We start from the raw sequence: 70,956 nt of genomic DNA, 5'->3' as shown, positions 1-70,956 counted from the left end.
GGAAGTGAATATGAGGAGGCCCTTTATATAGTGATACAGGAAGTTGGCCAACTGCTCCATGACCCACTAAAAGGAGAAAAACCAAGAATACCCAATAAATAAGTACAGCCTCAAGATGCACAATATTCTAACATCCCCTCTGCAGCTCAGTGTGTGCAAGAGTCTGAAGAAGATAAGCTAATGAAGATGCAACCATGGACCATGGACCCTCATGTATTGCAGATACCGAAATCACCTCGGAGAGAGCACCCGCGAACTTGTTTCCTCGAAACATAATGCCACCACGAACAGCAAAGAAATTTTCCTAGCTCCAAATTCCCACACTAGTGTGGAGTGAACTCCAAGAATAGAATGATGAGCTATTGGTAACACCGTGCCCATTATCCCCCAGTAGTGGACTGTGAACACGTCACGTCCCAAAACCTCGAACAATGAGCTTGGAACAGATCATGTCCATAGTCTCTGCTACACCAAAGCTCACCTTGTCTTGCCAAATTTTTAATGCTTGGAACTCCAACACAGGGTGTCCATGCACTAGAAAATGGAGCTACTACCAGTCCCCTCTTCTGCCCACAAGCCTCCTCTGGTTGGAAGCACACGGGGAAAACTTCATGTATACTCGAGAAGAACACCATCTTGGTCCTCCCAAGCTGGAAGCGCCGTGGGAGCGCTAGATGAGTTATTGGAAGTATTTGTATCACTGTCTTGTGTTGTGTCTTTGCCCTTCTTTTGTGATGGACTTGCCCTTGGTCTTGTTGTCCTTCTTCTTGGACAAACAATCCTTAGACAAATTTTCTTTCTTCCCACATGAGAAGCAATAGCTCTGACCTTGAGAAGCAATAGCTCTGACCTTTCTTCTGTATTGAAGTAAGTGCCAGATTTGAACTATTTAAGGGACACAATGCCTAATCTAAACTATTAAGGGACACCTTGATTTTATCCAAAGAAATGAGGACAAACACTTGTTCCAAGAGAAGGGAGCTAAGGTCATTAAAATCCAATTGAGTGGTGGTGACCTGGCACCTCAAAGCTTAAGAAACCACATCATACTCTGGGGGAATCTTGGTGAGAATTGTTAATGGCTCACCCTAACCCCCCTTGAAAGAGATAACTTGGTGAACCGCACAACTGTCTCGTTAGGATCTTTCCAATGGCCGAGATCATAACCCTTGAGGTCTCCAAGCTCTACAACTCCTTGAGAAGCAATTCCATCGTGTCTTCCGCGAGCGTTGTCACACCGCCGCGCGTTGCACTACGGGTACTCGTCTCTCCTCTCACCTCACTTCACGCGCACACACACTCACTATCATGGGGGAGAGATTAGCAAGAGCAAGACTCTAGTAGACAATGGGAGACTATATTGTATTATGAGAGATATACATGGCTATAACTGTTCACACTCACTTAAACTGTGGCCGGCCAGGCACTTTAAGCTCATAAGAGGCCTAATGCTATTACAATGACTACTCTCATAATATATCCATGAAGTACATCACTTAGGATTCATCGTAACTGCCACACACTCTTGAAGCGGGAATTGCCATAAATATTCCATCAAACCATTACGAGAGCCCGTCCAAGTTGTAGGTTTGGACGTCATTGCTTCATATCTTGAATGTATGACCTTTTGGTTTATCTACCTTGACTCCTTGATATAAGATAATGGTAGTAGCTCTTGTTAACCCTAGAAATGGGTTAACATTCCTCCCTTTTCCTGATGGCGATCGCGTCCTTGTGATCATGTTGTTGAAGACCTTTGTGTGGGGAGAATTGATATGCTTGTAGATAACTCTGATGTTGATTGATGTTCAATGGTCTTTTGTTCCTCTGGAAGAAATAAGAAGGGCTAGTTAGTAAATGAAAAAGGTTAGTGGCTTATTGGGAATTCCTAATGGGTTCAGGGGGTAGGGTTTTACGAATGATTGCATTTTTATTTTTTTGTGATGGTTTTTTTTGGCTCACTTTAGCTAGGTTACATGTGATTTGTGTTAGTGGGAAAGCTAAGAGATATTAATGATGGGGGAGAAGAGAAGAAAGGATCCAGAGGAACGTAGACAAAATCATCAAAATGAGATTGTGTTTCTCAGTTCGTCATTTGATTTATTGAAGCAACATTCATCATTTGAAGAAATTGGCCTTCGATGATGTCCCTTTGTGTGGCAGGATTATTGTCAAATGTTGTTGAGTAGGGCCTGTTCTTGCATGCTTCTTTCCATGTGCTTTTTATGTTTTTATGTATATTTATGTGCTCTTATGAAGTAAATATACATGAAGTACAAGAATTGAGTCATATAGACTCTTCTTGAACTGTTCTGTGTTGAAGCAGCCACTTGTTGGTGAGGATTGAAAGAATTATGTCGACTTGCGAGGCTGATATAGATATCTTTACTAAGGATTGGAGATCATTGATTTGTGAAGATGGTAGTGTCATTTGGAGATGTTTGTAATTTGAAGGAAAATTCTAGGCAATGGGTTGTACCATTGACCAAGCTTTCACCCACCTTGCCCCCCCATCCAAAGATGTACCTGAAAATTTATCGATGGTGGTGAGGGTTTGGTACAAATGTTCTCCCAGTGCATGAGTGTGGATACGTACAAATGTTCTCCAGTGCATGAGTGTGGATATTTACTCATGGAGCAGGCGACATTAATTTAGCTAAAAGAATAGTAAGCTATAAGCTTAACAAAAATATAATGGCTATTGAAGATCGGTGGGAGTTACTTAAGCCATGAAGTGTTAAGTCGTGAAAAAGTTAGCACGTGAAAGGGCTTAAGCCGTGAAAGGCTTAACACATGAAGGAGCTTAATTCGTGAAAGGCTTAATTTGTGAGATGGCTTAACCCGTGAGAAGCTTAATTCATGAGAGATCTTAACTTGTGAGACTGTTAATTCGTGAGAGGTTTAACTCGTGAGATGCTTAAGCCGTGAGATGGCTTAACTCATGAGATGCTTAACCCGTGAGAAGTCTTAACTCGTGAGATTGCAAAGTTTTAGCCATGAGATTGCAGGGTTTTACCCTGATGGTTTTTTATTTTAAATGATTCTATGGCTCAGCTAGGGTATGACTTGCGAGCAAGAGGTTCTTATGCACTGCTTCACATCTAGAGGGGTGAAAAGAGCATTGTGAGTTTATCTTTGATGTGCTCATAAGTCTCCATTTTGTAGATGTAGGTATTGTTTCTTGAATTTGTGGCTCAATTGTTGTTGAGGCAGTAGGTAAGGCTTCTGGGTGGTTGCCAATGGGGTTGACTGAACACACAAGCTCTTGTGTAGGTGCTGTATACACGAGAGGGGTTGAGTGACTTTCTTGGTGTTGCTTGGGTTTCCATTCTTGTCAACTTTAGGTGAAGCTATTGGGGTTAAAGTTGGGGGTGAGGCTGTCTTCACTTTGTTCGATTTTGGCAACCATATGATGGGATTACCATCATAGTATCCTTGCTGTTGAAGCATATGCACAGGCATCCATCTTTGATGAACATTATAAATTGGTGGGTTGATGCTTTTGGTGTTGAGGCTTCTTTCTTTGTGCAAGCCTAGGGTACCTTTTGGTTTACTTGGGAACCCAAGCTTTGTTGTTTCCTTTGTAATATCCTTGTGCTTACAGTAATCTTTTCGATACGCACACTTGTTGATATGTTGGAATTCTTTGAGGAACTCGTATAGTTTTTTTATGGACGGTATAGTGGAGTACTTTTCTTTTTCCTTGGCCTTTGACTATTGCGTTGAGGAAGAGGCTTTGACTGTTGAGGAACCCAAGTTTGATTGGCACCTTCATAGTAGCCTTAAGGTACAAGTAGCTGCTTCTCCACCCACATCTTGATACCATTAAGATACCTTGATCTTGACTGTCTTGGTGGAGTTTTCTTTTTGGTTGCAGTGGAAGGTTGTGGGCCCTCCATCACATTGGTTGGTGTGCTGAGATTGCGGGCTTGAGACTCATGGGCATTGTTGATAATGAGGCTAGAGTCTCTTGTGGAGTGGTTGTCAATGATGAGGTTTTTGAGTATGCGGCCGTCTCTGTTGGTGAGGTTTGTCGATGAAGAGGCACTGGCTCTGGGGTTTTTCCTTTGAGTTCCGTGTTGTTAGAGATAGATGGTTGCACCTAGGGAACTTTTTTAAGAATAGCTGTTTATTGCGAGGTTTTGGCATTGAACTTTGTTGGTGAAGATGGAGTGGAAGGGGTAGATGCTTTATCGGAGTCAGTCGATTATATAGATGGTAGGTCTTCGTGTGTAGAGGGGCTTCCGACGAGGAAGAGGCTTGTAACTTTTTACGCTCAGCATCATAGAAATCCATTAGGGTTGGATCCTCTTCTTGGCAGTATGGTATTGTCAACTCTATGTTGTTGACCATCATGATGACCCTATCGCTAGCAAAGCACAGTGGTGCTTGAGCAGCAATAGTCCATTTATGCCCCAAGATTAAATCTACTTCCAACAATTACTTAACCACAAAAAAAACTTGCAAGTAAGGGGCTTAGTTTCAATATACATTGTATGTTCAAAGTACCCCACACATGGCATGTTCAAGTCTTGTGTGAATGGAATTCTTTCAGGATGAGCATTGAGTGTTGGTTGACCTAATAAATCCCATAACTCAAGGGTCATGAGATTGTGTTCTCGTGTTGGATAAAGTTGTGCTTGGATTGTGGTGATTTTATTGAAAATTTCCAATCCAACCATAATTCTTGGAATATTCTCAGTAAGGTATGTTGGAAGTTCCAGCTCCTCCAAGGTCTCTTCCTCCCGTAAAATAGCAATTGGACAATACGTGCAAGAGTGTTTAAGGTGATTGTTTGCATGGATTCATCAATTGAATACAATGAATCACATATCCAAGTTTCACCAACTCATACTCAAGGGGATATGTGGTAACATGAAATCTAACTTCCATATCTCCACCGATTGTTTATCATAGCTAAAGTAACTTGGAACTTCAATGTTTTGACCATTGGCTCCTCTTGCAAGACCATTGTCTTTAGGGATGATTTTAGGTTATCCCAACAATGACATTCAAGTGTCTATTGTCATGATGTTATGACTAGCTCGAGGGCTAATCAATGTGCATTTATGCTTAACATCATTTCCTGTAGGGAAATCTAACCATACCATGATAGAATCTTTAAGAGGAACCATGGATGTTTCAGTTTTTATTTTAGCTTCAGATTTCCATTCATTTTCATCCCCTTTTTTGGCTCTAAGATTTTTTAAGAGTACCCAATGTGTACAATGGTACACTCGGTCTTCTGACAATTCTAACTAAGGTCTGTTTGGAAATTTGTGAATCCTCACAGTCTTGTTCTATGGAGCTCTTGATGTCTTTGTATAACTCATGTTTAGCTGTTAAAGGGGCAAGTGCTGACGCTATGCTGGCTTCATCATGAGAGAAGAGCACTTCTCCAAATGAGGATTTGAGAGATTGCTTTAATTTCGTAAGGGATTCATCAAATTCCTCACGTGCCTTTTTAATTGCATAATTCGTGCAATATGTCCCTAACGACTCTTCTATAAAAAGTACGTCTTCCTCTTGAAAGGGAAAACGATACTCCTCTGGTTCTTGTATTTTGGTTGCTTTTTTAGGATTGGCATGATGAGGTTCAATCAAAATTGGTGATCATGTATGATACTCAATAATGCTAAGCGTGCTCTCATGAGCATCTTGCTTTTGGCGTTTTGCATACGTCATTTGATCATGATTTTCAATTTGGGGTGGTCGGTCGGAGTTAGGTCCTCCATAGACTCTTTATTCCTATCCTTTATTTCAACCTTGGTGTTGATGGTTTGTTGCTCCTTGTTTTTCTTGGGTTTAGAAGGTTTTGATTTCTCTTTTGGTTTCTACTGTAAAGCATGTTCCTCTACCCATTTTGAGATCTTGACTTTTGTGTTCTTTTTTTTTTAACCGTTTCTTATGCCTTGGCTTGTAAAAGCATGTAAGCACATTCAAGGGTACCGTGGACAATTTGCTCGTTTTGTACACTTAAGATGTTAAGAGTTGTATTTTGTGTGAGATAGGTTGTAGTGAAACAACTTGCCTTGGAAAATCTTGGGATAGGTGATCGATGCCACATCGTTCATATATGGGTTGCGGTGTCAGTGACTATGGGCATGAAAGTATTCCAAACTGTGTAATCTGTCACTGTGCGGTCCACCGACAATAGAAACACTGAAGTGTTAACTGCTTCCTGAGCAGTGTCTACCTTTTTGACTATTTTTGTTTGGTTCACGGGAGATGTAGGTTTTGAATTAATTATTGATGAATTAGGACATTGGGTAGTATCATGACCAAAGGTTTTACAATATATGCAGTACATAAAAACATGTGCCTTGTACGCACAATGGGAATTGGGATGGTCATAGTGATTGCATTGAACATAAGGCATCTCGCTCATCACTTAGAGAGGTATTAAGGATGTTTGATTTTGAAGGATTTTGTTCTCTCTTACAGATGTTAGTTGTAAGCTTTTAAGCAAGGCTGCATAGAATTCAGGGAATGACAATTCTGAGATAATTTTTCTTTATCCATTGCTTCACTTTGTTTAGATGAGGAACATCTTGTAGTGTGATCATCTTCCAACATGTTGTCATCTAAAGGTACTGCTTCTTTACAACCTTCTTTACAACATTGATCAAATGTTTCTGGATTGGGTATAATGATCAAGTTGTGTAAGCTGTTATTCTTTAAGCCCATCATGAAACATCTCTTCAATTGAGAATCGCTTAATTTTTCCCATGACTCACATCGTGAGTCCAAGATTTTAATCTGAAGGATAAAATCTCTAATGGTTTTGCTTGGCTTACACTCAATTGAACATAGTTCTGTCGCTGCACTGCACTGATCACCTTATCTTGAAAAGCCATGGATAAAGGCTGATTTCAAGGTTCTAAAGTTTGTCTTGATCACCAGCATCAATGTGATGAACCATCGACTAGCTTTTCTCACTAAGCATAAGTTCAACGCATGTACCTCGGTGGGGCAGTTTGGATTTCCAAAGGCTTCGCATCGCTGTTCAAACATTTGTATGAATTGAACAGGATCAATTGTTCCATCATATTTGCCCATGACTTTGAATATCTATACAACCATGTTTTTGTATGAGTCATTGCGGCGGCCGTGTGTGTGAGTGCTCTTGTGGGTAGGACCTCAGGTAGTCCCTCAGATACCCTTCTTCCTAGATTAGTCAATATATTCAATGTGTGGGCATTGAGGGGTTGAAAAGGGTTGGTACCTATAGGATTTGTGGGAATGCTAGGTGGTAAAGGATAAAAACCCGGTGGGATTGATATGATAGGGGGTGTAAAACCCGATGACATGCTTGTTGTTAGCATGACAAATGGTAATGCGAGTTGCAATCGGGGCATATATCTCAATGGTTCGAAGATGTCAACCATTGGGTTCAGTGAGGGTGTTGACCCATGCAGTCTCTTTATTTGTGCCATGTCTAACGCTGCCAATTGCTCCTTAATGAGCAAGCACGCGTTTTATTTTTTGCTTTTTAGGTTTTTCCACATCCCGTTATAGCCTTAGGAGGCATGGCGTACTCTTCGTTAGGTCAAACGAGTGTCCGTTTGTCCTAATTATCTTGGGCGCTACACGCATGTGAACGACCTCTTAGAGATATTTTTCCAAAAAAAGTGCATGATGATAGCACCCTAGATGGAAGAGGAGGTCTCAAAACCTATTTTCTATCACTATCTAAAGACCAAAAAAAAATCCATGAAGATTTTCCCTGTTTCACAACCCATTTTTGAATGTGTTCCGAAAGGAATTTGAAAAAACTTTGTATGAGAGTTGTAGTATTTTTGGAGTACTACAACTTTGCCTCTTTGAGTTTTTCGTGATTTTTTGTTTAGACCCTCAAAAAGTAGCCCGAATATGGTCCGCGATCGTTTTCATACTGTTGTGGGTAATTTTTAGTGCTAGTTTTAGGGCCGTTTTTAACCTCATTTTTCAGGTTGAATTTTGAGGCTGCTGCTCAAAGCCAAAACAATGGATTTTGTCCTTGGACCCACAAGACCAATTTTGAAGAGCTCGATGCTGGCTTTTCGATGAGCACTAGAGCGCCCACAACGGATTCACGATATAGTAGAAACGAGCCTCCAAATAAGGCTTTTTTTTGGCCGACAGTCCCCCTTTCACGGCGTGAACTAGCAGGGTGCAATTCACGACGTGAAACAGACTTCACGGATCTTATCTTCTTCTTCTTCTTTTTTTGGCACGAAGACTGTTTCACATCGTGAGACGCTTAAGGATTTCATGCCATGAACCCTTAAGGCGTGAGATGGACTTCACAGAATTTATTAAATTTGACTGATTATTATTTTTTTTCGCGAGGCCTTAAGGCATGAGACACTTAAGGTGTGAGACACTTAAGACGTGAGCCTTTTTTTTTTCCCTACGCGTAAGGCCTTAAAACGTGACTCTTAAGGCGTGAACCGTGAGACATGTGGCTCACGCGATTTTTTTTTGGGCGTGGATCCCTAGGGCGTGAGACCTTAAGACGTAAAAGTGCAGAAATGGTTCATGGCGTGAGACACGTGTCTCACATGGATTTTTTTTTAAGTCGAGGGAAATTCGAATTCCCTTGTTTGGGGGGGATATTTTTTGAATTTTAAAATGGGGAGATATGGACATTTTTCCAAAAAGGTAAGTGGGAATCAAACAAGTCAACCTTTTTATGACACCTCCTTACATCCTTCATAAATGACTCCCAAAATGAACAATTGGACAACTCATTGGCATCTTCTCATTCAATGCTCATTAGCGTTAATGAGTTATTTAAAAAAGTGTTTAAAAATTAATCTAAGATTAATTCTTTTACTAATCTTTCCCTCTTTTAGACTAATCAAGGGCTCTAATTAACCACTAATCACTAATTAATTCACACCATTGAGTACATCATTGGATAGAGCATGGAATTGCTAAGCTATCTACATCAACTAATGTGTAAATTAATGTATAATTAAATATTAATTAAACTTTTAATTAATGTCTCTTCTCTTTATGCAAAATTAAGCAAAAGAGAGGGAAATTCATCCAATCGAAGAAGATATTGATGCAATTAGGTGTTTTGATGCATCTAGATGCTCTCAAAAGACTTAAAAACATTAATTTCTAATTCTTACATGATCAAATTGGATCCCAAAAAACACATTTTCTAAATGTTTTTTCTCTTGAATTGGATTAATTACTCTTAATGATAAAAACCACTCAATTAAGAGAAATTAGTGTAGTTAATTACACTACGGGTACTCGTCCCTCTTCTCATCTCACTTCACTTCACACACACACACTCACTAGCATGCATTAAGGAGAGACATTAGCAAGAGGATTAGCAAGAGCAAGACTCTAGTGCATAATGGAAGAGTATATTGTATTATGAGAGAAATTTACTTATATACATGGCCATAAGTGTTCACACTCACTTAAACTGTGGGGCTGGCCAAGAACTTTAGGCTCATAAGAGGCCTAATGCTATTGCAATGACTACTCTCATAATATATCCATGAAGTACGTCACTTAGGACTTCATTCTAACTTACTACCACACGCTCTTGAAGCGGGAATCGCCATAAGTATTCTGTCAAATTGTTCCCATCCAAGTTGTAGATTTGGACGCCATTGCTTCATATCTTGAATGTATGACCTTTTGGTGTATCTACCTTGACTCCTTGATATAAGATAATGGTAGTAACTCTTGTTAACACCCTAGAAATAGGTTAACAAGGATAAGTGTAGTCAACTAAGTAGAAGATAAATTAGCACCACCCATGGCCAGGAATTGGTCATGGATAACCTTGGCCTTCATGAGGAACGACTGCATAGAACTGTCAGCAGGAAATAATAGACCGTAGAGTTGCCCTTGCAAAGTACTACCCGCATCCATGAATCTCGAGCATAGAAATCCTCAAATTTGGACCATACTTGATGTGCACTAGTAAGAGTTTGCACAACCGGTGAGACCTCCTTTGTAATGGTCTGCACAAGCACGGAGTGCGCCTTCGAATCATGATCCTCCCAGTCTTGTAATTTCGCAAGGAATTCATCCCCCTGAACCTAGGTCCCAATGCCTCGAGTTCTGAGGATACTTGGGCTTCTTCTCCATCTCACTGCCCCCCTGAACAATCTCCCACAAACCCTTATGGATGAACTAGATCTGCATATTTAGCTTCCAATGGGCATAGTTGGTTCTATTCTCCTTGTTCGTACAAGGGGGAGCCATATCCAAAGCAATAGCAAACCTCTGTAAGTAAGCCACCAATCTCCAAAAAAACTTCTCCAACAAACTCCAATGACATGGAAAGACCAATAAGCCCCCTCTGGACTTTAGCAAACAAGCCTACAAATTTTATCAAAAAACACCCACCACGAAGAAGGTAGAACCACCAAAGAAGAGGCATGCTATTAATGTGACTAGTCGTCGGGAGGAGCACTCCACACTCGAAGAAGACCACCAACTAAAAATATAGTCCATACACAACCAACAAATAAAACTGATAGAGAATAAAGTGTAGGAGAAGAAAAAATACAGGTACCAAGCAAAAATTCAGCTGCCTACTGAAAAATGCAGCCACCAAGCAAGGAAAATGCAACCCCTTAATGAAAATGATGCCTTCTTAAAGAAAACAAAGCACCAAAATGTTTTAAAATGTAGTAGCAAGTTGAAAAACTGTAGGTACCTCTTGACTCCAAAAAAAACACGCATCTTCTTGGGTAGGAGGAGGGGATCGCTGTGTGGAAGCTGTGATACCTAAGCAACTGATACCATGATAAAGTTGTACAATGTAGAAGAAAAACAAAAGAGAGAGTGGGAGCAAAGGAGAGAGAGCACTTGTTGACAAGATCACCTGTATTATAGCATGAGGCTTTTACAATGGCAATAACCAGTAGAGAGCATTGCAATTGTGCTAGGATTGGATGATGGAAGTGAATATAAGGAGGAACCTTATATAGTGATGCAGAGAGCTGGTCGACTACTCCATGCCTCACTAAAAGGAGAAAAACCAAGAATACCTAATAAATAGGTACAGCTTCAAAACACAGAGATGCACAATACTCTACAGAAACATCCCTACTCTCCACCTCCTCCTCCTCATCATGGACCATGTGAGTGTGCTACTGAGCATATCCTGAGGCATCTAGTGGAAAGTAGAATACAACTATATAAAGTGGCATCGTGGGTGTGAGCTGGAGTCGAATCCACATGCATCTTGCCTCCTCGTCTCTCCATACTATATTGATCATTTGTTGGAACTGGTCTCGAAAAAGGACTGCTACACTCCAGATCCTCGCAAATCCCCTAGATGTGAGGGTCTTCCCACGGTATGTAGACTCCCACTGATATCTTGCAACCCTAGGTAGACCTATCTCAGGACTCTGGTGTGTCTTTGTATAGAAGGTGACATCTCGTCCAGTGAAAGTATCCTAGAAACCACCTACATCTGACCATAAAGTGATATTGTAGACTATGGCTAGAACCAAGTGGGCATGGTGGGGTGGTAAGGTTAGGCATCAGCAAGGCTAGTTCCAATGATCCCGTAAGATAATCAAATGTGCTCAAGCCCCCTTATATGGAAAACTAGTACTAATCCCCCTTGATGCAAGACACCATCCCATCCCATCCCATCATAGATAGAAAGGCTATGGTGTGAGTGAAGTTGTTGGAGGGAACTCCCATAGAAAGTGATGTCTCGATCCGATGTAGCCCTGTGCCACCTCATATTATCACCTGCAACCTGATAAGGTCCTCAAAATCATGCATTTGTATATATTGTATATGCTCACTCTTGGTCCTAGAATTGAAGTCCCTAAGGAAGAGGACATCACCTAGTCTCAAGAAGTTAGTGGTATCATCAAAGAGAGTTGTTTATGGAGACTCCCTCTAGTTCTATGGGGCATATCATGAAGAATCTGGGGCGAAATAGCATACCACTACATAGATGCATCTTGAGGCTATAATCTTTAATCGAGCCCATGTGTAGGCAGGCCTCCTCATCCCTCCTGACTATGCTAACCATGGGATGTACTACGCCCTAAATAAAAATGCTACTCCTCTGGATCCCATGTCCACTCCTCTATCTAGAACTCTATTCACTCCTCCAGACCTCTATTCACTCCTCCAGACCTCTATCCACTCCCTCTCAACTTCATTCTTCACATATTGCAGTCCACCCTTGCTCAATCTCCCTTTGGTCTCCACAATATCCACTTGGAGTTTCACCTTGAGGTCTTGAACTTTTGAGAGGATGGAGGGACTGATTTCTCCTTCTTCCTTCTTGCAATCCTGTATTTCTCCATTGAGCCTAGTAATCTTGATGTCCATTCCATCTAACTCTTTAGCATGTTGTTCCTTTATCTTAGCCATCTCCTCTAGTGTTTTTTCCATCTCCTGTTCGTGGGGTGATCGTCCTGGATAGGTTAATTTCTTTCATCATCAGTAGGCAATCTTTGGTAAGTAATTGTGTCCATTTGGTTCTATACTTGCATTGACTTGGGCATTAATCTTATTGTGCATTTTTAAAAATTCCCCTTGTAATCCATTCTACCTACTTAATCTCGTTGTTGGGGCCGCACAACTGGCGAGCCGGAAAGTCAGAGTCATGGCCCAATTGGCCGTATTTAAGACCACAGTCATGGCTTAGTCGAGTAACAGTAATGGACTAGCCGGTTAATAGGCCATCATGGATGTAACTTAGCTGTGCTCAAAGCACGATGCCATCTCTTTTACTTCGTAACTACACATTAAGTAGTATAAAGGTTTAATGAGATGTATTCATTTTTGGATGGCTTCAGTGGCTACAATCAGGTCCAAATGGCACCAAAAGATTGGGAAAAGAAGGCCTTAATCACCGAATGAGGTGCCTTTGCATCCAATGTGATGACCTTCGGGTTAAAGAATGCTCCAGCAACATTTCAACGGGGATGGTTCAAGAAAATTTTGCCAAGCATTTGACAAGCTTCATGCAGGTGTTCATCGATAACTTCAGTGTCTTACGGAAATCATGCCAAAACCTAACGCACCTAGAGTTGTGCTTATCAAAACTCGAAGGTTCAAGACTAAGCCTGAACCAAAACGGCATGCTCCTTGGCCACATAGTATCTCAGGAAGGCATTGCAGTGGACCCGGCCAAGGTGGAGATGATTCAAAAAGCTCCAGTCCTGACCAGTGTTGTGAAGGAGCTGAGAAGGTTCTTGGGGCAGGTCAAGTGGCATACCCGAATGCTCCGATATGTAGCACACGTAGTAGTCCCACTCAACCAGCAAATGGCACAAATAAAAATGTCACTGAACCAGCAGCAGCTGAAGCAAGCCAATTTGGAGTGGATGGAGGAATGCGACATTGCATTCAGGCACCTCAAGCTGATGCTGACCTAAGCTCCTATAGTCCAGGCACCCAATTGGGAATTGCCATTCCATGTCTTCATGGATGCAGGAAGATGAAAAAGTGGTTATGACTTGTCTACTATGCCAATCGGAGATTATCAAATGCGGAGCAGAACTACACCACCCATATAGGGAGGCGCTCGACATGATCTACTTAGTCGGCAAGTTATGCCACTACCTGTTCGACAACAAGTTCACATTCCATGTGGATTATTTGGCCTTGCTTTATCTTTTTGATAAGAAAAGCTTGGCAGGAAAGATGGCTCGGCGGATAGCTATCTGAAGCTGGTATTTCCAAGTAATAGTCGGATAGCTATACAAGAGGGGCATTGATCAAATCCTCTTGAGGTGCATTCCACCTCATGAGAAGGAAGCTGTCCTCCGAGAAGCCTACCAGGGGATCAGCCAGTCACTTTGTAGGGGAGGTAACATGAAGGAAGATCCTCCAAGCTGGTGTGTGTTTGGTGGCCGTCTGTGCTTGGAGATGCCTACAAATGGGCTAAACAATGTGATGTGTGCTAGTAGCGACTTAGCCAGCCAACTGATAGAGACCTGATGCCTCACAATCTGATCCTTGTACTAGAACCATTCCAGAAACGGGGCCTTGATTTCGTGGGTCCATACAAGCCTCCAACCCGATTTACAGGTAACAAATACATTTTGGTGGCAACAACAGACTATAGTACCAAATGGGTGGAAGCCAGAGCCCTTAAGGATAATATGGCCAAGTCCATTGCGAAGTTCCTCTATGAGATGATTATCAGTAGGTTCAGTTGGCCGATAGAGCTAATAAGTGACCAAGGTAAACACTTTGTGATAAATGACATCATCCGGCAAACTGGCCACTTAACACCTGATCATCCATAAGAAATCCATCGTCTATTACCCACAGGCCAATGGTCAGGCAGGGTCCACTAAATATTAAGATACTGCAGTGGATTCTCAAAAAGCTGGTAAATGAGAATCACTCAGATTGGGATGATAAGTTGTATTGAAACAACGAGTACTGGTGGAGTTGCCGAGACCACGAAGCTGGCTGAAAGACCTCCAATGGGCCCAATTGTCCCTATACAATCGGTGGTGGTCTTTAGCCAAGCAGGTCCCTCCACCTAACACCTGCCCATTAACATCCCCACAGCAAGACGGTATGCTGAGTACCTAGCCTAGTGCTTCGAGGGGGAGGATCCATTTGGCATGCGGCAAGCCATGACCTAGATGCTCCGCCTGCAAGAAACCATCAATCGACTCTAGTAGGAGAATGACAACCTGAGAGAGTAGGTGTGGCGAATGCATAGAGGGAGGTGACCCTTGCCAACAAAGAAGAAGAAAGCCAAGCCATTGCCCACTTCATTGGCTTTCTGGACTCGATCAAAGACCAAAGACAAAAATCAAATCATCTTTCTGGAAGCCCAACTTAAGGCGCACAACGGCCCCTCCTTTAGTACCATCTATATCACGAAAGTTCTAGCCAAGCTCTTTGACACCCTCTGCAGGATGACCTGAGTCGTCTGTGGGAGAACCTCATGGACAAGCTCACACGCTAATGCAAGCAGTCTGTAATCTAACCAAAGGGGGATGCAAACTCGGATGATTGACGAAGATGCTCAATCCGGAGCACTGGAGCCAAACACCCATACAACAACAGTCGATTGTGCTGCGAGCCCTAATAGCTCCAACCCAGTCCCCGCCACCACTGAAAGGGATCGGCTCCATCTGCGACCCATGACGACCTCCTACTGAAGATGGAGCATCTGGAGAGCAAGTGCTCTCCAAGTACAAAGAGCAGAGTGCCAAACTGACCGCCTTGGGTGAGGTCTGTGCCAAACTGACCGCCTTGGGTAAGAGACCTCTCCAGGAAACCGGAGGAGATGATCGACATGCAGAATCTACAACTAGTGATGGTGCCAGTCTCTAGGGAAGCCACATTAAGGGAAGACTAAGCCATGGCCTTACTGAAAGATCATGCGTCGCGGCTCCTTAGAAAAAGTATGACGAGCTACAAGACCTACAAGAAGGACCAGCACAAGCAGGTCACACAAGACAGGGGGAAAATGTAAGCTCACGTAGATGAGCTAAAATCCAAGGTAGCAGGGAAGAGGCCCATGGCTTGGTAGAAGAAGCCCCAAGAGACACACGAGGACATCCGGTTGGCCATCACCAGCATTGAAGAGGCCAAGAATGTGACCCTCCACGTTGAAATCGCATCTGTCCGCCAAACGGAGCTCACTGACACGCAGCAACAAGAAGCAATCAGGCAATAAGGCCACCTCACCCAAACAATGCGTCAGGGTTGTTACTACATGCCATTGTTGTGGCAAACCTACCCAAACTCCGAGCCTAGCAGAGGATGAATACCTTTCTGCACAACAGCATTCCCTGCACCATCAGCCCCTCCCCAACCTCGACCGGCTCCGGCTGGCCCGAATAATCTGAACCAACCTGCTAGGGCAACGATGATGACAAGATGGGCGACGATGATGACAAGATAGTCGGAGTTAAAGACTAGAGCCTCCAGACCTGCAGGATCAGGAATGCACCCAAGAAGGTCAGGGTTAAGAAGTCTAAAGACAATGGGAACCACATATGTGCGCATCCAAACAAGCACATGTGGAGTCTGGGATCAGGAATGTGCCCAGGCTAAGGAGGATGCCAAAGAGCATCCAACATGGGTCCCTATATTTGGGTGATTTGTTCCACTATACCGACATCAAGGAAGACTGGGTCGGGTCGTCGGATTGGGAATCCGGCCCACCAGGCATGCCAGGTGTTGGGGCCGGACAATCGACTAGATGGAACATCAGAGTCATGGCCCAGTTGGGCACATTTAACACTACAATCGTGTCAGGTAACACTAAATGGACCAGCCAGGCAATTAATAGGCCATCATGGATGTAGCTCAGTCGTGCTCATCAGAGCACGATGCCATCTCTTGTACTTCGTAACTCACATTAACTAGTATAAAGATGTAATGGAAATCTGTACACTGGTTGCTATTAGCCAGTTGTGTTAATCAAATTCTACCATTCTCTATATCCGTCTCTTAAGTCTTTTTTTTTGTTTTTAATTGGGTAGTACATACGGGTCGATCTATCTTATGTTTTCATTCTGCTTTGCAATCTTGTGTAAGTCGATTACGTTGTTTTTCACGTCTTTTTGTGTATGTTTCTGTATCAAGCTGGTGCATTGCTGTGCGCATAACCAGCAGGCAGTAGGTTAGCGGGTAGCAGTCACCCAACAACACTCGTCATTCTTACCTTTCTCAAAGACAGAGGTGAAGACGGGAGCTAGCTGATGCATTATAACGTAAGGGAGGGGTGGAGTAGCTTCTAGTTGATGAGAATTGAGAAACGCATGCAGGAAGAGGCATCAAGCGGGAGAGTGTCACACGAAGAGAGAAAAAGAGGAAGAACAGAGAAGCACGGGTAGCGAGAGGCAATGGGCGGGAGAAAATCATACACAAAGAGAAAACAAGGGAGAATAGAGAAGCTTGGGCAGTGGTGGTGGTAGGTCGCAAAAGGAGGGAGAATTGAGAAGCGCATGTAGCAAGAGGCAGTAGGCGGGAGAGCATCACACGAAGAGATTAAAAGAGGAAGAACACAAAAAGTATGGGTAGTGAGAGGCAATGGGTGGGAGAGAATCGTGCACAAAGAGAAAACAAGGGAGAACAGAGAAGCATGGGCAGTGGTGGGAGGCAGCAAAGTGATATCAACATGTGACCCTGTATAGGAGAAACTAGCCATGATCAACTAATAATTATTCCCTTCTCACTCAATATGGATCAGTTAGGGGCGAGAGAACATCTAGCCTATTTGCTAGGTTGAGCATAGACAATATATAAGAGAGAAAAAGTTTCCTCACTCAATATGGATCTATTATGGGCAAGAGAACATCTACCCTATTTGTTAGGGTGAGGGAAACAATATATAAGAGAGAAAAAGTGGGAGAATAAAGAAACCTAAGCAATGGTGGTGGGTGGGATAGCATTGTCTAGTGCAAAGAGAGAAGACAAGGGAGAATATAGAAGCACAGGCATCATGAGGTAGCAAGGGGGGAGAGAGAGAAAACGAGATAGAACATAGAAGCATGGGCAGCAAGAGGCAGCAAGGGAGAACAGAGAGACCCAAGAAGTGGGTGGGATAGTATTGTGTGTGAAGAGAGAAAAACAAGGAGAACATAGAAGCCTGGGTAGTGGGAGGTAGAGAGAGAGAGAGAGAGAGAGAGAGAGAGAGAGAGAGAGAGAGAGAATATAGAGAAGCGCGGGCAGAGGCATCACAGGAGAGAGAAAAAGAGGGAGAATAGTGAAGCTCGATCAGGGAGAGGCAACGAGAAGAGGAGGGAGAAAAAAGAAGCACGAGTAGTAGTAGTAGTAGTAGTAGTAGTAGTAGTAGTAGTAGTAGAGAGAGAGAGAGAGAGAGAGAGAGAGAGAGAGCAATATTAACACCTCCAAAAAACCCCAAGGGTCTGTGAGATCATAAGTGTACAATGATAGCATGGATATACAAAGCCATGAAAAAAATAACTAAAAGGAAAGGAAAAATAACTATCATCAGTGTACATAGATGTGATATCAATATGTGACCCTCTATAGGAAAAATGACTATCATTAGTGCACATAGATGTGATATCGATATGTGACCCTCTATAGGAAACCCTACCCATGATCAACTAATAATTATGCCCTCCTTAGTCAATGTCTTTGATACGGTGGGGAGAAACAATATATCAAAGTGAAAAAGAGGGAGAACAGAGAAGCGCGGGTGGCCAAACAGACAGGAAAGCATCATGCAAAGAGAGCAAATGAGGGATAATAGAGAAGCGGGGGCAAAATAGGCAGTAGAGAGAGAGAGAGAGAGAGAGAGAGAGAGATCTTCTATCTTCTTCTCTTCTCTACAACCATTAACATAAAAAGATAAGAGACTATAACACATAATGGTTGGTCCATAGTGTGAACTCAACTATATAAAGTGGCGCTATAACTATGCCATACTCTAGTAATCCAAATATGGATGTCACACAGCCTGTCATCCACTGGCGGCACATCAACCATAATGTCACCAACCATGCCAATGGTTAAGTTTATTTTCAAGGATTGGATACCTTTACGTATGTAAATGTGATTGGTTTCCTAATCATGAAGAACGAGCCTTACGTCTCATGTAAGGCCTTGCAAGGATCATTGTCGTGTATATGACCCTCTTCTCTGAAAATCCATCACCATGAATGTGTGGTGGAAGGTCTTAATCTTTGCATCCTAAAGGATGCTAGTTGTGTTCCCATTGGCAAGCTTGACCATGGGACTCCTACCTACACAAGTGGTGGACTTCCCTAAGCCTCCCAATAATCCTCGGTGATTATCTTGACACCATATCACTATCCAAGATTGTGGAGATTGTCGTTTCTTTATAAACGATAGGTAACATTGCATTCATTTCGTAGCTTTCAAAGTAGTGTCCTAGCTTGTTCATGGGCACTTTTGGCTATGGTTTTATCTTTGGTCTGGAAGAGGAGCACTCATATGACACTCGACAACACGATGCCCGCCTTACAATGGAAACATTATAATACATGCCTCACATGGAATGGCATTGGGCTTTGGCATTGGATTCAGGGATAGAGTTGGGGCACTAGGTGCAATATTTCTATAAGGAAAGTTGGCAAAATGATTTAAGTCTTACAATAGAAACATTATAGAGGTGTCCTGCATGCCATATTGTTGAGGTCCCTCACTCTTTGTTGCACCATGGCCTTGAAGAGAGAGGTATAGTCCATTGCTAGGGGTTGTTCATGAAATCCATATGAATCATATTGCTTATATGACTCATAGCTCTCGTGTCCTAGACTCTCGGAGTCCGCTAGCAAAGTCATCGTCGAGTAATATTATACTAATGCAATTCTAGGAGGAATTGGTTAGGGTGGCAATACTGGAGGTGGGTATGGCATTGGTGGCGGTAGCTTGTACATCCTCATGATGGTATAGGGTTCCAATCAATGTATGCTAGATTTATGCACCACTTAAGAAGGATTTAGTATGGGCAGTAGGGCTAGTGGTTGTTTTGGTGTGACGGGAGCATAGATTATGGAGCATGAGTTGTGTCATGGTGGTTCCCATGGTGTCTAGAAATGAGCAAAATACTGTTGTTATCTAGGCCTCAACATTCGCACAGTATGCGTATATGATTTCAGCGGCACATTGTGTACCAAACCATACCACTTCATGGGAATAGATGTGGGTGTTCTTCTTGAGGTGTTGGTTGAGGTGGTGAGTGTTAAGGCGCTGGTTCTGCTTGAGGCTCTAGTTGGGGAGCAGTCCTTAAGGCAACCTTAAGGCCCGCCCTCAACTCGCCGCCCTCAACTCGTTCTAGTTTGGGGTGGGCCTTAAGGTTTCCCCCCTTAGGGCTAGCCCTACCACCATTGCTGGCCTATACGATTGAGAAGATTCTCTACCAACTCGTCCATGCTCATCTCCTTGACTAGGGCTCTGGTTGGTGTTGGTTGGGCACCCTTGAGACTTTGGATAATGCATCTCTTGATTTGGGTGGATGACTACTACATCCTTGTCTTGTAGGTTATCTATCAAGTATATTGCCTCACGACGTAGTGCCTAGACTTGTAGGGATAGTTGTGAAGCCTCTTGCTCTTAACACCGATCATAATCGATTAATGAGCAATAAGTCATCTACTCTTTCATGGGTAGAGATGGTTGTGAAGTTAATGAGTGATAAGTTATCTACTCTTATACAAGTGTTGCATGTGGAGATACTCATTAGGAGAAATATGGACTCGCATTTTTTCCCCTTAAGGATTTTCACACCTCCTCTCTCTAGAAAAATGGGCTCACGGTGAAATTTTAGCAAATCAAATCAAAAGTTGGTGGAGATTGCACATTTGGAGTCTACTCATCGAGACCTTTCCATTGAGAAGGTCTCGATGAGTAATCTCCAATTGTGCAATCTCTACCAACTTTTGATTTGATTTGTTAAAATTTGGAAAGGTCTCGATGAGTAGACTCCAAATGTGCAATCTCCACCAAATTTTGATTTGATTTGCTAAAATTTCACCGTGAGCCCATTTTTCTAGAACCCATTTTTCTAGAGAGAAGAGGTGTGGAAATCCTTAAGGGGCAAAAATGAGAGTCCATATTTCACCTAATGTGGTTCTAGCAATGTAATCATGCATCGTTGGTCACTAAGAAAGTGTGTTTCAAGACCTTGGATGGCCTTATTAAGTAGGTTTAGTGACCTAAACTACTCGCCTTTTCAAGTGGGTTTAGTGACCTGAACCACTGAATTGCTTTGCCTTCAAGGCAAAGTCCGAACAAGTAATTCTTGGTGGAACCATCAATAAGTCCATGGCCTCACAAATTTGATCAAACTTATCTAGGTATTGAATGGGATCTCTAGTCCCATCAAATTTGATCATCATCCTAGAGATGTGGATTGGCTTGGTTTTTCCTAAGTCTAAGCCTCTAGGTGCTATGTTTTTTGTCGCAATCCCCTTCCCATTTCAAATGCCATACTGCCATCCTCAGCATGTCTTCTACTATATTCCCATGGTTGTGGAGGTGGTTACACAAGACCTTATCCCCATTTCAAATATCATCCTTTAGCATGTCTTCTACATGTTTTCATGGTAGTGGAGGTGGTTACGTAAGACCCTTTGTTTCAGGGTATAGGATCTCTTATCCTATGGGGTTGAGCTATGTGGTTTCCAATGGCACTTGTCCTTCGTCGATCTAGCTTTGAGGTTGATGGTTGTAATGGTTGAGGATGCATTCTGTGAATGCCCTTGTGGATCCCTTTGTGATGACGTAGCTCCTGACACTGGCTTCTTACCCATCCTTGTGTTCCCTATTCCTCAAGAAGAACTAAAACTTGGTTCCATGGTAAAGTCACTTCTATAATGGGCTCCTATGGAGAGCGAGACCCCTTCTTGCATTATGTGCACTTGCTATTGTGTGTATTGTAGAACATTTGTCCCTATTGGTGGTACAATAAAAGAGACATGTCCCATTTGCTGTAACTACTACCGTTGTTCGGCTGTTGATGGTCATAGTCTACTTGGGATAAACCCAACTCAAGATCAACCAAATATATGAAACATTGTAGTATCTGACATGGTTTGACCACTTCATGTTTGAGGTTCTAGGTCTTGCTCCCACTCCTTCAATGGAGCTACGGCTTGGTGGATTTGATGAGTTCTGGATGCACTACAATTGACTCTATTGAGTGCTAGTTGTTTGTTGGGGTCAAAGGCTTGGTGGGTTTGAGGAGGTCTGGTTTGATGCGCTACAATTGATTGTATTATCGTTTCCAACAGCTAGTCTAGATCGGGTTCACATCAAGGTTCCTGACAGGTTTGAGGAGGTCTAGTTTGATACACTGCAATTGATTGTATTATCATTTCTAATAGTTAGTTCATATCACGTTCGCATCATAGGTCTTTGGTGTTTTTGGATTAGATCTGAGAATGGTTTTAGACAAAAAAAAAAAGATTTTTTTATAGTTGGAAAGATGTGTGGCGAAGAAGAAGAGAAAAAGAAAAAAAATTACTTTTTTCTTATTTTGCTTAGATCTGATAATGTGAATTTGTTTATTAAGTATTTTTTTCTTCTCAGAGCATGCCAGGAATTAGCTAGATACATTAAAAAGGAAAATAGAGCTACCTACAATAGCTATTTTGTTACAAATCTAAGAGAGGGTAACATTGATCAAATCAAAGCTCCATAGATCACCCAACAACAGGTGGTAGCAAAAAGCTTAATAGAAGAATGTAAAAACATCATTTTTTCATCATATATGACAAGGTTTTGACCCATGGACTCATCATTATATCATGTGGAGGATGCACTTATTGTTTTGTTAAGCACAAACAATAAGTATTTGGGCTTTAATCTTCGAATCATTCTCTTGTTTTGTCAACTGAAAATTACCTCTGTTTATAGAGTGGTTAGTGCTAATCATATTTAGTTTTTTGAGCCATTAAGGGTTTAACTCTACCATTTGGGTGATGCTAAATCCTTGTGCATCATCAAATCCATTTTTCTCCTTGGTTGGGTGCTCTAATTTACTCTCCCAAAACATGGTATTCTCTTGTTCGATAGATTTTTAAATTGGGAAGAGTTTATCTAATAGTCCTATAACATCTCTCCCTCTTTGTAAGGAACTAAACAACTGGCATTGGGTCACTTTGTTGCTAAGACCTTTCCATCCTCATAAAGATTTCATAAGAACTATACTCATCATTGAAAATTTTAATGGTGATGGTTTCCATATGTGGTAAAGCTTAAATTTGTGTTCATGAAGTATGGACTTTGGGAGAATGTGAGTGGAAGAGAGGTGTCCCAAATTGGAAGGAGAAGAGAAAAGGTTTTGGCTTGGAAGAGATTAGAGAGATATCATTGCATTAGAAATAGGATATAGTTTCATCCAACATATTACATCGAAAGAAAATTCAAAAGGAGCATGGGATTAACTAGAAAAAAAAGTTTGATGCTAAATAAAAGAACTCAAAAATTAGTTTGAAAAATCAAATTTTTTGTTTAGAAATCAAAGAAAGTGAGTCACTTCAAGCTCACTTAAACAAAATGAAAAGTTTCATGCAATAACTTGCATGTGTTGGAGCTCTAGTGGATGAAGAGGATGCCATAGCAATCCTTCTCAAGAGCATTGGAAGCATTTAGCCCATTGGTCACTACCTTTAGAAATCTACCCGACCTAAACTTCACTAGTGCCTTGATTGAAGAGGAGAAAAGATTCAAACTTAAAGCGGATGGACCTTCATCACATTATGAGGAGAAAGCATTCTTCACCAATGGACCAAGAGCAAGAGGAAAGTACAACTTTTGTGGAAATCTAGGCCACATGGAGAAAGATTATTGGAACAAAAAAAAGGACTCAAGCCAATACTCAATGATCAAAGAAGAACCGAATGAAGGGGCTTCCCAAGATGGAGGCTAATCATCGAAACATATCTTCTAATTGATGGAAGAGGGCACCTCTACCACCTTGTGTTTAAAAACCCACTCATTGTATACCTACCCTTTTGTAAAACTTCAAGCTCTAAGCTAATATTATGGCCTATGATGCACATGTGATAGACCACTCTAGAAAATGACTTGAGTGTAGATCTGGTGTATGTGTGGTGGTAAAGTTCATCACGTGAGGGGAGTGTTGGAAATAGCAAGTGATGTGGGTAAATGTTAGGAGCAAGGGGAGCGCTATGTGACCCTCAAATGAAGTAAGAGTTGTACTAGTCATAGGACTAAGGTTCAAAGGCTCAAAGGAGGCCCAAATGTGAAGGAGTGTGTGGAATGTCTAGCACCAAAAGAAGGAGGCCCAAATGTGAAGGAGTGTGTGGAATGCCTAGCACCAAAAGAAGGCACCTAGGTGAGAAAAGGCCCCAAGTGGGTGCTCACTTCAAGGGAGGTGGTCCTCAAATCTAGAAAAGATTAATGGATGGCTTAATCAAGCTTATGAGTCACAGTTACTGGCTACTAGAGATGTACTTAATTCTATATAAAGACCCTTTATCTATCTGAGCTTTTTGCTAAATTTCTTGCCTTGTCATTATGCTATACTTTTGTCATTAGCCCTAATTATTTTATTACATTCTTATTATGCCAAAATGTTGATGTCAATCCATTTTTACACACCCTAATCATCTGTAGATATGAAATTCAACTTGGTATCATAGCCAACCATCATCCCTCGATCATTTATGAATCTTAGGACATCCCTAGTTAGCAAAAACATTAGCATCACTAATTCATCTTTAACTTGTTTTTAATTAGACTAATTAGCATCACTAATTCGTCTTTAACTTATTTTTAATTAGACTAATTAGCATCACTAATTAGTCTTTACTCATTTTTTTCTCTTTTCCCAAGATCCAAAATCATCAAGAATGAAAGTGTTTATGCCCATCTACTACCAAGAAGAGTTCATTTGGTGCATCTATAACAACTCCAGGGGCTTCAAGGCATCAAAAGAGGGGAACATTGATTAAATCAAAGCTCCATAAATCAAGTGACGGCAGTGAAAAGCTTAGCAAAAGAAGGGTAAAAACATAATTCCAACGTTTTGATCCATGGCCTCATTATGTATAGCAAGTGAACCAATGCCATTGTCAAGTCCCTTACAAAGAGAGAGACAGAGAGAGAGAGATGTAATAATTTTGATAAGATTAACTCTTTCCAATTTTAGAAATTGTCAAACCAGATAATACACTATTTTGGGAGAGCAAATTAGAGCACTAAACCAGTGGAGAAAATGAATCTGATGATGCACGAGGCTTTTGCAACAATGGTGGAGTTGAACCCTTAATGGCTCAAAAATTTGATTATAATTAGCATTAATCATTGTGTTAATAGAGACAATAAACCAAAGGTTTAAAGCTTAAATACTTATTATTATGTCGAACAAAACACGTGCATCATTGCTAAGACCTTCCCATCCCCATATAGAAAACATGACAACTCCACTCATAGTTGAAAAAATTAATGGTGATGGTTTCCGTACATGTTAAAGGTTAAATTTGTACTCATGAAGGGTAGACTTTGGGGGATTATGAGTGGAAGAGAGATGTGTCCTAGATTATGAGTGGAAGAGAGATGTGTCCTAGATTGGAAGGAGAAGAAGAGAAAAGGTTTTGGTTTGGAAGAGATGAGAGAACCATGGCCATCATTACATTAGAAATAAGGGGGATAATTTCATCCATCATATTGCATCATCGAAAGAAGTTCAAAAGAAGTATGGGATGAACTAGAAAAACTATTTGGTGTAAAACAAAAGAACTCAAAATTTAGATTGAAAATTCAAAAGAAGCATGGGATGAACTAGGAAAACTGTTTGTGACAAAACAAAAGAACTCAAAATTTAGATTGAAATTTTGGTTTTTTGGAAAGTGTTAAGTGCGGTTAACTTTGTTAAGTGTTCATGTTGTGCGCGTGAGACTACTAGAGAGAGGTGCATCTCCATTCTAGTGTGACGACTCGTGTGGGTATATTGTACAAAGTAGAACTCTTGGAACACACTTGTGGGTGTTCCAATTTAGCATACTTGGGTAATGGGCAACCAAGTTTGTTGCAATTCCCATCCTCGTGTACCATGTCAAGTTGAAAATTAGAGTAATGAGCAGAGGATCAAAGCTAGTGCTAAACAAATGTACCATGTCCAGTTGAAAAAAATCAGAGTCGTCAATGCTGTGGAGGAGGATCAAAGCTAGTGCTAAACAAATCCATAAAGTAAATAAGCATAAGGACACATTGATGATATTATGAGAAAGATACATGATGCAATTCCTTTAGACAAAAAGGCCTTTGACTAGGCAATTATTTACATATAATCCTCGCCCTATAAACTTGTCATGAAGTTTCTCCACCTCTCCTTGATTTGCTTCACCTCCAAATGAGCGTGGATTTCTTGACACTCACGATCTTAGATAAAGCCATACTAGTAAAAATAAGGTCGTAAGCAAGCTTGATTTTTTATGAGCACCCTTGCTCTTCTAAATTGACATGTTTGGTAAAATATAGTAAGTTTTCTTTTGTATTTTAATGTAATTTTTTATGAGCATTTTAAAAATTTGCAAGTATTTTAAGACCAAAATGCTCAGAAACGGGCGGGATTCCCATCAGTAAGCTCCCTCACCATCACCACTTTTTTAACACGGGCGGGACACGCCCATCCCTAAGCTCCCTCTCCATCACCACTTTTTAAACCCTTGGTGATGGGCGAGTGCGTGTGTTATTCCAAAGATAAACTAGTGCATTTTACGCCTGTTGAGGCCATTAGGAAACTGCTCGCCGCGCGGTGCTTGCGGGGGACCATGAAAAATCAACGGTGCCGCGGTTGCAATCACGGTCCAGACCACTCTCTGCAGATTTGGCCGTCTCTACCAGCGGCTGCAGAAGAAGCTCTAAATGAACTAAAGAACCAGCACGTACTGGAATTAGAGAAGCAGGCTCTGATTCCAAGTTGACAATCAGAGTAATGAACACCTATCAATGCACACGATGATATATATATATATGAGAGAAACACGTGACCCAATTCAACTATACAAAAGGACCTTTGAATCAGCCAAGTTTACCTGATTTTGATTTTGTCTAAAACTGTCTCCCTCTAATCTTGCCCTAAAGTTTCTCCACCTCTCCTTTATAATCTGGCCCTGAAGTTCCTCCTTGATTCTCTCCACCTCAAAATGAACGTGGATTCCCTTGCACATAACATTCTACCTTTTTTTAAAAAAACTTTTTACACTCACTCACAACCTTAGACTACCCCATACAAATAAAAACAAGGTCCTAAGTTCCCCTCCATCACCATTTTTCTAACATAAAAACAAGGTCCTAAGCTCCCCTCCATCACCACTTTTATAAACATGTCGATCCTCCATTGTTCCTCTCACATAACATCTTACATTGCATGCCTATCTTCCATTGTGCATTATAAGCATGTCCATCTATCTGAAACTCACATCTCTCATGCCAAGTTGTGGTTGAGGATAAATTTACACTTGGTCCAGCTACATGAAGGGGGCCAAGTACCAAATGACAAACATGGAGGGGCCCTAGGTACCAAAGGCCATTAGGGGGCTTAGGCTTGTTTCACAAGCATCCGCGGTTAGGGACTAGATATTTGTCCATTCCCGTTTCACAAAGGAAGGACATTTAGCCTTTATGATAATACAATTTTATCTTTTCGTATGTATCACAAAAAGCATGTGGACCAAGTGATTAAAGTACTTGAACTTGCTTGGATTGGCTCAGGTTTGCAATTCAAATATCATTGGTGGTCCCAATTTCACTTGTTTTTCTCTCATGTCTGCACCTCATCTCATTTATACATGTAGGACAAGTTCTAAAAAGCTATGACATACCCTCCTATGCAGTGCTCGAAAAAAACGACAATTACTCTATTTTGTACCAATTGAGAGTCTCTAAAATCGGCATTTTATTAGAGCTCCCTAGGTGGACACAACTCAATTTAAAAAATTACCTTGATTATTAAGATTTGCATAAATTTATTGTAGAAATTTAGATTCGAAAATTAGCCAAGAGAGATCAATCGCGAGGTGAAGTAAATAGCCAACTCATCAAGTAGGTAGGTAGGTATATGTATATATATTATCAATAAACTAATAAAATAATATGATAGTTGTATTAAATTAAAATTATGCTTTTAGAATTTTGATATTTTATTTAATCTTGCTTGCAAAAAAATACAAAAAGAAACTCCCTCAGCCTTGGGCCCTTATCCCCTAAGCACTTATTCGGAATCTGGACTCTCTCTCACACACACACACACTTGTAGTGCCCACTCGACTCCCACCTGCCCTGGCTCCTCGCTTGAGCAACGTTGTGCAATCACACCGACTCACCAATGCGTACATTGTATGTACCGCCTTGGTAATGCTAGGGACTCAAGAGTATCTGATAAAAATGACAGTTACTCTCTTTTGTACCAATTGAGAATCTCTTCTTCACGTGGTCTTGCAAGTAATTTCCTTTCTTCTTATTCATTGTTCAAGTAATTTTCTCTCTTCCTAATATGATCTTGCAAACATTTAGTATTTGTTACTCTAGAGATGGTGAATATGTTTTATGTCTTGCAAACATTTAGTATATGTTTGATTACATGTTACACTCTAGTGAGAGTAAATATACAACGTACATGTTTTAGAGAGTGTTTGTGATGCAAGTTATATAGCGAATGTTGACATGACCTTGAAGGGCCTTTTTTTTTTTTTTTTAAGGGTCACCAACCTTACTAGGAACGGTTGTTTTTTCGTTGCTCAAAGCATAACCCAAAAAAGCAGTGATCAAGGCGTATACATTGTTATTAATCTACTCACAAAATGGTATATGGTATCATGTGGTTGATGCAACAGCAACAAAGAAGAAATGATTAATCACATTAAACAGAGGCACTGAAAAACATAACGATCAAGTCTTTGCAAGCTGCTCATGGATCTTATGAGGAATGGGATAATTGCAGACAAAGAAACAGCACAAAATTTTTAGTCCGCATATTATTTTATGTGTAGCAACTCATACGAAACACTTGCATCGTGCTAGCTCACAATCGTGTTTACCTTACAATCACAAAATCAAGAGTCATCAAGCATTCTTGATAGGACTCCCATAAAAGAATGAGAAAATACACAAGGGTATCTACACAACTTGTGACTGCTGCCACTTTATCATGATAAACCTGACATCTCTCAGCTTACTCAAAAAGATCATAGATATCCCCGGTCAGGGCTATAACACTTGCACCAGCAGCCAGGACCACCATAAACCATGCTGCCAGCTTCGCTCGTCTTGATGCAATGCCATGGACATCTCTGCATACAACATAACCAGATATGTAAGGTCGAAACTGACAGAGATGCTCTGAAGATGATTACTCATTGAACAAGAACTTGAAGCAGCATCCTTCACATGGACCAGTAGTTGGGCACAAGGAAGATATAAGAAAAAGGCATGAAAACTGTTTATGCATGGGCAGCACCAACAACGACCCCTTGCATGGGGAAGCCCTTTTTTGATGCGTTTGTGAATTTTACCTTATCCTAACTCCATTGACAAACAAAAATTTGAAAGTGAACAATATAGATTTACCTTAAAACAAGGGATCCAGGGAAGACAAAACCAAGGCAGACTGCTGAAGTAGACCCTGTAAATTGGAAGGCATCCCAGATATCCGGCACAAAGGATGCACCAAGAAATGATGCAACAATGAGGCAAAAGGTGAGAAAGAAAAACCGCCGTGTGTCCAAAGAAAGTGGTCCAGCCCTTGGAAAGACAAGCCCGTCTAGGTTCAGGCGGAGTGAGAAATTTAGTAATGGGAACACCAGCATAAGATGAACAGCGTAACCCACACGAACAATGTCTGACAATACAGCACCATGTGGCACTTCAAGATCAGCATCAAAGTTGGACAATACATCACTCAATGTGTCCTCTCCAAACAAGAGATAGCCAAACACGCTCGTTGCCAAGTATATCGATGTGCATAATACAAGTGAGGTTCGTATCACTCTCTTAGAATCGGACGCCTTCTCCAGCTCATTCAATATTGGATGGACTATAGAAACAAAACCAACCTCAGTACAAACTCCTTAATATGAAGTACTGACAGACTTAATTTGGTGACCCTGAGGTATATATTGATATTAAGCATTCTGAAACTTACCAGAATGATGACAAATATATGCCGTCACCAAGACTGGCACCACCGAGAAGTATGTCAAGATAGTGGATGCATCACTGCCAAGCTGCGGAAAAAATCTTGGCATACTGATACTTCCAGCAGCCAGCTTGTACGCTACAATTGCTGCTGTAACAACGACAAACAAAACAGCCAAGCCAACTGATAATGCTGAAGATAGCTTCAGTGAATCTGGAAACACCAAAAGAAATGGTTGTCAGTAAATCTGGAAACACCAATGGTTGTCACTTCTCAAATGCGCACCCAAGCATTAGTTTCTCAAGTCCTTTCGATAAAGACAGCTTCAGCGAATCTAGAAACACCAAAAGAAATGGTTGTCACTTCTCAAATGCACACTTCACATTAGTTCCTCCAGTCTTTTCAAAAAAACACTGGTACATATTGAACACACAGCTCACCAATACATATCCATGCAGTCTTCCAAAAGCTCACGGTACTAATGTCCACTTTGCCAACGCTTCTCAACATTTCCCATTGCCACCATCACTACGCCCTCTAAGAAACCAAGTCTCATCTCTACACAAAGCTCATGGCAAAAATGTCCACTTTGCCAACCCTTCAACATTTCACATTGGCACTTTCAAATACGGTCTCTAACAAACCAGGTCCCATCTCTTCCGACCAGCATATTCAAGCCTATATAAGCTGTAGGGTTCATTTGTAGAAATCATCTATTCAACCCTTCAATATTTCACATTGGCACTTTCAAATACGGTCTCTAACAAACCAGGTCCCATCTCTTCCGACCAGCATATTCAAGCCTATATAAGCTGTAGGGTTCATTTGTAGAAATCATCTATTCCCTCATTTGGGCCTAGGTCATCATGTAGGTAGTAGAAGTGCATCAGGATGTCATATGCATGCACATGGACGTGCTCATCCCAGGGCTAATCTCTGAAAGGCAACAACAGAAGATTTAGGGCATGAGTAAGGCACTGGAAGACACCATGAAGGGTCCCTTTGGATCAAGACTTGGTCGGCCAGGTGTGAGGACCACTCTGGTCTGGTCTGCAGCATTTATGGATTTAATGTCCATAGATGCTGGCCGACAGCAGTCGGCCATCATATATTGGTGTCCCAAGGCCTATATAAAACCTGCTGTTCTAAGCTTTTTTGTCCAGACTCCATGTCATCAGAACATTGTACATTACACTACTTTAGTCTCCTATACTACAAGCACCTCCCACTATGAATGGGTAATGAGGCTGAGGTCATTATTAAGGTGTAATTGGAAGGTTTATTAATGCCTTCACTGCCTCACATGATATTTGAAGAAAAACAAACTCATTAAATTTTCTGAAATTCTAATTCAATGAGTTTTTTACTCATCAAGCTCATTGTATATATACTTGGAATCTTTCTCTCTCCTATTCTTTGTTCCATCAACCACATAAGTTTCCATGTTTCTTCAGTCTACCCTTGTGTGTGCATATCTATCTTTACAAATATGTGTGTATGCATGTAGATATATGCTATGCATAGGCATATAAAAATGGTAACTTAAAGTTCAAAACTTTAGTTCACTCTCTTAAGGATGTTACTTGAGAACCATTCAGATCTTGAGGTTTTAAAACGTGCTGCTTGCAGTTTCTCAAAACATTTCTGGTAGCCATAGCTGTGGGAGTAAGCAAGATGTCGAGGACGGCAAAGACAACCATAATTGCAGGAGTAAACAAGACGTATGGGACAGCGAAAGACAGTTTCCCTCATAGAGTTGACACTTGGCCAATATTCCACCGAGTATTCTTGCGTTATCCAAACCGCTCTCCCCTAATGCTAAGGAAGGCCAAGCTAAAGGTACCAAGGTCTTTAGCAAAACAAAACAAAGATGTCACAAATCAGCTTACTAAAAGAGGAAGATCTTCACTTTGTCAAGTACCACTGTCCTTAAGTAGCCATAATTTGTTCCCAGCAGCCACAAATCATATAAATAAAGTATATCCACACTCTCTGCCAAATTAGTGGGAACCCCATCTATGGTCTCCCGCAACTTGTCCTGCCAGATGTGCCACACTGCAAAGTTGTTAATCATCTCCCAACTGGAATTCTGCACAGGTCCTATTCTCCACCAAGTGGGGGCCTCTCTACTGTACTAATCTCATGAAGGTCCAAGAGTAACAACATGCAGATGCTATCTCCTCAGAGCTAGAGAAGAGCTTGTCTCAATGGCCCAGGCTATGATTCTCCAAGCGACCTGTCTAAACACACGTGCTATCACGCAAATACCTGTTTCTACTGTTGGATAGTTCCAAGGGCAGTGCCATTGAAACTCAATGCTCTAGATCACGGACAAGTAGCCGGTCAACCCAGAGTGACCATCCAGAACTGATACAAGGGTTAACCATAGGAAAATTGTGACCTTGAATCTGCTTCAAAGGCAACACTCAAAATGTGTCTAATTGTTGGGTGTTGGACTCACACACTCACACACACAAACCTGCACATTAGGGTTAGGTGCAAGGTTGAGAAGCTCACACACAGAAATGAGAGAGAGAGAGAGAGAGAGAGAGAGCCAAAAGTGTGGTATCCACAAAATGCAAGTCAACCCTTGCATGTGTGCCACATCCATATAATATAGAACTACAAAATATTATATGTGTCCTTTCACACTTGATGTCCAAGGGGAAAAACCACATGGAAAAAAGTGCCCTTGGTTAAGCCCTATTCACACATAGCACTACCATCAGTGAGCATATGCCTACAAATCCCCCCTGTAGTGGAAGTGTGAACCTGTACAAGGTAGCAGATCACTCTCTGTATGAGAGTAAGCCCAAAGCTTTGCGGAAAGCTTCATTGGACCACATACATCACTATGTATGAGATGTAATTTACTTTCAGCTCTAACAGCTCCATCTTTGGGGAATGGTTTCCGTTGCATCTTTCCCAAAATACACCCCTCACATACATGTCTTGGTGGAGACTCAAGAGGCGGCATATTATCAACCATATGATGCTTCTGCAAAAGCATCAAACTCTGAAATTTACATGCCCAAAACGAGCAATGCCATAGCTCTGCATCATGCATAGCAGGAGTGTGGGCAGCCACTGTATTTGCATCATAAGTGCGCTTGTCATAGCTGTCCAGCTTATACAAGCCTTTGTATCGTGTTCCAGAAGTGACTATTTCATAACCCTTTGATGGGTCTTTTACCAAACACTTCCCGTCTTCAAATTCAACCTTGAAACCTTGGTCGTTTATGGCTGAGACGGAGAGCAGATTTTTCTTTATTCCTGGAACATACAATACATTTTTCATACATATATTGGCACCATTGGCTGCAATAAGTATGACATTACCAATTCCCTTTACTGGATATGTGGTATGATCTGCACATGATACAGTGCGGCCATTTGAAGCATAAACCAAGTGCTGAAATACATCTTTGCATGAAGTGATGTGGCTCGAAGCACCACTATCAAAATACCATGATGCATTCTGTCTATCAGATGCAATGCAAGACATATCAGTGACTGAAGCACTTGGTGTGTCACTAGTGGATGTGACCAAAAAAGTGTACTCGTCCTGGATTACATTAGCTGATTGCTGTGCTTTGTCATCCGAAGAGTCTGCTACTGCATTGCCTGCTTCTTTCTTTTTCTCTTTTGCAATCCTTTTCCTACATTCACTGATGTAGTGTCCAGGCTTATGGCAGTAGTGACATTTGCCCTTCTTTTTGGGCTTGTTTGCATCCCCTTTGTCAGACTTTTCACCACTAGAAGAGGGCTGTCCATGACCAGCCTTGTTAGACTGTTGTCCCCCATGCTTAAAGCTCTTTGCTTTACCCTTATCCTTGGCTGTAAATGCCTTTTCTCCACCACGGTTGCTTGATATGTTTGCTCTTGTTTGCTCTTCCTGCAAGAGTAAACCCACGAGCTCTTCAAAAGTGACGGGATCACCACCTCCTCTCATTGAGAGGTTGAGAGAGGTGTGAAAGCCCAAGTAGGAAGGCGGTAAAGAATGAAGAGTGTTGGTGACCATCTGTCTGTCTGGGATAACCTCATCAATGTTGAGCAATTGTTCCTGCAAATCTTTCACTTTGGTGAGATGATCTGCCATGGAGTCACCCTCATCCATAGAAAGAAGATCCAATTGCCTCTTCAAGTAGGCAACTCTTGCCTCGTTGCGTACCTGATACATTGCTTCCAATGTGTCCCATGCAAGCTTCGATGTCTTGCACGAACGAATGTGCGGAATAATAGTCCTTTTCACTGAAAGGGCTATCAATGACATGGCCTGTGCATCTCTAGAGTCCCATCTTTTCTGCTCTTGTGTGGGAGCAAGATCTACATCAGTAGCTCTTTGAGCACCTCCCCTTTGAGGCCTAGCTGGCTGAATGGTATGTGGGCGTGTGTCATCACCACACACGATGCCCCAAAGCCCTTTGGCTACCAGCAAATTACGGATCATGAAACTCCAGAGGGAGTAGTTAGATCCATCTAGCTTGTCCTCCTGGGTGAGCACACCAAATACATCTGTAGCATTCTGTGCCATGTCAACAAAATATATCTGCAAGCAAACCAAGCACCAATGTGCACTGCCTGGCAACCAAATGTCTTGAGCAAATGTATGCCTGCAAACCAAAGCAAGTGTAAACCTGCACCAAATTGTCCAATTACACTCAATGTGCATACATACGCGACAAATCGCAACTGTAATGCCCAATTACATGCTCCAATCAGAAAATCCCCAATTTTTATGCACTCCAATCGCTTCAATGTGCATCTAATTGGCCAATTTTCAGAAAAGCCCCAAATTTCTGCAAATGTAAGAGGTTCAATTTGCGAATTTTGACCTCAATTTTGAAAACCCCCAAATTTTTGCAAATGAGAGAGGTTCAATTTGCTGATTTTAACCTTAATTTTGAAAACCCCCAAATTGCAGGCAAAGCAAAATGCCCAATTTTTTTCAATTTGTCCTAAAATTGATAAATCCCCCAAATTTCTTGAATCCTGTACCACCTGCAAATTCAAATCTTCCTGGCAAACCCCCAAAATTTGTTGAATCTGCCTGCAAACCTTATTTTGTTTACTGAAACACAGGTACCTAGGCAGCCGGGAAGACCTTGTTGAAGGTACTCGTTGCAGGTGAAGGCGTTGGAGGGAGTTGTTGTTGTAGGGAGTCGTTGCAGAGTACGGATGGCAAGACGGAGGCGTGCGCAGATGGGTGCACACAAGTCACAAGGTGTGCAGAGGACAGCAAGGCGGAGCAGACGGATGGCTGTGGGCAGCCAACGGGGAGCTGGGGCTGAAGCTTATGGAGCTGATGGGCGTTGGTGTCGGGCGAGCCAGAAGCGGACTGCTGAGCGAAGGCTGCTGAGCGCTGGAGTCGGCTAGGCGAGCAAGCGTGCTGGAGAGCTGGAGTCGCTTGCAATGGCGGACCAGCAGAGGCAGCAGGTGTGGAAGAGGCGCACGCAACTGCCAAGCCAGGCGGCGCAGGCGAGGCGGCGCTGGAAACCCTGCGGCAGCGGAACGGACAGAGCTGACGGGTACGGAACAGCGACGGCGGGCTCGTAGCGCTGGGCGAGGCGACGGCGACGGAGGCCGAACGGGACGGGACGTCCAGTGGCTGTGACGGAGCCAGGGCGCGTTGGGACGGCTAGTGTGCAAGCGTCGACGGAACGGGACGGAGAGGCGACGCCTGTGCTGACCGTCGACGGGCCTGGGCTGGTGGCGCTGACGGGAGTACGGCGGCTGTCGATGGCGGTGCCGCCCGCGAGCTGGGTGGCGGTGGTGGGCTCCCCACTAGTGCCGCCCGATTCTGGTGGCTGGACGGAGGAGCGTCGATGGAACCGGCGGACGGACAGAAATTCGCAGTCGACGGAAAAACACAGCATCGACGGAATTTTGTAGTTTTTTTTTTCTTTTTGCAGATTCTGCACAGCCACCACTCCAAGGCCAGCTCCCAGCTCTAATACCAAATGTTGGGTGTTGGACTCACACACTCACACACACAAACCTGCACATTAGGGTTAGGTGCAAGGTTGAGAAGCTCACACACAGAAATGAGAGAGAGAGAGAGAGAGAGAGAGAGAGAGAGAGAGAGAGAGAGCCAAAAGTGTGGTATCCACAAAATGCAAGTCAACCCTTGCATGTGTGCCACATCCATATAATATAGAACTACAAAATATTATATGTGTCCTTTCACACTTGATGTCCAAGGGGAAAAACCACATGGGAAAAAGTGCCCTTGGTTAAGCCCTGTTCACACATAGCACTACCATAAGTGAGCATATGCCTACACTAATGTCTCATGCCATGTGTCAACTAGTGGGGATATGGCCACGCCCCAACCATGCCATGTAGACAAACAAGGGGGTATCAAAGGTATGCAGGTCGCGCAGAAGGGTCTCATCAAGCCCACTCCATGGTCCACTCTAGTCTGGCCACTAGTCTGTTCTCCCATGGCTAGAATCGCCAAAAAAGATCCAATGCAACGGAGATGGGTGATATTGTGTACCATGTGAAATCCAACTAACTTGACTATATCTTGTGCACACCGTAATTAGGTGCCACATGGACATGATTATTTCTTGCAGCCACCAATTTAGAGGCAAAATTGGGACCATTTGTGGCCGATTTGGTAGCCCTATAGGCATTCACAAATGATCAGGACATGCACCAATGGTTGGGAAGTATTTTGGGCACAATACGAACATGTTTAATGATATTTTTTTGATTAACTTTTGGGAAGTAAAAGGGGCTGTCAGACCAGCATACGACCTGCCATCCAAATCCCTATTAAAAAGAGGGCAACTATCATTTGCCATGCGGAACATACCCTAAAAAATCATCGTACGCCAACTAGTTAAGTTGGTAATGTAGTGCACATTCTCTAACGTTCAGAGACGAGAGTTTACCAACATGCCGGAAAGATACCAACGGAACCAGAATGAAAACTGTCGTGAAAAGCATCACAGTTGTCCTCTGATTCCACCATGTTTGACCTCCCGCCCATTCTTCCAGAACTCCTGAGTGATGAACAGATGCTGATGTGGAGCCAGACAGCACATCGGCTGCAAACACCAGTACAAATTGTCAGTAAAGTTATGCATGGTAGTGCAATAAGAAAAGAAGCCGAAACTATTTAGCCCCTTAAGGGCTTGCCTTGCAAATGTACGAAATGTGATAAGGTCATTTATAAGATCTTGGCCTTGTACTAACAATAAAAAGTACACCACTCAGAGCTTGCCTTGCATCTACCCGAAATCATTCAAATAAGAAGCCAAACTTACACCACTTGGGGCATTGCCTTACAGATGTGTGGTGGTATGAAAATTGGATTGCAAAGCTCAAAAGTGAAGAGAGGTACCAATAATGATAAGGTAGACGACAAGGAGTCCAAAGTTGTTGATAATGACACAGACTTGCAGAAGGATGCGTCCAATTCGACCAAAGGAATCCGCCATGACACCACCATAGGATACAGCCTTGCTTGCAGATGAGTATGTCAGCAGGAAATCAATGGATGAGTTTGTAAGAAACCCGACAAACACAATCAAGAGGCAGCCAGGGATCAAGCCGACTGTAGTCATGGTGGCCGGAAGGCCCATGATACCTGCTCCAACAATGCTGGTGGAAAGGCTGAAGACTGCACTGGAGACAGAGGCAGCGTTGTAACCGTCATACTGCTGGTCATCTTGCTGTTTGTGGGAAAGCAATGGAGCATTATGAGATGCTGGTTCGTACTGCTTTTTAGCTAAGGTCGGTGCCATTGCTGCAGGTCTTTCTCTGTCTTTGAAAAACTGCACAGATGGAAATCTAACCTTAGGAGAAGGCTGAGAAAGAGGTAAAAAAAGTGGTATATGGCCGCAGGCGAAAAAATGTGTCCGTATTTTCTGTGGCTACGGTGTTGGTTTCTTCTCTTCCCCCTTCTCTTTTTTCTTTTTTTTTTCCTTTCTGACACGTTTTTTTTTCTTTTTGTCGTATGAAGCTTTGCACAGCCAGACAACAACAAATTCTCTGCACAGCCTGCTGCAACAATTTTCCTCTTGTTTTACAGAAAGCTTTCCCCTTTTGCAAGCAAGATATCGTTCTGGAAAAATGGCCTTGCTCACGTCAGGCTCTTCTACCATAAAAGATATAGAATATTTCAAAAATAATAATAAAATGGCAGTTAAAAATGGACATTTCTCAGATGAAATCCATTTTGTTCACAAGTTTGTACATATGAGCAGAAAAAGACCCGGTTGATCGACAGAATCTAAGATTGGCCTTTACAGAGTCGATTTATTAACAAAGGTACCACGGATTTGCAGGAAAAATAGGCTTTTTTTATGAAAAAATTTCCGGATTTTTTACAAAGATTTGTAAGAGAATACACGTACCGGTCACAAAATGCTAGACTGTGGATTCTGGAAGGTTTTCTTTGGTAAAACGTGATGATAATGCAGGCAAGGATCTGTAGCAGAAGAACGAGTTGCAGGCAAGCAGGCAGGCAGGCAGGAAGCTTTCAGAGCTTTGGCAGGTTTATTTTAAAAGAACTGCAGAGCAAGAAGAAAGACGGAGCAGATATGGGGCGGGGGCCTTTTTAGGAGCCTTCAGACCACCGCATTTCGTCCACGATTCATGGCGTAAAACGCCTTTTAGAATAAATAATAAATAATAGATAAGTATCTTTTAGAATAAATAAAAGATGCATTGACCATAATTAGGTCGGCGAGAATGCACAAATTATACAATTCTCAAACTCTATATCAATAATTCAAGTCGAATTTCGCACGTTGCTTTATCACGTGTGTCACGAAACAATGGCACACCAGAGGGCTTGTTCACACGACGGCTCAAAACAACTACCTATCGTCGCTCTTGCACCACCTGGTTCAAATACCATCAGTAGCTTGCTCTTTCAAAATCCTTTCCAAGTGGTGGTAGGGCACCATTGGTGTGAGCAGCTATAACCATGCCAGCCATGTAGAGCACTACAAAGAAACAATGCTCTTCTGTGTACTTGAGTCTTGGCCTCGTTTTGCCCCATCTGTCCTTTTTCATTCAATCGCCACCAGTGGCCAACCACTTAACGTCATAGGAAGGTACTTAGCCCACCAAGCACTACATAAAAGCCACCGATCAAAATGAGGACAACGCCTCAATTTAATAGGTTGTCATTACCAATGGGTAAACTAAACACCGGTTATAAATAGTATTTATTAAAATATATTGCTTTAAATAAGGGCTATTATATGTCCTTTTTGACTCAATCTTGCCACCAGTGTGGCCAACCACTTAACGTCATAGGAATGCACGTAGCGTACCAAGCACTAGATAAAAAGCCACCAATCAAAACAACTCCTCAGTTTAATAGCTTCTCATTACCAAAATGTACACTAACATCGGTTTTATAATGAAATTTATTGCTTTAAACAAGGGCTATTATCTGTCCTTTTTCATTCAATCGCCACCAGTGCTTAACGTCATAGGTAGGTAGTTAACGTACCAAGGGCTAGATAAAAGCCACCAATCAAAATGAGGACAACTCCTCAATTTAATAGGTTCTCATTAACAAAATGTACACTAAACACCCATTTTATAACTAGTACATATTAAAATTTATTGCTTCCAATTCCTTTATTTCATTCAATCGCAACCAGTGGTGGCCAAAAAACTAAAAATTATAGGAAGGTACCTAGCGTATCAAGCACTAGATAAAAGCCACCAATCAAAATGACGACAAATCCCCAATTTAATAGGTTCTCATTACCAAAATGTACACCAAACACCGATTTTATAACTAGTACTTATTAAAATTTATTGCTTTAAATAAGGGTTATTAAAATTTTATAGTTAGTTTTCTATAATTTTTGCTAATACAAAATCATTTTTATCTAACACTAGGCCTACCCATGCTTGTTTAGGGTGGCTTCATAACCCCCCAGCTAACTCCTCGCTTCCCTATTATGATAGTCTTGCCACAAGTCCAACAGGTGGTGGGGGAAAAATCTCCAATTGCCACACTCCATGAATTGGTGAACGTAGACAAGTTTTCCCCTTCTCAAGCAAGATAGAACTAGAATAACTTTTCTTTTCAAATAAGATTTTTAATTGAAGGGTTTAACGCACTCCATTGATTAAATCAAAGTTTTGTGTAGATTATATTTCCACAAATTAACCTTGTAACATTTCAACCCACGTAATCAAAAGGAGACCATGATCTGGATTGTAGTAATTATTACTCTCAACTAATATAGTGACATAATTTCAACCAACATAGTTGCTACATATTAGCAAAAGTTGAATTTTAAGATTCTAAGAAGATGCTCTGTAACCAGAAAAAATGTTCTTAGATATCGGGGCCATGGTGTTATGTTTCTGACACTTGTTATCTAATTGGTCCCCCCAACCTTAAAGCATGAAAATGCTAATTTTTGAGCAATCTCTCCCATCTACTAGGAAATAGACAATGATGCATACATGTGTTAATTAAATGTGTAAAGAGCCTTAGGCCTGGTTGGGAGAACTCATCTCCATAAGCAACCTTGCATTCACAAAGATGGTGAACCTCCCCCCCCATCCTTTCTAGATGTCCATTGCATTCGACATCTTGAGGCCACTTAAGCTTAGAGAAAATGCTAGTATCCAACCAACTTCTTTGATAGCTATCTATAGCTGGCATCAAGGTTCTCTTGTGCTTATGGCATGAAGTTGATAAAAGTTTCGTGCTAAAATGCTCACATTTTTTTGCTTGATTTTGAACACCAACAATTTTTGTGAATAGGACTAGGTTGATTACACATACAATATGGATGCGTAAGGAGAAAATTGGATGAGCATATAGCATGTCCATGTCTTACTTTCATGGCCCAATGTAGTAAACTTTCCCTATGGGCACATGTATGGAGGGGGGAGATCTTCCATCCAAATTCATGGGCCAAAAGATATCCCTTCAATGTATTAGATATGCAAATCTAAGAAGCATTGTGAGATGCCATTCTAAACATACCTAAGTGGGGAAGCCATAATTATGGCCCCTGTTTTACATCCCCATTGAGGGACTCCTTCAAAATAGGTTGGCCTAGGACAATACAACAATTCTAGAGGGTTGCCGCGAAATACCATCCAAATGGCCACCTTTTCCTCATCTCATGTAGCATGTACAATTATAGTCTATCCCCACAAATGAGCAAGGAACTCCTACCACTTCTCTAATGTATTGCAAGTCCCTTAATTATTTAGGAAAGTGGGAGTTGGGTTGATTTCCCACAATAACATCAATGGAGTATGAGCTCTCAACCCAAGTTAGAGTTGGTGTCCAATCGTATGAATAAAAAAGAGAAAATGTTATTTTTAGCCACCAATTCCTTATTACATCATGTGGCATCCTATGTGGGGATTCAAAGCATATCCTAGTGTATAAACAAAGTGGAGCATTAGCCAATTTAGGCATCTCCTCCTTTTGTAGATGGTTGTAATGAGTGTTCACATGAAGTCCATAAATAAGAATTTCTGAAGTCATGTGTGTTTGCACACACACAAACATGCATGTACACACACGCGCGCGCGCGTGCACAGAAGATGCTTGGGTGATACTATATGACTCTAAACCTTGTGTCATTAACATGCTTGGGTGATACTATATGACTCTAAACCTTGTGTCATTAACATGATAATTTTCCATTTTCACATTTTATTCCTTTGTATTATTGTATCATCATTCAAAAGAGTCATGCTTTCTTCTTTGAGCTCTAGCCTCACATTCATGGTGTCACAAAGCTTGTTGATTAAGATGATTTGTATTGCATATGTTTCTCTACATGCACACACGCACACATACACACAGAGGCAAGGGCCACATTTCTCCATGTGTATAGCATAAGTAGCTAGTACATATGGAACGAAAAGGGTCCCATATATAACAGTTGAATTTTTAATGTTTTTTATTATCAACTCCTACTTAACTTCCTTTATTTCTCATCTCTCACCCTCGCAAAACCCCTTTCCATTTTTTCTATTTAAATTTAAGGATAAACTAGCCACCATGAGCTCTTGATATGTTTCCAAATTTTCCACATCAACTAAGAGAATGACATGGAAAACATTGACCACGTGGCTTGGACCCTTCCTTGGAACCTTCATGGTCACTTGAGTATCCAATCAAAATAAGTAGTCCTTTTTAGTAAATGGCCCATCTTGCAATTGAAAAACATTTCATTTACCTTTTCCCTCATAAAGAAAAGGAATTTTAGCACTTTGTAACAGTCAAACCCATGAAAGTTGATAAAGTCTTATGCAACACATTCAAGGAAAAAAAGGCTAGAGGGTTATGGCACAAACCAAGGTCTCTCTCTCTCTCTCTCTCTCTCTCTCTCATAATAGAAGATATATTACCAAAATTACTTTACAAATGGCCACATGGCCGCCATGTGATCTCTCTCTCTCTCTCTCTCTCTCTCTCTCTCTCTCTCTCTCTCTCTCTCTCTCTCTCTCTCTCTCGTAATAGAAGATATATTACCAAAATTACTTTACAAATGGCCACATGGCCGCCATGGGATCTCTCTCTCTCTCTCTCTCTCTCTCTCTCTCTCTCTCTCTCTCTCTCTCTCTCTCTCGTAATAGAAGATATATTACCAAAATTACTTTATAAATGGCCACATGGCTACCATGTGATCTCTCTCTCTCTCTCCACACACACACACACACACATTTGTCTGTGCGTGTGTGCATGTGTGCGTACATGTGAGTGCACATGTGTGTGTGTGTATATGTGTGTGCATACATACCTATGCGCATGCATATGTGCATGTTTGTGTGTGTATTCACGCGTATGCACATGCACATGCACATGTATGTATATTACATAGAACACATGAACTATATGTTTGGGCATATGCTAGTATATTACATAGAATGCATGAAAAAAACATGAATTACATGTTTGGGAACAATTGTAGTATGGGATTCCTATGTAAAATGGCAAAGTCAAATGTAGACATCTAGGCATGTAAGAGGCACCCTTCTAAAAATACAAAAATATTAGATGGTATGGTTAAATATAACACTAGTTAAGAAGTTCTCAAATATCATTTTTATTTGGTAAAGCTATGCTATAGTTTTAAGAAGTGAAAGATGTAGGAAACCATAATATAAGAACTCCTCATTTGCAAATCTTCACTCACATGAAACTTCTTACAAGGTAGCATGGACATAACCATATAAAGGGAGCCATAGCTAATAAGTGACATCTCTATTTCTAGATAGTGCTCTTTCTAAGTGCAATCATGCCTAGTCTACTTAAGAGTAATGATCCCATGAACATAACCATCTTACTAGTGCCTAGATTGGTAAATTAACAATCTACCAATGATTTAGACAAATTAGTGTAAAGCTCTATATGGCATGAGATGCTTAAGATTATTATGCTAAGTATTCTCATGGATGTGTAATTTGGCTATACGTTGATTCTATGGTTACACGCTTGATGCAAATTCTATGGTTCATGTGGTAATTAAATGGATTTTATTGTATATTGTGCATTTGTTTGTTAGCATATGTAAGCTCAAGTGAGATATAATATTTGGTAGCAAAGTGATGCACTTTACTATAAGTCAAGAATCTACATAATCATCATGATATCACATGAAAAGATACTTTTTACTATAAAAGTATTTGTGATTAGAGATTATCGAGATCAAGCAAGATGTGATGGAAAAGGTTAGCTATATTATTTTAAGATATTGTGGGGGTTGCAATCATAACTATTTGAGTCTTTCTATTTAATATGTGTGTGTGCATAGCCATGTGTGTAAATTTGTGTGTGTGTGTGTGTGCATGCATTGCATGCGTATGCACGTGCGTACGCGTGTGTGTGGCCACAAATATTAGGATTGGAATGTTCTTAACATAGTACATACTAATTTCATGTGACGATAATATGATAATATAATGGAATCAAGCACACAAATAGTTGATGTCATGAGATGTGTATAAAATCGAGAGTAGCAGATTATTACTTAATTAAGAGTAGCACCTCACGCTCATCGTACATAAACAAATGGATAGAAGCATGACATACTATTGGGTATATAGGCTTCAAAAGTGCATCTTGATATTATTTCTATCTAAAGAAATTTTCTTTATGTATATGTTCAACTAAAAACATAATAAAAATGGTAAAAAGACATTGAGAAGAATACTCTTAAGGCAATTTATACAAGAACTTGTGTAAATTGTTGATATGTTTTATTGAAGAACTTGAGTAAAATTTTAAGGTTGTTTATATGATTAGAAGAACTTTTGTTGGTTACCATAGTCCTCTCCCTTGGACATTCTTTGTTACATCAGAATTAACGAAGTGAGCTTCACGGTGGAAATTTAAAGCTTGTAGAACCATGTAACACATGTACTTATATGTTAGTGTGTATATGTGGTTATACCATTTCATGTTTGAAATAATAATATCTTATACAATTCACTATAAATGTAAGGTTCCTCCCTTTAAAAATGGGAGAAACACTTAAGATAGTCCGCTAAGTCTTATCTTGGGAAAAATTTCCTATTCATCGACACCTTGACCCTGTAGAGATTCAAGGATACGATTTATAGGTATGACCTAGCTCTATCCCGCAGGGGAAGCGTGATCTTCTAAACATCAAATCACCCATAGGGCAATTGATCAAAAATTGGGCAACTACTAGACTTGATTTCTAGAGACAACGCTTTTTTCCTCATCTTTATGCAAGGCACAGCCGCTGGCCTCGACTTCTAGAATAGAGTTGCCCAAGAACCTAACTATCTAACGTAGGGCTTTCACTTAATCTGTTGGAAAGCTACCCGACTAATCGGGTCCACCCGTCCGTAGGATGGTGCCGTCAGGGCATTCCATCCTCCCACTTTCCACTCTACTCACGCATCAATTTGTTTTCTAATTAATACTACCACACTGTTTGACATAAATAAACATATTCCTTAATTAAGGCCCTTCTTCACAAGGTTCGTTAAAACAGCCTTCTTACATAATACAATCATACCAAAGACAAGATGTAATTATATAAAAAGTTTATACATGAATCCATTTCCATACAAGCCAAACCGGCTCTCTTATTCTTATTCTGCCGATGATCTAGAATTCGGCCTTCCAGCCTCTACATGCTGGGCAAAACCCTACGGGACCATACACCTCATCGTCGGCCGCCCGCTGGCGAGGACTCAAGCCGGCTTGTCGCCCTCTCAGGCTCCATCGCTCGATCCTCCCGCCCCTCAGAGGGATGTCTGCACACTAGGGTGGGCTTATTTACCGCACTAGCCTGGGCCCTCAGAATTAGGCAGCCTCATAATCTCTCGCCTTAATTGGCGATCCTTATTCTCCCAAAGGTATGAGGGATACCTTGGGCCATTCCCGGGCTTTGCTAACGACGCCGCCCGGCTACACAAGCACGGAACGGAGTTAGCATTGAAGCCAAAAAATCTTGAATTCTAAAGATAACAATTTCAATGCAATTTACTAAATATAGCATTCACAATTCATGAAGATAACAATTTCAATGGAATACAACATCACATAATTCGTAACTTCATATAATTTTTATGTCCTCATTTTAAAAGAAAAAGACACCATTCATTAATACTAATTTAAGGAAAAATCTCTTCTTTTGAAAATTAACCAAGCTAACCTGGCCACCGTTTCCTTGATGGGCTTGAAAGGGGAGGACTGGAGCCGCGTTGGGCGCATCTTCCCCCATCACGTTGTTACGTGCTCCTTTTGAGGCAATATTTTGTCGTCTCCGAGATGAGGCCATCTTAGGCGTCGCCTTGTAGAGCTCGCTGCTGCGATCGAAACGCTTCAGTCGGATCTGAATTCCGAGCTCGTTTGCTCACCGTATGAGCAAAAGAATATGGCGCACGAACCCTCGCTTGAGTCAAAAATCCCTTACTAAAGTCTACGCAAATGGGAGGGGGGGCGGGGGGGGGAATTGTGAGATGTCCTTAAGGGCAAAGGCAAAAACGTGGAGAGGGCTGGGAGGGGTTGCTGCAAGCCTCTCTGTAAGTCTATTCACACGGGGGGGGGGGGGGGGGGGAGAAGAGTTAAGGACACTGGCCTCTAGCAAGGGGGATGGAGGAAAATTGGCTTATCTGAAAAGAGCCAAATGAGGGGGTGTGAGAGGGGTGGCTGCAAGGGCGGCTGTACTTGCAGCACGTACGCTACACAGGGACGGACGGCGATACGGACGGCAGCACAACAGGGCATACGCTACACAGAAATGCGTGCCGACGACTGAGGAGCACCTCGGGGGTTTATATAGCTGAGGGGTGAGGATGCAGGCGCTGCGCAAAGCAAGGATGAAAGGACGGCGTACCTTCAAAGGCTATGGATCAGTGGCCTGCATGGGTCTACGGGAAAGGTACGGTGTCGGTTGTCTAGGAAAGGAGTGGTACGCATGTACCTTATCTGGTCTGGGTGTCCACCTAAGGGTACGCGTGGACCATACAGTGGGCGGCCGTCCTTTGGTTCTTGGGCGGCCATTGTACGGGCGCCCTAGTACGTGTGTACGGACCAAATTTTGGGACGGGGTACCCAAATTTGGGGCACCCGTCTCGATTTGAGTGCCAGACTACCTCGAGGGGCGAAATTTTTTTTTTTTATCCGAGAGGTTCTCCTGGTCGCAGGGGTTCAGACCGTTCGTCAATCGGACGTGCGGTCGTGCATTTATTAAGGTTTAAAGGTCGCCGTTTTTTAACTAAAATGATTGAAATTAGCGTATAGGCTTGATCCGGTGTCCGTTTTGGATGCTGTAAAATCCTATATTAGGGTAAAATAAAATCGCGCGCAGATTCCAAATTTGGGCTCAGAATTTGAAGATTCTAAGTAGAAATGACTCAAATAATAAAATCATTGATATTTATACCATAAAAACTCATAATTACATGGACATTTCTTTATTAGTGAAGATGGGTAGGTTACATCCTTCCCCCCTTAAAGAAATCGAGATGTCCTCATCTCGTCATGAATTGGGGATAATCCTTTAAGAGTGTAGCTTCATCTTCCCAAGTTGCATCCTCTTTAGGGTAATCTTTCCACTGAACTAGATGTTCTACAAGAGTTCTATTTCGGAGTTGCCTTTCCCTAGAATCTATGATGCTACTGGGTTGTAATTCAAGGACTCCTTGAGTAGGGATTACAACTTGTTCATCATCAAGAATATGATCGAGACTGGGGACATATGGTTTTAACAAACTTACATGAAATACATTATGGACTTTGATATGGGCTGGGAGTTGGAGTTTATAGGCACTTTTACCTAGACACTTGATAACTGTATAAGGACCACAATACCTAGGGCTGAGCTTCTTATATTTCCCAAGTGATAGAGAACTTCGTTTGGGTCGCACTCGTAGAAGAACTCTGTCTCCTTCCTTGAAGATCCTTTCAGACCTCTTGTTGTCAGCATAAAGCTTTTGTCGATCTTGGGCAGCTTTAATATCTTTTTGGATTGCCTTGGTTTGTTCCTCCATTTCTTCGAGCATTTTCCTGGATGCCTCAACTCTTATGGTTGGATCAGAGAAATTTAGAGGAGACAGGCATTCTTGCCCATAGAGTGCCTTGAATGGTGACATTCCTATGCTTTGATGATAAGATGTATTGTAGGCAAATTCTACCAGAGAAAGGTATTGAATCCACCTTCTTGGTTCCCGTCCACAATATGCTCTGAGAATGTCTTCAATTACTTGATTGACTCTCTCAGTCTGGCCATCGGTCTCTGGATGATAAGCTGCTAAAGCAAAGTTGAGTTCCCAGAGCTTGAAATAAAGACTGCCAGAATTTTGAGGTGAAGTCAGAATCCCGATCACTTACTATCCTTTTTGGGAGACCATGAAGTTTGAGGACTTCCTTGATGAATATTCGAGCAACATCAGAAGCTTTGAAGGTCTTCTTTGCTGGTATAAGGTGAGCTACTTTGGTAAGTAAGTCCACTACTACTAGAATGGAGTCATATCCTCCTTGAACAGTGGGGAGACTTGTGACAAAATCCATACTAATGCACTCCCACTTCATCTGGGGAATATCTAATGGTTGAAGTTTTCCAGGCATCTTGACCCTTTCAGCTTTGATCCTTTGGCATGAGAGACATTGCTTCAAGTACCGAAGCACATCATTTTTCAAGCCTGCCCAATGAAAGCTCCTTCTTACAGCATTTAAAGTTTTTGCATAACCTGGGTGTCCTGTAGCAGGGCTATCATGAGCTTCATGGAGGATTAGTTTCTTTAAAGCAGGATCCTTGGGGATACATAGCCTGTGATTGAAGTAGAGGTTTCCTTCATGAGTGGAGTATCCCTTGATTAGATTCTTCTCTTTCTCTGAATGTCCCCCTTCTTCTACTAATTTTTTCATCCTCTGATAATCTGGATCATGAGATGAGACTTCTTCCACCTTGACCAGTATGGGATTATTTGGCATTGAAACTGCATTTAAGAAAGATTTGCGGCTAAGTGCATCTGCTACCACATTATCTTTCCCAGGGCGGAATTTGATGTCGAAATCATATTCTTGTAGAATTTCAATCCATCTCCTTTGCCGCATGTTGAGGTTAGGCTGGGTGAAGATCCACTTTAGACTTTTGTGGTCAGTTACAAGCTGGAATTTGCCTCCCAAGAGATAATGTCTCCATAATTTGAGGCAATGAACAACTGCTAAGAGTTCCAAATCATGGGTGGCATAGTTTGCTTCATATTGCTTCAGCTTGCGGGAAGTATAAGCGACTGGTCTGCCTTCTTGGCCTAAGACACCACCAAGTGCTAGACTACTAGCATCGGTAACCACTTCAAATTCCTTGGAGAAATCAGGAAGCTTTAAGACTGGGGCAGAAGTAATAATGACTTTCAACTGATCAAAGCTGTTCTGGTGGATTGGCAGCCACACTATTTTGCAATCCTTCTTAAGAAGATCTGTCAAGGGTGCAGCTACCAAGGTATAATCTTTGATAAAAATCCTATACCAACCCGTGATTCCCAAGAATCCACGAACTTCATGAACTGATTTAGGGGGTGGCCATTCTAGAATATCCTTGACCTTGGCAGGGTCTACTGAGATGCCATCTTTGGAGACGATGAATCCAAGATACTCAATTTGATGAGTAAAGAAGGTACATTTGCTCTTCTTGGCATAGAGTTTGTGTCTGCGCAGCAATTGCAGAACTCTACGCACATGCTCCTCATGCTCTTCCATTGATTTGGAGTAGATTAAGATGTCATCAAAGAAAACAAGCACAAATTCATCCAGGTAAGGACGGAATATATCTTGCATTATGCGGTTGAAGGTTGCAGGAGCATTGGTTAACCCGAATGACATTACAGTAAACTCATAGTGGCCATAACGGGTATTGAAGGCTGTTTTGGGTATATCTGCTTCCTTGACTTTGATCTGATAGTAACCAGACCTCAAATCTATTTTTGAGAAGACTTTGGCCCCATGAAGCTTGTCAAGAAGTTCATCGATGCGAGGGATAGGATACTTATTCTTGACAGTGACTTGATTGAGCCCTTGATAATCTATGCAGAGGCGGAGAGTCCCGTCCTTCTTTTTTTGGAAAAGAACAGGTGCTCCCCAAGGAGAGCTACTGGGGCGTACAAATCCTTGTTCAATGAGTTGGGAAAGTTGCTCCTTAAGTTCAATGGCTTCAGGAAGGGACATTTTATAGGGAGTTTTTGAGACGGGTTGAGCTCCAGGGATCACCTCGATTTCATGGTCGACTTCTCGAGGAGGCGGTAACCCTGTAAGCTCGTCAGGGAAGATGTCAGAGAATTCTTGGAGCCAAGAGGGTTTTGTCTCCATACTAGGTTCAATGACTTTGTTGAGTTTGACTAAGAAAACTTGCTGACCCTTACGTGTTCCCTTGAGAAGATGTTTTGCCTTGACTACCCTAGACTTAGGTTTTCCTGTGATCCCCTGAACAGATATTACTTGGCCATGCTCATTTTCAAAAGTGATACTCCCCTGGTTACAATGAATGCTAGCTTTGTTTGCAATTAACCAATCCATCCCAAGGATTCCATCATAAATTCCTAATGGCAAGACTCTAAAGTGACCATTAGTTTGCTCATTACCCAGCTCAAAATCAAGGTTTCCTATAGAGTGGCGAGATACTACTTCTTTCCCACTGGCTAACTCTACAATCATTTTTCTAGCTGTTTTTTGACTCAAGTTTAATTTTTGCAAGCATCTAGGAGAAAGGAATGAATGGGTACTGCCACAATCAATCAAAAGCTGAAATGGCTTACCGTGATGATGAGTGGCGGGGGTTTGGATTACACCAAATTGTTTGTTCGGACCTTGGTGTTCTACTGCCGCATGGACGGTGGTGCGCTCTTCTTTAGCCGTTTCCAAGGTCGGTTCTTCACTTATAACACAGGCAGTTCTAGCAACTGCTCCTCCGCGGCCTCTGCCACGGCCATTGCCTCTTGCACCTTGGTGGGTAGGGGTTCCACGGCCTTGATTTCCTCTGTTACTTTGGGGAAATGATGTTGCCATCTTGGGGCAGTTGGCTCTAAAGTGTCCCGGCTCATTGCACTCAAAACACAGAGGGCCTTCTCTGGAAGAAGCAGCATACGAGCGGGGGACAAAAGAGTTGCCTTGTCGCCCTCTGTTGTAGTAGGGAAAATTTTGTTGAGGTTTCTTGTAGGGTTGATCTCTAAGGTTTGCCTCAGGGTAAGGTCTCTTTTGATTCTTCGGTTTGTTAGCCTTCATTTCTTTCACAAGGGGCTTTGCTCGTATGAGAGCATCCTGTAATGTGCTTGGCCTCATTGCTTCAAGGCGGGAATCTAGGGGTTCATTTAGCCCTTGGCAGAAACGAGCCACTTGCTGGGAAGTAGTCATAGCTGGGGCATACTTCCGAAGGGTAATAAATTTGGAATAGTAATCCTCAAGAGTTAAGCTGCATTGTCTAAGACTAAAAAACTCATTCATCTTTATGGATTCATGGGATGGAGGAAGATATCTTTCCTTCACTGCCTGCTTGATGTCTGCCCACGTTTGAGAATGCTCGGTGACTTCCTTGTCACGGCACCACTGTTTCCACTAGAGTTTAGCATCTCTAATGAGGCGAAACCGTGCGAGCATAGACTGATTTGCTACTCCAGTACCGGCAGCAGAGAAATAATCGTCCATCGCCTCAATCCAGACTTCAGCATCCTTCTCAACCTTTGAACCTTCTCCTTTAAAGGAGGGAGGTTGCATTTGCTTGAGCAGGAGCTTCTTCTCCTGGGTATTGGTGTAAAGCGCATTGGGAATTGGAGGGTGGTCGTCCTGGCCACCATTGTAAAAACAATTTTAAGATTACAAGATTCATATTTACACAACGCTTAATTTTTGGAAAGTAAAACATTGAAATTATTTTATTTCCAAATATTTACAAGGACAAGTTTTATTACAAAGATCTGAGACTAATATAATTAGTCTTATTTGACATCAAGGGGAGTTCCTAGGCTTGACTATGACATAAGGGTAGAGCGGTCCACATAGGTGAAATATGGGGGTTCCGCTGTAGTTTCTAAGACTCTAAAAACTGATGGTAAGGGTGGTAAACTCTGGATTGGGGTAGATCCCAACACCGCTACTCTATCAGCAGGTAAGACCTGCATCACTTTGTCATACACCCAACGATCCTGAGGTATGCGAACCCCATCTATAGTCACTGAGGTGTCGGCCCTGGGGGTACCGACCAACCAAAATAAGCGGATCATCTTCAGCTTCTCAATCCAACGAATCCGCTTAAGGTCGGTGGTGAGGTTCCCAATCTGATCTGCTCGGATGATGAAGTATCTCGGCCCACGACTCCAGAAATCTCTACCCCATCCTCTCTGAATACGAGAGAAATGAGGGAGGGATATCTTCTCTAATATCTGCACCATGGTGTCGCGGAACTCGAAATTCGAGGAGTGACTAGCAGTCTCGAAGATGCATTGGAAAACTAGAAATTTGGAGTAGGCATCTTCCTCTTCCTACAATCATTCAAACATCAATTTAACTTATTTGTTTTAGTAGGATGTCTTTACTAATTAGCATTATGTTAGGTAAAACATTTATTACAAAACAGTCCTTAAACTGCGATTCCTAGGAGCTAAACTTGCTCTGATACCAATTGTAAGGTTCCTCCCTTTAAAAATGGGAGAAACACTTAAGATAGTCCGCTAAGTCTTATCTTGGGAAAAATTTCCTATTCATCGACACCTTGACCCTGTAGAGATTCAAGGATACGATTTATAGGTATGACCTAGCTCTATCCCGCAGGGGAAGCGTGATCTTCTAAACATCAAATCACCCATAGGGCAATTGATCAAAAATTGGGCAACTACTAGACTTGATTTCTAGAGACAACACCTTTTTCCTCATCTTTATGCAAGGCACAGCCGCGCTGGCCTAGTCTTCTAGAATAGAGTTGCCCAAGAACCTAACTATCTAACGTAGGGCTTTCACTTAATTTGTTGGAAAGCTACCCGACTAATCGGGTCCACCCATCCGTAGGATGGTGCCGTCAGGGCATTCCATCCTCCCACTTTCCACTCTACTCACGCATCAATTTGTTTTCTAATTAATACTACCACACTGTTTGACATAAATAAACATATTCCTTAATTAAGGCCCTTCTTCACAAGGTTCGTTAAAACAGCCTTCTTACACAATACAATCATATCAAAGACAAGATGTAATCATATAAAAAGTTTATACATGAATCCATTTCCATACAAGCCAAACTGGCTCTCTTATTCTTATTCTGCCCCGATGATCTAGAATTCGGCCTTCCAGCCTCTACATGCTGGGCAAAACCCTACGGGACCATACACCTCATCGTCGGCCGCTGGCGAGGACTCAAGCCGGCCTGTCGCCCTCTCAGGCTCCATCGCTCGATCCTCCCGCCCCTCAGAGGGATGTTTGCACACTAGGGTGGGCTTATTTACCACACTAGCCTGGGCCCTCAGAACTAGGCAGCCTCATAATCTCTCGCCTCAATTGGCGATCCTTATTCTCCCAAAGGTATGAGGGATACCTTGGGCCATTCCCGGGCTTTGCTAACGACGCCGCCCGGCTACACAAGCACGGAACGGAGTTAGCATTGAAGCCAAAAAATCTTGAATTCTAAAGATAACAACTTCAATGCAATTTACTAAATATAGCATTCACAATTCATGAAGATAACAATTTCAATGGAATACAACATCACATAATTCGTAACTTCATATAATTTTTATGTCCTCATTTTAAAAGAAAAAGACACCATTCATTAATACTAATTTAAGGAAAAATCTCTTCTTTTGAAAATTAACCAAGCTAACCTGGCCACCGTTTCCTTGATGGGCTTGAAAGGGGAGGACTGGAGCCGTGTTGGGCGCATCTTCCCCCATCTCGTTGTTACGTGCTCCTCTTGAGGCAATATTTTGTCGTCTTCGAGATGAGGCCATCTTAGGCGTCGCCTTGTAGAGCTCGCTGCTGCGATCGAAACGCTTCAGTCGGATCTGAATTCCGAGCTCGTTTGCTCACCGTACGAGCAAAAAAATATGGCGCACGAACCCTCGCTTGAGTCAAAAATCCCTTACTAAAGTCTACGCAAATGGGGGGGGCGGCGGGGGGGGAATTGTGAGATGTCCTTAAGGGCAAAGGCAAAAACGTGGAGAGGGCTGGGAGGGGTTGCTGCAAGCCTCTCTGTAGTCTATTCACACGGGGGGAGGAGAAGAGTTAAGGACACTGGCCTCTACTAGCAAGGGGGATGGAGGAAAATTGGCTTATCTGAAAAGAGCCAAATGAGGGGGTGTGAGAGGGGTGGCTGCAAGGGCGGCTGTACTTGCAGCAAGTACGCTACACAGGGACGGACGGCGGTACGGACGGCAGCACAACAGGGCATACGCTACACAGAAATGCGTGCCGACTGAGGAGCACCTCGGGGGTTTATATAGCTGAGGGGTGAGGGTGCGGGCGCTACGCAAAGCAAGGATGAAAGGACGGCGTACCTTCAAAGGCTATGGATCAGTGGCCTGCATGGGTCTACGAGAAAGGTACGGTGTCGGTTGTCTGGGAAAGGAGTGGTACGCATGTACCTTATCTGGTCTGGGTGTCGGGTACGCGTGGACCATACAGTGGGCGGCCGTCCTTTGGTTCTTGGGTGGCCATTGTACGGGCGCCCTAGTAAGTGTATGGACCAAATTTTGGGACGGGGCACCCAAATTTGGGGCACCCGCCTCGATTTGCGTGCCAGACCGCCCTGGTGGGGCGAATTTTTTTTTTTTGTCCGGGAGGTTCTCCTGGTCGCAGGGGTTCAGACCGTTCGTCAATCGGACGTGCGGTCGTGCATTTATTAAGGTTTAAAGGTCGCCGTTTTTTAACTAAAATGATTGAAATTAGCGTATAGGCTTGATCCGGTGTCCGTTTTGGATGCTGTAAAATCCTATATTAGGGTAAAATCGCGCGCAGATTCCAAATTTGGTCTCAGAATTTGAAGATTCTAAGTAGAAATGACTCAAATAATAAAATCATTGATATTTATACCATAAAAACTCATAATTACATGGACATTTCTTTATTAGTGAAGATGGGTACGTTACAATAAAATACACATATGAAACTGCTAATAATAATATATTCTACATAATTCACTATATAATACACATATGAAAATGCTAATAGATTAAGCTTGCAATAATACACACTTTTAGTTTTTTATTGGTTTACATAATGGAATCAACAGTTTGCAACAAGTGTAACCCTTTGTTAAGAAAAGATCTACAACTTTACTATAGCTTGAAGTATGTAATGGCTACTAAACGTGTTAATAAAGAACCTACAAGCATTTTCTTCTGAGAGGTGTTCATGAAGCATTTATCTATATGCAAAACATATGTGAAGTTTAGCCATCTGTGAAGTGGGTATAGGAAAAAGAAGCTAGTCTCAACAATTGAATGCAATATAGAATAGTCCAAAGCATGCATCCCAAAGAATGCAGGATACATGTTCAATGCACAATCAAATTAAGATTTGGTCCTATGAATGTAGTGGTGACGTGAATGCTCTTATTTTGTTCTCATTAGGGGGCATTTGAGCATAAAAAGGGCCCTGTAAGGATTCCTAATTTTAAGGAATTAAGACTAATTTTATTTAGGCTTAAGGAGACAAAGCTCATAATGACACCTACTTTTGAGCCTAAAAGTAGGGGATCTCTCTAATTTTTGAACTAAGATTCTCTTTCTAGCTACTAAAACCCCTACTAGGATTACTCATATCTACTTTTCAATCTTATTTACTCCACTTTAATAGTCATATTTAAAATTCCCTCCACATTCCGTTTCTTTCAATCATTACTATTATTTATCACATTTCCTACCAACCTCTGCAATAAGATTCTCTCTCTCTCTCTCTCTCTCTCTCTCTCTCTCTCTCTTTCCCAAGTTCTCTTCTCCTATTTGCGAATAAAATAGGTCTATCTCCCTCTCTCTCTCTCTCTCTCTTTGTCTCTCTCCCTCTTCACAATAGGATAGCCCTATTGTGAATACAATAGGACAGCCCTATTGTGACCCCTGAGTCACTTCAGAATAGTCTCTTCCATTTTTCAAATGGCATAAATTTCAGATTCAACAAGAGTGCGGAAGGTGGACTTGCATATTCGCATATTGAATGAATATGCACCAATGAAGAAAGAACGTTGTGTGAAGTTTTTTGGGAACCTCAAACTCAACTTGTACATGTGTACATGAGTGTTGTTCGTGTTGTGGTAAAGTCATGGGAGCACCCATTGACTCAGTGTGGGCGTCGTGGATGCGGCAGTTAGGCTTTTGGTTTTAATGGAAGTGTATACGCAGGAGAAATGATGAAATCCTAGAAGCACAAGCTTGTCTGGAGCGTAGTCTGCTGGAGGTGGTGTCAGTTATTTGGTCGCTCTATATGGGTGCGCGCCCTCAAAATAAAATCGGGACTTGTGTTGTAAGTTGCATTCAAAGGTGAGCATGGAAGCATGGAGGAGATTAATTGTTGGGATGCCCATTAAAATGTGTGTATGAGCTAAATCTTTAAGGTCCAAAAATGGAAGGTATTGGACGTGTGCATGGCAGGGAAAGGTGGGGCATGAGCATTCAATGGAGAAAATACCAAATTGGGCCAGAATGGCGGATTCTTCCAGAAGAGCAAATGTGGATTGTAGATGGCGTGGGGGATGCAGAGAGTTGCGAGCAGGGGGCCCTTTAAGTATTGCAGATGGCGTGGGGGATGCAGAGAGTTGCGAGCAGGGGGCCCTTTAAGTATTGCAGCCATCCTTGAGGCTTTAAAGAAAAAAAGAAATAAAATAAGTAACCAGGTGGCCAGCTATTTGAAATCCACGTGGAGGTATGCTTTGCAGCCATCTCCCTCGCCACCAGCGCAACACCTAGGAGGTGGCAGTGCCTGGGTACATCAACAGAGAATGGCCACCGTGTGGAGGAGAGACCTCTCTGGTGAGCGGGAAGAGCCGAACACAGAGGGAGTTACCGCCTTGTAGAAGAGGCGATGCTTCTGGGGTAAACAGAGAGCGTGAATTGCAAAGGGGAGCCTGAGAGCTGCAAGCAGAGTTTGGGGGTAGGTGTGGTTGGCGCAGTGGTTAGCGACTGAGGAAGTCGTGAGGCAGGTGGCGATAGCAGCGAAGCAGTCAGGGGTAAGTGTGTTGTTCTGATTTTGTTGGCCGTGGCTGCTCTGCTGGAGACAGAGAGTAGCGACCGGAACGAGCCGCCTAGGAGGCTACAGTGCCCGGGTACATCAACGAAGGAGGGTATCGCCCTGGGGGATTCGGAGAGAGAAACGAAAAAACTGAAGTTGCTGCAGCTGCAGGCGTCAAAGGTGACGGGCTGGAGACAGCGAAAAGGGTGAGGTGGCTGCCTTGTGTTGTTTAGAGGGGCTTTGTGTTTCAGCGCAGACGCGTGGAAGAAGGGTGTCGCCTTGTACGAGAAGAGGACTCTCTGACCAGCGTGGAAGAAGGGTGTTGCCTTGTACGAGAAGAGGACTCTCTGACCAGCGTGGGAGAGCTAGTTTTAGGAAGGTGGTTGCTGCCTTGTGAGAGAAAGGCCTGGCTGAAGGTTTTGCTGCAACAGAGAAGTGGCTAGCGACTGGGAGAGGAGCCGTGGGCTAAGGGGTCTCTGGTCCGATAGTGGGGCTGGTACGATGTGAAGAAGTCGCCTAGGGAGGTTTTGCTACGGCTGGTGGGGCTGGAGCGACAAATAGTGGGAGCCGCCAAAGGAGTCGCCAAAGGAGAGCGTAGACAGGACGTTAATTACAGCTGAAGAAAGAAGCCAGGTGCTGGCAGCTGGTGGCACACTGAGACAAGGAGAGGGACGTGGGTGGCGACTGCAGACAGAGAGAGTAGCAAACCAGAGAAAAAGCTGGCTGAGCAGTTGGAGAGAGAGTGTGTGTGTGGTTCTTCTTGTGGGTTACTATCTCGTGGAGTTTTAGGCAAGGGGTGTTGTTTATTTTGTTGATCAGCTGTGGCTCGTGTCTGGGATATTCAACTTTGTAAAGATGAAGGTGTGTTCTGAAATATAAGTCTTGTTCATGCTCTTGGGTCTGGTGTTCTGGTGTGTTTGTATGCGTGTGTGGAAGTGTGGCACTCTATAAAGGCGTAAACAGCTTTACCGCTTCCGTGTCATCACTTTTTGGTGCCTCCACAGAGGAAGAAAATTTCCTTCGGGATTGTGTAAGAGAAGAGAGGTTTGTGTGAAGCAAGATTTGGAAAGATGGCTCAGGATTTTCCGGAGTATTGGGGATTGCCACAGGAGAGTGCAACCAGGTTTCTGGAGAAGATGGAGTTTACAGCTTTGATGAAAGACAAGGCAACCCTGGAGATCCTTTCTCAGATTTTGGCTTATTGCTTGCAGGGTGATGCAAAAGCATGGCTACAGATGTTTGTAACTGCACACAAGAATGTTCATCAACAGGATCCTGAGTACCGTGTAGTCAGAGCTGCATTTTTGGCACAGTTTGTCCATGTGAAGAGTCTGAATGAGGTGTGGAAGGAGTTGTGTAACATTCAGCAGAAGGATAGTCAGGATGTGGATCAATATCTGATAGAGTTTGGTAGACTGTGGAGTCTATGGTGTGAGTCTTTGATTCCTGAAGTACCCCCGCAGATGATTAAGAGAGAGCGGTTTGTGGCTGGTCTGGAGTCAACCCTCCGTCTGAAGGTGGAGCTGAAGAACCTGGATAGCTTTGAGGACGCTGTGAGAGTAGCTCGAGAGAAGGAGTGGAAGGTGAAGTGTCTGAGGCAGATGGGAATACAGGAAGAGCCGAAGGAGTTTGTGAAGATGCCAGAGATTGAGAGTATGCATCCTGGAAGAAAAGTTGCTGTTGTTCCTAAACAGGAGGATTCTTTGAAGAGGGAGGTTCATGAAGCAGTGGAGCTCATGAAATCTTTAAGCTTGAATTGGATAGAGTCTGCAGGAAGAGGAAGAAGCATAAGTGATATGGGAAGGAAGACTGATGCATCATCTGGTTCTGAAGGAAATTTAGCGGATATTGGAAGAGGGAGAGGGTGTTCGAGTGATGTGCAATGCCGAAATTGTGGTGAGTGGGGTCATATCAGTCCGCAATGTGAGAGACCAGCCAAAGCTAATGGTGGTATATATCAATTGTCTTTGGGAATGAGTGATAGGGTGATTGGCCCTAGTATACAGATGAAGGAAGCAATTCAGCCCAATGTTCATGAAGTCTGTGAGGTCACATTTGCAGAGCAGGGTATGGGACAAATTAATCTGTTGGAAATGGAGAAGGGTAAGGTGTTGGGAATCAGCCCTGAAGAGCTTTCAGAAGGTGAGGAGGAGGAGGATGGGAGTATTGATGATGCTGTGGATTGTGAAAGTGATGCTAATGCTGAGGAACCTGATGAGTTTGAGTATGGATATGATTTGGGTGATCTCTTTGATTTAGAAAAGAGTAATGACTTGCAGGTGCCAGTACTTCAGCCAGTCAAGGTAGAGAGTGATGATCAAGGTGTTACTAATGAAGATACTATGGATGGAGTAAGTATGGATGATCCGGGTGATGAGTTGGATATTACAACTTGTGAGAGTGTGGATGATGAGCTGGACTGTGTTCTTGATAATGCATTGGATGATCTGTTGGAATTGGCTTCCTTGGAGAAGATTACTTGCATACCAGTTGTGCAGGAAGGGAGTGATGGTGTGACTGATGATGAGTTGGATGCTACTTTGGATGATGACGTGATAGATTTCGCAGGTGCGATTGATGATCATCATAAGGTGTGTGTTCCTTGTCATGCCCAAGAGAATGAGTCGGTTGTCAGTGGAGAGAATGCATGTGAGGCTATTGTTGTTGGTCAGGTGGACCAAGATGCTTTTCCTGGGACTTTAGGGAGCTTGGACTTGGTAGGGATGCCTGTGTAAGATGTGGAGAATCTTGAAGGATCACCAATGGTCTTGAAGCTGGAGAAACTACAGGGAAGTGACAATGATGAGTCGACACTGCATGAAGTTACTGTGTTTGATGTTGATGGGCTGAAGGGAAATGAGTTTATGGTGGACACACCACATGTTGATGCTTAGCATATGGATGAGTGGTTTGGCTATAGTCTTGGTCTGGCAGTTTGTCCAGAGGAAGAGTTGGAAACCAATGATGCAGGTTGCGAATTGGATGATCATGAAATGGAAGTTGATGATCAGATGTTTGTTATTTCGGTATATGATTATGAGTGGGACTCAGAGGTGTCAGAGGGGAGTAGAGGTGAGGAATGGATGTTTCCATCACAAGGTTATGTGAGCTGGTATGGAGAAAGAAGTGCATTAGAATATATTGAGGATGCCATATATAAAGAGCCCAGGGGGTTGCTGAAAGTGGAAGATCATGACAGGGTGTATCAATGGTTGTTTGATAGAGGAAAATGCTTGAAGAATTGGAAGGTAGATGCACCGAGGTTTCTGTTTGATCCAGGGGGATAAATGGTTTGTAATTGTGCAGCTGCTGGACATAAATTTCTCAGGAGAAAAAAGGGGGTTGCTAAATATGTGAAGTTTTTTGGGAACCTCAAACTCAACTTGTACATGTGTACATGAGTGTTGTTCGTGTTGTGGTAAAGTCATGGGAGCACCCATTGACTCAGTGTGGGCATCGTGGATGCGGCAGTTAGGCTTTTGGTTTTAATGGAAGTGTATACACAGGAGAAATGATGAAATCCTGGAAGCACAAGCTTGTCCGGAGCGTAGTCTGCTGGAGGTGGTGTCAGTTATTTGGTTGCTCTATATGGGTGCGCCCTCAAAATAAAATCGGGACTTGTGTTGTAAGTTGCATTCAAAGGTGAGCATGGAAGCATGGAGGAGATTAATTGTTGGGATGCCCATTAAAATGTGTGTATGAGCTAAATCTTTAAGGTCCAGAAATGGAAGGTATTGGATGTGTGCATGGCAGGGAAAGGTGGGGCATGAGCATTCAATGGAGAAAATACCAAATTGGTCCAGAATGGCGGATTCTTCCAAAAGAGCAAACGTGGATTGCAGATGGCGTGGGGGATGCAGAGAGTTGCGAGCAGGGGGCCCTTTAAGTATTGCAGCCATCCTTGAGGCTTTAAAGAAAAAAAGAAATAAAATAAGTAACCAGGTGGCCAGCTATTTGAAATCCACGTGGAGGTATGCTTTGCAGCCATCTCCCTCGCCAGTGCAACACCTAGGAGGTGGCAGTGCCTGGGTACATCAATAGAGAATGGCTGCCGTGTGGAGGAGAGACCTCTCTGGTGAGCGGGAAGAGCCGAACGCAGAGGGAGTTACCGCCTTGTAGAAGGGGCGATGCTTCTGGGGTAAACGGAGAGCGTGGATTGCGAAGGGGAGCCTGAGAGCTGCAAGCAAAGTTTGGGGGTAGGTGTGGTTGGCGCAGCGGTTAGCGACTGAGGAAGCCGTGAGGCAGGTGGCGACAGCAGTGAAGCAGTGAGGGGTAAGTGTGTTGTTCTGATTTTGCTGGCCGTGGCTGCTGGAGACAGAGAGTGGCGACTGGAACGAGCCGCCTAGGAGGCTACAGTGCCCAGGTACATCAACGAAGGAGGGTATCGCCCTGGGGGATTCGGAGAGAGAAACGAAAAAACTGAAGCTGCCTGCAGCTGCAGGCATCAAAGGTGACGGGCTGGAGATAGCGAAAAGGGTGAGGTGGCTGCCTTGTGTTGTTTAGAGGGGCTCTGTGTTTCAGCTGTGCAGACGCGTGGAAGGAGGATGTTGCCTTGTACGAGAAGAGGACTCTCTGACCAGCGTGGGAGAGCTAGTTAGGAAGGTGGTTGCCGCCTTGTGAGAGGAAGGCCTGGCTGAAGGTTTTGCTGCAACAGAGAAGTGGCTAGCGACGACTGGGAGAGGAGCCGTGGGCTAAGGGGTCTCTGGTCCGACAGTGGGGCTGGTACGATGTGAAGAAGCCGTCTAGGGAGGTTTTGCTGCGGCTGGTGGGGCTGGAGCGACAAATAGTGGGAGCCGCCAAAGGAGTCACAAAGGAGAGCGTAGACAGGACGTTAATTACAGCTGAAGAAAGAAGCCAGGTGCTGGCAGTTGGTGGCACAGTGAGACGAGGAGAGGGACATGCGTGGCGACTGCAGACAGAGAGAGTAGCAAACCAGAGAAAAAGCTGGCTGAGCAGTTAGAGAGAGAGAGTGTGTGTGGTTCTTCTTGTGGGTTACTATCTCCTGGAGTTTCAGGCAAGGGGTGTTGTTTATTTTGTTGATCAGCTGTGGCTCGTGTCTGGGATATTCAACTCTGTAAAGATGAAGGTGTGTTTTGAAATATAAGTCTTGTTCATGCTCTTGGGTCTGGTGTTCTGGTGTGTTTGTATGCGTGTGTGGAAGTGTGGCACTCTATAAAGGCGTAAACAGCTTTACCGCTTCCGTGTCATCAACGTCTGAATGCACATGAGAAGCATGCAAGAAGACAATAGGGTTAGACTACTGTGGATCTTTGGGTTGATGGATATTTACATCCTAATCATCCTTCTTTGCATTGTCCTCCACCCTTCATTGATCTCCCTTCATTTATTCAGTTTGTTGGAGAGGGTGAGAATGGGCTGCTTAGGTATTGCAAAAGGTTAAGCATGAGCGATGCATGGAGAGTCCAATTCCTCCACTCAGAAACATAAAGCTTAAAAAGACTTTGAGTAGTGCGCAACATGCACTACAAGATGCACAAAATAATATTGTAGAGCTAGAGAAAAGAGACAAAGAGAAAGAGGCTCGCAAACGTTATGAAGCTACAAGACACAATCTCTCGCATGAAGAGCGCCCTCGTGGGAGCAAGAGAGCGAAACAGGACAATCAATAACATTCAAAAACTCTTAGTTGGTGGTGGTGCTCGCAACCAGCTCGACGCCGAGGAATCCATGCAGTAAGGTTTGTTTTTTGTTCTTTGTCTATTATTGTTGTTGTGAGTAATTTTGATTAAGGTATTTTTGGTTGTTGTGGTTGTTATAAAAAATAGATTAAGGTGTTTTTGGTAACCTTTATTGGTTTGTAACATGAACTTTTTGAAAGAAGCATGTGGTGATAATTGTAGTTGTGTGAGGAGGCGTGACATTCTTTCTATCATTCAAGACCCACGCCACAAGAAGATATGTCAGGTACTCGCAAATGAGATAATGAATGACATTACCAATCTTCTAAGCGTTGAGGAGGTTCATAATACATGCGATGAGGTGGGCATTAGCACAAAAGGATATTAAGTCCTCCATCAATTGCTAAAAGATACACTCCGCAAACAAGACATCACAAGGAATATTTTTCATGTCCCCAGAAAGATAAGATTAGCAAAGAGGACATGCAATGATGATGTGCAATGCATACTATTGCATCAATGATACATTAACCATTGGAGCTTGGGGAAAAAAGCAAGGCACAAATGGTAAGATCATGTATCCTTACAATGAGTTCAACAATATATTTGTTGATCTACAGCGTCTTTAGAGAGCTATGATCTTATTCTATGGACTGCCTAAACAATGTAAGTAATTTTTTACATTCTTTGCAAGCTAATAAAAAAATCTTTTAAGTACTATAACTTATCTACTTTTGTTTGTTATGCAAGGTGACAAGGTAAGTTTTGTGTTGAAAGTGGATGAGTGTTAGATTGTGAAAGGTAAGAGGTTAGAACGAATAAGTATCACACTTATGAATGAGGCAATGGCATATGTAAAGAGTGATATCAACATGACTGAGGAGACTGAGTTACTTTGGAAGGTTCTAATGAAAACCCAGACAATCAGACAAGCAATAGGGAGAGGGTTTGCAAGTCAAGCTTTTCCTCTTTTAGTGTCCAATCTAAGAGAGATATGGTGGCTTGGGGCGTTTGAAGTACCAAAGGAGACACATGAAGTTTGATAGGATACCATGGATTACCAATGTCATTAAAGCACAGATTCAGGGGGAAAAATTAGAAGTGGAGAGTAAGGGAACTTATACAATAGACTGGCATTTAGGAGGTGACTTGAAGACAATAAAGTGCCTTCAAGGGTGTCCACAAGGTGCTAACACCCCAAATCCTTATCCATGGTGCATGAGAATGGTGAGAGAAAAGAAACAAAAGAAGGTAGGAAAGAAGAGGAAGCTAGAGAATCAAGATGATGAGAATGAAACAGTGGATGATGATGCTGGCAATTGGGTTAGTGGTGTCTTGTTTCTGCTAACATGCTAGCTGAGCCAAACAGGCATTTGAGAGTCCCCAAATGGAATCCCGTTATTCCATTCGAACTTAAGAATGTCCACTTTTATACTTTGCATGTATTCATGCGTGTGTTTGATCGTCTACTCAAGTGTCACATTGATTACACATTTACTATGCAAGGCAAGGAAAGACAACATGAAGCTCTTCAAAAAGTAGAGGAGCTACTCAACTCAATTGGGTGCCATGGCGGCAATGCATGGCAGCAATGTGCAACAAGAAGACCTATGGCATACATCATGAAGTGGCCCAGAAGGTTTCTATGAGTGGATATAAGGCAAGACATTTTCTAGAGAGTCCAGAAAAAGTAAAGAACTCAAAGTCCTAGGACTTGTGGAAGTACAACGTTTGACTGCACCAATCCAAGCCTTGTAGTTCTACGTGAGAAGGTTTAGTCAAACTTCAATAAGATGGTTAAATTAATGACCAAAAGTAGGATGATTGTAGAGGAGCGCCAAAAAATTCAAGAAGAGCTTAATTATATAAAAAAAGCCATGGTCGATACATGGGGTGTACCAACATTATGCATTACATGGTAAACATGAGTTTCTTTCTACTCCTCATCAATTTAAAATGATTGTGAATAATAGCTTCTGAATTGTTCATGTTTTCTCTGCAGCACATTTTGTAAACTAATGGTGCATACTTCATGAATGAATATAAGGAATGGAAAAATCTCACTACCGAGCTAGAGAAGTATATTTCAAAAAAACCGGACATGGAGGAGGAAATATTGGTACAAATTACCTCAAAGAAATGTTCAATTGGTTCTATAGATATTCTTTTGGGCAAAAACTATCAATGGAAAAGACCCATACCAGTGATTTAGCAAAGACAGTATGAAATCAAGCCAAAATAAGGAGATCACTAAAGTGGAGAGTTGGCATAGGACCAACACGTCATGTGGCATGGAGATCATCAAGAAGACGAGAAGGAAGAATTCGGATTTAGTGTAATGAAATTCTGTATTCGAAATTTACAACATTTTGAAGGGTGTTGTAAACTTTTTTGCTTAATACAGACTTGTAATTAAAACTTAATACAGACTTGTAATTAAAACGTAATCGCATCATTTCATTACATAAAAGATATTATAAAATATTTATAATGACAAGATTATTAATTGCTCTCAAGTCTCTTCTCTACTTGCTCTTCCTCTTCACTAGGCATTTTTCCTCTATAACGCAAAAACTTCTTGCGACTATAACTCTTGAGTGCATTTACATCTTCTAGTCCGGAACCTAGAGAATAGCTAGCATAACAGAGGAATTATCCGGTTCTGGAAGGCCAAAATCCTGTACCGTATCCAAAGATACAAATAGCAGCACACTTCTCTATAAGCATGACCTTATGTGTATTGTAAGGGATAAAAGAATAACCCGTATATCTAGATAGTGCCTTGAGTGTGAGAAGTGGAATTTTAGCATCACGAGAATATTTGCTATGGTAGACAATAAATATTTCTTTGTCAATAGATGGGATGTAGTGTGCAAGAGCAGCATCTTGGCCAACTCTTGCACGGGCAGCACCTCCACGTCCAAGAAGGAAACCATAACAAAGAATTTGGTTTTCACATAAATTCACTTAATACCATAAACTCACTCAAGAACAAATAAATTACCTTCTGGTTCTCATCCTCTCCTAACTTGGATGCATCCCAAAGGTTGATGGAGCCTTCTTCATTCCCTTGATCAAGGGCGGGCTCTTCCCATTTCAACTCCTCTTGAAGACTTTGAAACTCTAGCTATGTGGGAAGAGAAGATTCAGTCTCCTTGGCTTTGTCAAAGCACAATGACATGGCTCTAGGGGCTTCAATGAAGTTCTCTGTCACCTCAGTGTCCAACTTCAGAAACTCCTCTTTATGTTCATTTTCCACATCGAGTATACCTTGGCTGCTTCACAACCATCTGCTATAATAGTAGCGAGGCAATAATCCTCCCTTAAATTATAAAGCTTTTGTATGTGGGAGAGAAGGATAAAATTCTTGCCATTTATAAGAAAGGAGGGCAGGCCAAGGATGACGAAGTTTGATTTTAAGTGCTCTCCATGCACAGATGATCCCTCGTCTCATCAATAACAGTGGATGCCTTAAACTCTGCCACATCAAACCCTGTGCTTAGAAGGCACTCCTCATCACCAAAAACTAGGTCCATAACCTCATCCATCAGATTCAATCTCTGTGTCAAATGAAGCTTGTGAAACCTTTTGACCCTTATGAACTTCCAGTTCATCCTTTGTGTAGTCCTCTTTCATGAAGAAATAGATTAGCAACAAATCCAAAGTAGTACTCAAAAACTTTGCACTTTTTCTTGTGCAGAGGAGGGCAGTTGTCAAGACAAGTCTTTATCCTCTTATCTTCTGAATAGGCATCCCACCTTCCTAACATGCTCTTCTAGGCTAATCGCGCGGTGAACTGAATTCCCACGGCGCGAGTGAAGGGGTGAAACCAATCTACGGTGCGAGGAAGAGAGACCGAAATTAAAAAAATTAAAATTTAAGCAAGGCACGACTATATATAGACATTATTAGGGGGACTGACATCATCCATGTACGACAGACGTGAAGGGCTGACATCACCGAAGTGTGCCGATGTGCCACGTGTAGGGCTGACATCATCACTGATTCGGCACGTGTAGGGCTAACATCATTGTTGGAGAGCCACGTGTAGGGCTTACGTTATCCTCGCAAATGATGACATCGCACTCTATAAAAAGGAGTTTTTTTTTCGTGGACAAAACATGTCTTCTCCCGATTCCTTCGACGGTGCGATTTTAGCTCTTTGTGTAGGGTGGGATTTTGCTTCATTGCTTCGTAGATAGCGACCGAATTCTTTTATTGCTTTGGCTTCTTCTCTGATTCCGTTCGCGACGGCGCGAATCTAGCTCTTCCATCATGCTTGGATTTGCCTAATCGCTCAGTGGACAACGCTCCGACTCGTCGCTTGATTCCTTTGACGGCGTGAATCCAAATCTTCGAGAAGGGTTGGATTTGCTTCATCACTCCGTGGATTGCTTCTTTTTGTCGGACGGCGCGATTGACGTCATCATCTTGATTTATTTGCTCACTATCGTTTCATGGAAATATGGCTCGTACAAGCAAACTACGAGGATGGTGTACCTTGATCCCTCCCTTCCAAAACAACAAGATTCAGAGCGAGAACCTCAAACTCAAGCTGAGGCAACAACATCTAAGCAACCATTAGAGAAGAAACCAGTAAAGGGTAGAACTAAAATATCTAAGGCAAGAACTTTCCTTCAGAAATAAGAAAAAATTGTTTGCTGAGATAAGGCAAGCATAAGAGTCTACACATCTTCTCATCCCTAGGGCATCATTCCTGAGAATTGTAAGAACAGTAAGTGACAGTATCAAAGGGCAAGGACATTATAGATGGCAGAGCAGTGCAGTGGCATGTCTACAAGAAGCTTGTAAAGACTTCCTTATAGACTTTATGAATGATAGCTTCATATGTGCTGCAAGAAGAGTCACTTTGATGGACACAGATATGACACTTGTAAGCAGGGTGAGGTACAGGTTTGATAAATTTATTCATCCCTTGCCAATGAGAGGGATAAGAAAGCCTTTGAGATCCTCGCAATTCCCCCATCATTGAAAAGGAAATCAAAGGTAGATAATATAAAAGTTGAAGAAGTCACTTCCCCTCCCAAGAAGAAAAGAAAGTTGGTTAGGAAATCCTATTTCAAGCTAATGAAAAATAAGAACATTTGTTTTGTTGTTTTGCCATATGTAGAGAGGTTCGTCTCTAACTGATGATTCCTATGTGTTTACTATATGACATATGTGTAGAATTCTTTTAAGGATATTCGCTTTCTTAAATACTTCTTTTACTTTTTTCCAGTGGATACGAGTGTTTGTGTTATCAATATTCTGAGAAGAAGTGTTATTTTTATCAATAGCATGACTGGCATGCATGGGCAGATTCAATTGTAAGTAGTTCTCCTTAATAACTTGAATATTGATCTTCCTTCTAAGCTTCATACTTTATTTTTCCTTATATTCAAATTTAATTTTTAATACGACATGTAAGAGAGCATGTAAGAGAGCTATTGCAACTATTGAAGACGAATATCCGAATTTGAAAAAGGAGGTAGAGTATAAGTTTCTGAATCAGCCAATTTCTTTACAAAAAGATTCTACCTCATGTGGATGGCATGTTATTGCCAATGTGTGGAAATATCTTTTGTCTAAATATACTGAGATTGATAGCAGTGTAGGTTATGTTAAAAACCTACTATTTTTCGAAAAATCTTTACCTAATTTTTAAACTTATTTTCTATAGTTCCAGGTTTTTAAATCTGAGAAATTTTCTTAATTTGACAGACTCTTGGATCTCATGAGTTCTCACACATGCTGCTACCTAACATGCTAGCACATGGTGCAGTTGGCACATGCTGACATCAAGCTTGAATCTCAACAGCCCCTCTCAAGCTCATGATGTACTGCCATAGATGAAGATGTAGATGAGCTTGGGCTATCAAAGCTCTCAACACTCCCCCTCAAGCTCATCCCACGTACTCCTAACATAGTACAGAAGTACTCAAACTTCTCCCTGCTAAGTGGCTTTGTAAAGATGTTGGCCACCTGCTCTTCAATCTTCACATATTGTAAATCCACTATACCATCCAGCACTTTCTCTCTGACAAAGTGATAGTGGACATCTATGTGTTTGGTCCGCACATGAAAAACTGGATTCTTGGCCAACTGTATACTGCTCATGTTGTCACAATGAATGACAACCTTGCCATCAATAGGCTCACCCAAATCAGCCAAGAGATTCTTTAACCATACTCCTTCACATGTAGCAATGGCTGCACCCCTGTATTCAGCCTCTGTACTAGATAAAGCAACAGTAGGTTGCTTCTTGCTACTCTAACTCACCACGGCACTTCCAAGTGTAAAGGCATAACCACTAGTAGACCTCCTGTCATACGAGCTACCTGCCCAATCTGCATTGGTGTAGTCATGTATATCCAAGCCTTTACCATGCTTATAAAGAAGACCATAATGTGTAGTGGTCTTTACATATCGCATAATGTGTCTCACTGCATCCAAATGAGGTTTTTTGGGGCTCTGCATAAATTGCCTTCTTAGCCCCACAGCATAACTGAGATCCGGGTGTGTGATAGTCATGTAAATGAGACTACCAATCATCTTTCTATACATAGATGGATCATCCAACTCTTCACCAAAATCAGCCCGCAACTTCACATTCTGCTCCAAAGGTGTACTCTTTGGCTTATACCCTGTCATCCCATATTTTGCCAACATATCCAATGCATATTAGTGGTGCACTAACCAAGTACCTGCATGGTCTTTGATCACTTCAATTCCAAGAAAGTATCTCAATTCACCCAAGTCTTTCATGTCAAATTGCCCACTCAATGCCTTCTTGACATGCATAACATCTGTGGCATGATCTCCTGTGATAATCAAGTCATCCACATAGATGACAAGTAAGACAATCCCATGATCTGTTTTCTTCACATAGAGTGAAGAATCTACTGTAGAAACCTGAAATCATCATTTGAGCAACTGAGGCCAAACTTTTTGTAATAGAGGGCACATACAAGACATCTGCCCCATAGACTTTGTTTCACCATTGTGCATAACCAATGGTACACTTCCAACATGTGTGATAGCATGTTGGGTATCATCTCCTGTTTCCACAAGTCTTTCACATCCATAGGCTTCATATGCTCAAACCATTCACCATGACAAGTCATGTGGTTTGATGCTCCAGAGTCCATATACCAAGTGTCATCATTTTCACCATTTGACATCATAGATCCCACAACATGTTTCATGGGGCAAACAAGTGATTTGCGCTGCCATCATTACTACTTGATGCATAATTTCCACCACCATGTTGTGCATAATGTCCACCATGTTGTGACCAAATTTCCCACAGTAATGGCATTCCATATTTTGCATAGATGTTTATTGGCCTTGCCAACATCCTCTACCATGAGGATTACCTCTGCCTCTCTGAGGTGTATATCCACGACGACCACCTCTAGCATCATATGTAGGCTGAAAATTCTATTGTGGTGACCTGTCCTGCCATCCACGACCATTACCATGGCCACGTGATGCAAATCTCCCCCTGCCTCTAAATCCTCTTTGTGAATAGAAAGCCTGATTTCTGCCATTATCATCATGGTTAGTAGATGCATCATAAAAGGAGTCACTAAGTTTGATTTCCTCAACAAGCAAGAGTGAAAGCAACTCATCAAAGTCTGGCAAACCTGTACTCCGAACCGAGATGGATGTATCAAAAGACTTATACTCCTTGCCAAGACCACGTAAGGTAATGTCTACCAAATCATCATCAGGCATGGGGGCATTGATTGTTGCCAATGTATCTGCATACTTCTTTATCTCTTGTACATAATCATGGATGCTCCTTCCTTTCCGTTTCACATTATGAATTAGTTGTCGCGCAACTGAGACTTGCGAGAGCACTAGTGTTTGTATCAAACAGCTTTACCAAATAGATTTACCAATGTATCCCATGCATCCTTGGGATTCTCAGCATCATGTATATGTATGAGTATAGCACCTTGAAGTTCAATATCGATGATGAGTTCAAGGCTACCTTTCTGTTATGCGCTCTACCTGAAAGCTGGGATACTTTCAGGACAGCTATGAGCAGCTCAAATGCTATGCTGCTGTACTCTGATGTAGAGAGTTCTCTGCTCTCATGGAAGAAATGAATCTGTAGAACAATGCATCTAGTAAGTCTTCCAGTGCTTTGCATACTCGAGGTAGATCACAGTAGAAAGGAAAATCTGATAGCAAGGGACGCAGTAAATCTCGTGGGTGGTAAGGATGTTGAATGCCATCACTGTGGCAAGAAGGGTCACTTCAAACGTGACTGCTATAGAGATGGAAGAAAGAGAAAGGAAAGGGCAAGAAGATGGATGACAGCAAGGAAGAGAAGAAAGAGAGTCAACCTGCTAAGAAAAGCAGTGTAAAGCCCCATGAGAGCGACAGTGGGAATGATGTACTCTTTATCTCTTCTTGCTCAGTGCACATGCCTTGATTGCAGATATGGATGATGACATGCACACTTGGATGATGACATGCACACTTGGATTTTAGATTCAGGTGCCTCTTTTCATGTCACCCCTCATCTCGAGAGTGGTTTTCATGGGGGCAGACATGGAGTTGTCCATTTGGGGGACAATTATGCATGTGACATTGCAGGCATTGGCAGTGTGCAGCTGCAGTTTCAGCATGGATCTGTCTTCACTCTCCAACATGTAAGGCATGTACCATAGCTCAAGAAGAGCTTGATTAGTACTGGGCAGCTAGATGATGATGGTTTTCATACCACCTTTGGCGATGGGAAATGGAAGATCTATAAGGGATCTAGGGTTATTACCAGAGGTTGCAAGAGTGATACCTTGTATCCACTTCATATATCTAGTATGTGTGACCATGTTGTTGCCGTGACCGAGCAGCCAAGTGTTTCCTTGTGGCATGGCCAGTTGGGACACGAGTCAGACAGGAATGAAAGTACTTTTTCATTTGGGTTACTTGCCTTGTCTTCGTTATGTTGATTTTGAGCAATGTGATCATGGTAAGCATGCACAGATGTCTCATAAAAAGTCTCTTTCATTGAAATCTTTGCCTCTAGAGTTAGTACATTCAGATGTATGTCAGATGCTAGGGTTATCTCTAGTGGGAAAGAAATACTTTGTCACCTT

The 70,956-nt window shown here is 42.3% G+C and overlaps 1 protein-coding gene across 2 annotated transcripts; it reads right to left on the bottom strand.

Moving 5' to 3' along the window:
• Nucleotides 1–28,384: 28,384 nt before the first annotated feature.
• On the bottom strand, nt 28,385–38,112 carry LOC147604164 (amino acid transporter AVT6A-like). 2 transcript variants are annotated; one of them, XM_086795258.1, is made up of 6 exons: nt 37,936–38,112; nt 36,921–37,643; nt 36,469–36,624; nt 29,576–29,782; nt 29,002–29,467; nt 28,385–28,724 (listed from the first exon to the last, which is right to left on the bottom strand). In XM_086795258.1, exons 2-6 carry the CDS (start codon nt 37,321–37,323, stop codon nt 28,607–28,609), a joined length of 1,350 nt encoding a protein of 449 aa, XP_086651384.1. In that variant the 5' UTR covers nt 37,324–37,643; nt 37,936–38,112; the 3' UTR covers nt 28,385–28,606. The 2 variants fall into 2 exon arrangements, with proteins under 2 accessions (XP_086651384.1, XP_086651385.1); XM_086795259.1 differs by having other exon boundaries at nt 36,921–37,673; nt 37,936–38,080.
• Nucleotides 38,113–70,956: the final 32,844 nt, after the last annotated feature.

The sequence above is a fragment of the Cibotium barometz genome, chromosome 62 (genome assembly GCF_041138505.1).
Source record: "Cibotium barometz isolate CiBa-2024 chromosome 62, ASM4113850v1, whole genome shotgun sequence".
Lineage (NCBI taxonomy): Eukaryota > Viridiplantae > Streptophyta > Polypodiopsida > Cyatheales > Cibotiaceae > Cibotium > Cibotium barometz.
This window is presented reverse-complemented; position numbering and strand designations above follow the sequence as displayed.

What these genes read in the sequence shown, in the direction of transcription:
- LOC147604164 (XM_086795258.1), bottom strand. Translation starts at nt 37,323, where the DNA reads ATGGCACCGACCTTAGCTAAAAAGCAGTACGAACCAGCATCTCATAAT. An exon ending in CGTCTACCTTATCATTATTG is followed by an intron (nt 36,625 to 36,920) that starts GTACCTCTCTTC and finishes TGGTGTTTGCAG; the next exon opens with CCGATGTGCTGTCTGGCTCC. An exon ending in GGTATCTTTCCGGCATGTTG is followed by an intron (nt 29,783 to 36,468) that starts GTAAACTCTCGT and finishes TGGTGTTTCCAG; the next exon opens with ATTCACTGAAGCTATCTTCA.